Source organism: Cololabis saira, chromosome 7 (genome assembly GCF_033807715.1).
Source record: "Cololabis saira isolate AMF1-May2022 chromosome 7, fColSai1.1, whole genome shotgun sequence".
NCBI classification, from domain to species: domain Eukaryota; kingdom Metazoa; phylum Chordata; class Actinopteri; order Beloniformes; family Belonidae; genus Cololabis; species Cololabis saira.
Window position 1 is genome coordinate 44537866 of NC_084593.1, and position 62424 is coordinate 44600289.

The 62424-nt window shown below is 41.6% G+C and overlaps 1 protein-coding gene and 1 non-coding gene across 2 annotated transcripts; one reads left to right on the plus strand and one right to left on the minus strand.

Moving 5' to 3' along the window:
* Nucleotides 1-8657: 8657 nt before the first annotated feature.
* LOC133447301 (alpha-1,3-mannosyl-glycoprotein 4-beta-N-acetylglucosaminyltransferase B-like) lies at nt 8658-54403 on the minus strand. The gene is made up of 15 exons (XM_061725941.1): nt 54275-54403; nt 51615-51791; nt 46079-46204; nt 44573-44706; nt 43241-43287; nt 42229-42342; nt 41831-41906; nt 40820-40934; nt 40594-40724; nt 32004-32111; nt 28365-28558; nt 27786-27864; nt 13569-13641; nt 11928-12040; nt 8658-9300 (listed from the first exon to the last, which is right to left on the minus strand). The coding sequence occupies exons 1-15, from the start codon at nt 54357-54359 to the stop codon at nt 9283-9285; spliced, it is 1590 nt and encodes a 529-aa protein (XP_061581925.1). The 5' UTR covers nt 54360-54403; the 3' UTR covers nt 8658-9282.
* Nucleotides 54404-57038: 2635 nt separating this feature from the next.
* trnaa-ugc (transfer RNA alanine (anticodon UGC)) lies at nt 57039-57110 on the plus strand. The gene has a single exon. It is a non-coding gene; the product is annotated as a tRNA-Ala (tRNA).
* Nucleotides 57111-62424: the final 5314 nt, after the last annotated feature.

A 62424-nucleotide genomic window follows, 5' to 3' on the forward strand; every position in this document is an offset into this window, starting at 1 on the left:
AGTGCTTTAATAGCATTGGACTTGCACGACTGTACAGACAGACAACCATACCAGTAACTGAAATAGTCTCCTATGCTACGTATGTCCACATCAGCCCAGATGTAGAATATAACCTACAGGTGAAGGTCGGAACATTAGAATATGGTGTAAAAGTTAATTTATTTCAATAATTCAATTTAAAAGGTGAAACGAATATATTACATAGTCTCAATGCATGCAAATCAAATCAAATCAAATCAAACTTTATTTATAAAGCACCTTTCATACAAAAAAAATGTAACACAAAGTGCTTTCCATAAAACATAAACATAAAATGTATTAATGCTCCCCCCCGCCCTCCCCCTCCCCCCTCCCCGCACACACACAGACAGACACACACAGACACACGGTGTAGACATGGCTAGGCACAGAGGATCCAGGTGAGGAAACGGTAACGGGGAGCCGTCCACGCCAGGAGGTCTCATAGCCCGCAGCTACAAGGGGGGGGGGCCCACAGAGACCATCCCGGCCCGGACGGAAAGAGGAGTCCACACCACAGCGGTGAAGCCGTGGTGCAGAGCTCCACAACCATCCAGGCCAGAACCACCCCCAGGACGACCCCCTGCAGGCCAGAGTCCCTCCCAGCATGGAGGCTCCCCATGAGGAAACACTGGAGCTAAAAGCTAAGAAAGCAGGATAAAATACACTAAAAGAGTTTTAAAAAGTATAACATAACATAAAATCCTAAAACTATGTCTAAAAAGCAAGACATTAAAAACTAAAGGAATAAGACAGTAAAATGTATAAAATAGACCATAAATAATGACTAAAATATTTAGATAAAACATTAAGATAAAACAATGAAAATAAAATATGATAAAAAAGGATAAACTAAATATAAAACAGAGTAGTAAGATCCAATAAAAATAAGGGTGAGCATAAGAAATTTAAAAGAGTTAAATGAGTCAGTTAAAAGCCTGATTAAAGAGATGGGTCTTGAGCCTCTTTTTAAAAACATCAACAGTCTCTGCGGCCCTGAGGTTCTCCGGGAGGCTGTTCCACAATCGGGGACCATAAAAACTGGTGCAAAGCAAAGCAAGATACCCTAAGCCTTTATTTGTTATCATTTTGATGGTTGAATTGTTTATTGATTTCATAAAATCAATTTTTTTGAGATTTTTTATTTGGGGTTTTCATAAACTGTGAGCCATAATCACCAAAATTATAACAAATAAAGGCTTGAAGTATCTTACTTTGAATATGGGTAATACAATATTTGTTTCACCTTTAGTTGAATTTACCACGAATGAAGTTTTGCGATATATTCAACTTTTCCGACCTTCACCTGTATAGTATGACATCAATAAATAAGAGCATAATATGTGTCTGTATTGGTTCAATACGGAACGCAACTTTTAATTCACAATTACGTAACAATTACGTATTCCTCGGCCGGCGTCTAGCAGCTAAACTTAGAACTGGTGCGGACCAGGGGAATCCCACTGTTTAATAAAACAAAGCATCTCGAAGGCCCACGGGGGGTGTTGACGCGATTTAGAAAAACCTTCTTCTCAACAATAACATCATCATCTCTTTGTCTGCACTAACACCATCACTGATTGTGAGTAATTGGCCTGACTCAGACCACTGAGAATAACTCCATGCACAGCATCCGACAGTGCGTCTATGCGCCGGGTAGCGGACCTCGCAGAGAGAGGCACCTGTTTCACCGAGGCAATCACGCCACCCATTGACTTATCAGTAGCCAGCTCCTCCAAAACTGCCACCATTACCTCTTTAAAAATCTCTGCGTCAGTGAATGGTCTGTTGTGCCGGGCGAGCACCCATGCTGCTTTAAGTGATGCACTTGTCACTTTTTGTTGCGCTGTGAGGCCTCGTACCAGGATCTTGCTGCTGTGCGCATAACTGGCTGTCAGCGTTTCAAGTTTGCGCCTCCATGAAACAGTCCAGGATGCTTTCATCACCTTGGCCAAAGCCTTGCCAAGTGCAGTGACATCAGAGCAGCCGGTCAACTGGATGAAGAAGTGAAGTTTACCAGGTTGACTCAGATCTAGGAGAACAGGCTAAAAGCTTTAATGAGAGGACTGCACAAATTGATGTGGACTATAAATTAAAAACAAACTGACAATAATAAAACTACTCAATATCACCTTCCTCCTATAAAATGCTATTGGTCTCGAGTATTTAAATAGTGTTGGTTAAAGTCTTCTTACACCTTAAATGCTGTATTAGAAAACAGAAGGGCTAATACAGCATTTGACTTTTTTACTTGAAACTTTTGGGAAGCGACCGCACGGCAGAAAAGGGGCCATTCTTAAAGTGTGGTGCAGTGCATAGATGGCGGGGGAATATGAACTGGCATGAAAAAAAAATTTCAGTCAAAAATATTTTTTTTGCTTTAATCCCTGGAATTGTAACTACGCGTCAAGAGGTCGCAGATCCAACGCAGACGAGAGGGCTGTGATTGGTTCGCTTGGTAGCAACGCATTTCCGGTTTCCAGTTTGAAGCAGTCGTGAACTTTCAGCGCTCTTTTCTTCGTGTGTGTGTGATTTTTTTCTTCGGTTTTGTTTTGTTTTTTTGCACAATATCGCACTCCCCTAGTGCCCACGGGGGGGGGGGGGGGGGGGGGGGGTACTGCACCACGGAGAAATGGAGTGTCGGAGAAGTCCGAAGGATTCACGACGGCGTCACGGTGACGGCGTAGGCTCTGGTTGGTGTAGCACATTGCCCGTGGGCCAAAATTGGCCCGTCTCCAATAATATCTGGCCCGCCAGATGACATTGAAAATCTGATAAATATTTTTTTTTTTTTTTATTATTTACTATCACAAAAACGACAATTTCGTATAGAATTCAAAACCTTTATTTAGAAAAGATAAAATAAAAGTAGAATCTTCTTGATTCCGGACGCACACCGGCTTGTGGTGGGAACGTGGGACGTATGCGCTTCTGAAATTACAGAGCAAAAAAAAGAAAAGGAGAAAGCGAAAATAAATTACTATTTAAATAAAATAAAGCAACAATGAATATATCTATTAAAAACAGTAATGGCAGTCTTAAAAGATTACTCACTTAATGGGAAAACTGGCATCTCCCTTCAGTCACGATCTTTTGGATGTCTGGAGATATGGATGTGACTTTAACCCACAAGCAGTTCTCCAGATTTGTGTGCGTCAGGTGGTTCCTCTCGTGCATCTTAATGGCATTCATAGAAGAAAAGGCCGACTCGCATGTGTAGGTGGAGGGAAACATCGTCAGCACATAAAATGCAAGTTTTTTGATCCAGCTGTACTCATCTGAGCATGTCATCCAAAAGTCATCCACGGATTGCGCCCTTTTGAGCGCATCGCTGACCAGGGAGGTTGTTTGGAAATCAATAAGCTCCATTTGAAATGCGGCCTCATCCAACAATGGGATGGTTTCTTTAGCCAGGGAGGAGAAATCCGCACTTCGGACAGTGAGAGGGTCACGGACAAAAGCGACGATGTCCCTCGGGATGGAGTAGTCCTCAAACCTGGACTTGAAGTTGGCCCGTAGCTGTTTGATGAAATCCACCATCAGTCCTGTCACTTCTCCCCGCACCTGTGATTTTAGTGTACTGAAGTGCAGGAGCCTGCCAGTTGATAGGTCTGACTGGAACAACTCCAGTTTCCTGGTGAATGATTCCATCTTTTCAACCATATCCACTATGGTTTTGCCTCTCCCCTGTAGCTGCAGGTTAAGCTGGTTCAGATGGCCAAAAATATCTGTTAAAAATGCTACATTGGACATGGACATTTCATCTTGTAGAAAGGCAAGGTGGTCGTCTGCAGCTCGCATCTTGCTTAATCTCAGGAAAGCCTTTACCTCATCCAGTAGCGCACAGAAGCGCTCCAGCGCTTTGCCTTTACTCAACCAGCGCACGTCGTTGTGGAGCAGCAGGTCATGGTGAGTGGCATCCTCTGATTCAGACACAAGTTGTCGGAAAAGACGGTGCTGAGTGCTTGATGTACCCCTGATAAAATTAATGATGCGCATCACTTTATCCATAACCCCCTTTAGCTCACCACTGAGCCTGGCGCACAGGACACTCTGGTGAATGAGGCAATGCAATGCGTGCGTTTGGGGCGCAATCTCCTTCAGTCTGCTCACCAGACCTCTGTGCTTTCCAAGCATGGCCGGTGCACCGTCTGTCACGATGAGGTGGATTTTCTCAAAGGACAATGAATGCAGCCTGAAGACTTCCTCCAGTTTGTTAAATATAATTTCTCCGGTGGTGTTCCCCTCTAATGGAATTAAAGACAGCAACTCCTCCCTGAACTCCTTCCCATCAAAATATCTCACATAGACACACATCTGGCTTACATCTGTGTTGTCTGTCTCATCAATGTCCAGAGAAAAGTAATTGGCCTGACTCAGACCACTGAGAATGACTCCATGCACAGCATCCGACAGTGCGTCTATGCGCCGGGTAGCGGACCTCGCAGAGAGAGGCACCTGTTTCACCGAGGCAATCACGCCATCCATTGATTTATCAGTAGCCAGCTCCTCCAAAACTGCCACCATTACCTCTTTAAAAGTCTCTGCGTCAGTGAATGGTCTGTTGTGCCGGGCGAGCACCCATGCTGCTTTAAGTGATGCACTTGTCACTTTTTGTTACGCTGTGAGGCCTCGTACCAGGATCTTGCTGCTGTGCGCATAACTGGCTGTCAGCGCTTCAAGTTTGTGCCTCCTTGTCCCTGTCTGGAGCGGATAGGCCACTTTGAAGGTGCCATGCTTTGTGTCGTGGTGCCGTCGGATGTTGTATTCCTTGCAAACTGCAACAACTTCGTTGCAGATGAGACACACAGGCTTGGCATTTATAAAATCAGGTAGGATGAAAGCATACTTCTCTTTCCACTCTTCTTTGTACGTCCTACCCTCGCTGTCAACTTTCCTCTTCAATGCTTTGGACAGTGACATTTTGTCTTACTAACTAGCAATGTTTGCTAATGTCTCTGTGCACACAACAGTTGTGCCGTTGTTGTGCCGTATTCAGCACCCCTGCCGTGAAAAGCACCCCCTCATGACATCAACCATTTACCCGATTTTTGTTATCTGTGACTGTGATTGTGGGAAAGTATGACTATTGTGGAATCCATGAGCGCATTTAAACATGAATCATTAACACAAAACTGGACGCTAAACAGAACGTGACACAGAATGAGAATAATTTTTGTCATTGTGTGTACGTTGTCATTTGTAGTAAATTAAACATGAGCATTTAGTCCTTTTTGACATTTACTCGTGAATAAGAGATCTGTGGGTAATATATGTCCGTTTGGTAGTAGTTTATAGCGTCCTCTCCACATGCGCGTTCCCGCGACGAGGGGGTGCTTTTCACGGCAGGGGTGCTGAATACGGCACAACACCTGTGTGTCAGTATCAGCGCAGACAGACTGCAGCTTCGCCTGAATTATGGTTCCGCGTTAAAACGACGGCGTAGGGTCGCGGTGCGGTGTGCGTCGCCGCATACCCTACGCCGTCGGTTCTGCGTTGGTGTGACACGGAACCATAAATCAGCCACCGGGAGCAAGGGCTCTTGGCGGTTGAGGTTGATCCGCGGACCAAACTTGTTAAGGAGCATCAAACTCACTCTTATCTACGCGGAAATAACGCTAAAATATAAAGAAGGCTTCCCAAAGTGTGATCTATGGTGAAATAGGAAAATTAAGATGTGCAACTCTTCTAAAGGTGAGACATGCATTTAATTGACTTCATGGCGCCAGCCTTGGCGTTTATTATTACGCAAATGTGGAATGTTTGGGTCTGTCTAATTTCGTCAAATTAAATTTGGAGATTCACCGTTCACGTTTTTATGTGTATGCGTTGTATGAGAGAGAGATGGAGAGGGCGAGGGAGGGAGAGACGTGGCCTGTACGTCGTTGTTTTTTGTTTTTTTGCAGTTTGGGTGAACAATACACTTGTGTGTGTGTGTGTGTGTGTATTAAAAAGAGATTTTGCAGTATGTTGTGTAATTGAAACTGGTTTGCTGTGATCGTTGATGGCAAACTCATATTAAGCATTTACATCATATTGCGTTCTTGAACGGCAGTTTGTGCCCCCCCGCTGGATATTATGTGCCCCCCAATTAGATCTGTTCTGCCGCCGACTCTGATTATCACCAAGTTACTTATGGTTTCATAACGCAGCCACAGAGTAGCGCTAAAGCAGTAATAGCACACTAATAACAGTCTATAGCAAATTCAAGTTACTTTATTTAAACTAATGACTTTCTTAAATTACCTTTTTGTATAAGATATAATAGTATAATAATACTAGTAGCCTATAGATAAGGGGAAAAAAGTTTTGTTTAGTAGAAAAAAAAACATGTTTCGCCTGATTGATGTGATGTTCTGGCCCAACATTCAGTTGCTCCGAAAAAATCTGGCCCGAGGCCAAACTTACTTGCCGACCCCTGCTGTAGCAGAACCTTAATCCAGGCTATAGTGTTGTCTTCTCTGTTTAGATCACACAATCAAATACGTCACAGCAGCTTCACTCCAACCTCCTACTTCTCACCTGGGTGTTTAAAAAAAGACGAGGCGAGTGGAGGCGTGCCGACACTGCAAAAACTGAAAATATTCTTATCAGAATATTCTTATTTCTAGTTAAATTGTCTCATTTTTAGTAAAAAAAAAAACAACTAATTACACTTAAAACAAGAGTCATTACTGGAAAAAACAATTTTCACCTGTTTCACGTAGATTTTCACTTAAAATAAGTAGAAAAATCTGCCAGTGGAACAAGATTTTTTTGCTTGCAATAAGAAGATAAATCTTGTCCCACTGGCAGATTTTTCTACTTATTTCAAGTGAACATTTACTTGAAACAGGTGAAAATTGTCAAATAAGTTATTTTTCTGGTAATGACTGTTGTTTTAAATGTAATGAGATTTTTTGACTAAAAATTAGATATTTTAACTAGAAATAAGACCAATATTGCTGGTAAGATTTTGAGTTTTTGCAGTGGAGTGGAGGCGCGGTGAGTAGGTACTAGTGGAAAAGCACCATAACTGGATTTGATGGGCCAGAGGACACATTTCCACTTTATTCACAAAATTTCGACTTTATTCTTGAAATTGTATTTCAACATTAATCTCGACATTTCGACTTTTTTCTCGAAATGCACAATCTTCAATAACAATCTTCCCCTCTCAAATATTTTTTCTCCTGCATGGCCCTAATACTCTTCCAGAGGGAGACTGATAGTTTTATACTGTAGAGAGAAACTGGCGTTTTACTGAACGTGCAGGGAGGAGTGAGGTTCCACAGGAACACCGGTGTGAACCCACATCTGTGGGAAAAGTTTGATCCATAAACATGAGGTTATATGAGGTTGATGTGTGTAAAATGACATGAAGATGGTCTGCATGAGCCCTCTTATGAGCCAGGTCCTGCTCAAGGTTTCTTCCCTCCTAAAGGGGAGTTTTTTCTTGCCACTGTTTGGCTTAAGGTTTTTCTCCCACTATGGGAGTTTTTACCTGCCATTGTTTATATAATAATTGCTCGGGGGTTTATGTTTATGTTCTGGGTCTCTGGAAAGCATCTAGAGACAACATCTGTTGTATTAGACGCTATATAAATAAAATTGAATTGAATTGCATGAGTAAACCGCACGATATCAACAGACTGCTCCTTGAAATGTTGGTTCATTATTTGTAGATGGGTTTTTACTGACACTTCAGGGCCAAAGTTAATTATTTTAATTCAAGATCTTTTTTATTGAAGTTTTCTCAATGTAACAAAGGTGTAATGGTGAATGCTAATTACAAAGATTTTGAAAAGGCATGGGCATGTTAATCATAGCATACACCAGTGTACAGGGTTTACAAAATGTAAAAAAAAAATAAACAGTATGTAAAAAAAAATCTGATTCTAAGCACCAGAGAGAGAGAGTGAAAGACTTCCCTCCAGTTTTTGTTCAGACATGGGCAGGACCAGTACACATGGATGAGAGAGGCTTCTGCACATTTACATCTTACACAGTATGGACTAATATCTGGGTACATGAAGGATAACTTTGCCTTGGAAATATGAGACCTGTGTACCACTTTAAACTGAATAAAGCAGTGACGTGCACACAGGGAGGTTGAATTAACCAATCTGAGTATTAGTCCATGTTCCAGACCAGATATCAGCACCACTCAAGGTGACAATACCTGCTTATGATTTCTGAAAAGATCCATGTCTGTAGATGATATTTTGGTATGATAAACTTCCTGAGTGGCAGCTGGATCAGAGTTATCAGCTCATGAAGTTACCACCCCCTTCAGAAAACTACATTAGATGCTGCTGCATGTCCTGGTTTAGACTCATGTACAGGAAATCTGTTAATATTTCACAATATTGTCTTTGGTATCATTTTAAAGGAGACCGTTTAAGCATTCATTCAAGGTAAGATGTGAATCTTTCTGACCAACATAGAGGTCACTGCAGCTCTTTAAACTATAAACAACACACATTCTTACACCATTTTCGCCTAAATGATATACTATATTTTATCCCTGTGTCACCTAGGAACAACAGAGACACAAAATACAAAAACTGGAATACTCACAGGACCATAAGGATTCAGGAAATGTATAACATCTTAGCTTGAATGAATTCTTAAAAGGTCCCCTTTAAAATGATACCAAAGACAATATAGTGAAACATTGACAGATTTCCTGTACATGAGTCTAAACCAGGATATGCAGCAGCATCTAAAATGTAATTTTCTGAACTTCATGAGCTGATAACTATGATCCAGCTGCCACTCAGGAAGGTTCTCATACCAGAATATCATCTATCATAAGTAAGTTTTGTCACCTTGAGTGGTGCTGACCAGTGACATTATGGGCTCTGGCTCATGAACTATATGGACGTCCAGGTCTCCTCCACTAGGGGGAGCCCTAAGTCCTTCTCCCACGCTGCTCTGAGTTTATCTGTGGAGGAACTCCTAAGATCCAGTAACATGCCATAGAAAGATGAAATACAAAGTTAATTATTTTAACTGATCTGTTTGTTTATAATGAAGATGACTAATCTGAACCCCCGACCAGAAGCCTGGCGTCAGCTGAGACGCTGCTGATGTGCGTCGGTCAGGAAAAAGCTGAGCGGATCAAATTAAAACAGCTGCAACAGTCTGTGGTGAATGGGTTTCATTTATTTACTCCAGAAAAATATATTCCATGTCAAAGCTGGGTGAGGAGCTCCTGGTGGCCCTCGCACCCGTCACCTGCAGGAACATCTCTGTCCAGCAGGGGGAGCCGGTGCAGACCCCTCACACCTGAAGGTGGACCTGAGCAGAAGAAGAGGACAGGACTGAGCATGAAGAATTATTATATTATAAACTTTATACCACAGTCCGTGTGAATACTCCATTCTGATTGGCTGGCAGGTGGAGGCTAAAAGTGATAACCTACACCTACAGGACTGTCTCAGAAAATTAGAATATTCTGGGAATCTTAATCTTAAACTGTAAGCCATAATAAGCAATATTAAAATAATAAAAGGCTTGAAATATTTCAGTTGATTTGTAATGAATCCAGAATGTATGACATTTTTGTTTTTTTTAATTGCATTACAGAAAATAAAGAACTTTATCACAATATTCTAATTTTCTGAGACAGTCCTGTAGAAAACAAGTTCGGTCAAATTGCCTGATATCTTTAATATCACTGCACTGGATCAACTGCCAGGTGGTAACCACGGCAACGGAGATTCAGAGAAGAGCCGGCTACCGCAGGACGGAGACATGAGGGATTTTGTCATTTATTTTCATTTATTTGGTGAATTTAACAATTTTGATGACTGGGATGCAGAAGAGGAGAGAAAAGAAAATGAAAAGAATGATGATTGATAATATTTGTAGCTTAATGAAACGTTTATTTATTTGAATGGTTGATCACATATGTAGCTTAATTAAACGGTTTAGGAAACTATCTGTGGACTTTGATTGTTTGAAACAAATGTATTTCCTGTTTGTTACTGTACCATAGCCGAGCGGAGCTGAGTGGACTAGAATATCTCCTGTTGCCATGGAAACGGACTAGAATATCTCCCGTTGCTAAGTCGTATCTCAGGTCCGTCCTAGTTCCTGGAGAATCAACACTGTGTCCATTAAGGACCTTATGGGACGGTAGTGATTGTTCCAGGTTTTAGTCAGACCCTCAGGTGTTACCAAGGAAACTGAGTTATGGCTTGTTAGAAAACGTAACTTACCAGGTTCCAACGGCTGCAGACGAGAGATTAAATAGTCGCTCAGCTGTGGCTGGTTATAAAACTAATGATTTACACTGAAAACACATTAAAGCATGAATAACTGATTTAATATTTAGTGACCGTGGTATAAGCGGGAAAATGCCCTTCCAGGTGAACATTATCATAAATATATGGAAGACGCGGGGACGTGAACCGTCCTCACCTTTCTTAAGTTACAAAGTGCTTCCCAAGAACAATAAAATACATCAAGATAAAAATACAGAGCATAGTGGATAAGAACATAAGACAGCAATAACAGAGTCTAATATTAACACCAATATTCACACCCCAATAAAAGCTTTTTAAAGAGGAATGTTTTTAGTAAAGATTTAAAGCAGTGGTGGGTTTAGCTGAGCTGATCTCAGCAGGTAAAGAGTTGGGAATGATCGTCAGGATCAATAATCAATCACTATGGGCTGATCTCAGGGATCTGGCAGGTAGGGGGTTCAAAGTCCTTTAAAATAACTAGGGTCTTGGTTATTTAGGGCCTTAGAAGTCAGCAATAAGATTTTAAAATCAATGTGATATTGAACAGGAAACCAGCAAAGGGACGACAGAATGGGAGTGATATGTTCAGATGTTCTTGAGTCAGTGATCAGACGAGCAGCGGCGTTTTGTGCCAACTGAAGGAGGTGGAGTGATGATTGAGAAATGCCGGTGTAAAGGCCGTTACTATAATCCAGGCCAGACAGAATAAAAGCATGGACAACTTTGTGGAGATTACCAGGAGATAAAAAACATTTGATTTTGGAAATCAGCTCCAGCTGGTAAAAACAGGACTGGACAACTTTCTTCATTTGATCGATTCTTATATTAATTCCTAAGAATCGATTCGTATGTCTAAAGATTGATTTTTTTTCATCATTACATTACAACGTTTGATATTTTTTTGTTTATGCTCAAAAAAGGAATGTTTTGTTGGACACCAGAATAACTGGTGCCATGTTTTTGCCTTTAAATATGTTAAAAGGTATGAAAACATTAAAGTTATCAGTTATAATTGCATAAATTGTCTATATTTCATTACTTTATACTGCCTTGGGGTTGCATTTGCATAAAATGCTAAAAACCAAATTCTCAAAAGTTAAAAAACCAAGATAGATACGGTATGTGGGAAAAACTAAAACCGATTTGATCCGTCTCTGTTTCCTCCCTGGATCTGTTTGGTAATTCTGACCCACATGATGTTTCTGAAAGCAGTTCTATCAGCATTCTGGGAGCTGATTGGTCCTTACAGCATCATTAGCTGCAATACTTGCTGTTGGATCTCAATATAAAACTATTAATAGTATTAATATGCTGCATAACTATTATGCTATTATGAATTTAGAACTGAATTCTGTCAAAATTCTGTATTATATCATTGCACCTAAATGTTTCTATATGATCATTTTATCTTTTATTTGCTATTATTATTTATTTCTGTATTTCTCATTGTTCTTAACATGTCTATATTCCTACTGTGAAGCACTTTGAGCTGCAATTCTTGTATGAAAGTTGCAACAGCTCAAAAAACAGTTTTAATAACACTAACCCAAATCAATATCGGAATCGAATCGAATTTTGATAATGGATTCTGAATCGGAATATCGGAATCAAATGGATTCTTGACATTTGAATGGATCCCCAGCCCTGATCATTAGGGCTGAAGACGGCGTGGCTCACCTCGCTCAGCAGGGCCCAGACGTCGGAGTCGCTCTGCACCACCAGCCTCAGAGCAGAGATCGGCTGCAGCTCCGCCCCGACTTCCCCCTCGGCCACTCCGCTCTCGAACGCTCCTGAAACACACGGCTGCGTTAAGGTCGGGTGGCGTGCTCCTGTCTCCTGCAGGGCAGCTAACGCTCCTGAAACACACGGCTGCGTTAAGGTCGGGTGGCGTGCTCCTGTCTCCTGCAGGGCAGCTAACGCTCCTGAAACACACGGCTGCGTTAAGGTCGGGTGGCGACCTCTTGTGTGTTAGAGTCAGTAGTCATAGCTGCAGCTATAGAACAAGACTATAATAGTTAGTTTCAAATATAGGTTTGCGGTAGATATGCTGCTATAGACCTATGGGGGGGCACCGACATGATCCACTGGGCGGTGCCTCTCACCCTTCCTCTCTTCTCCATTTCCATTTTTATTTATTATAAGTATCTCATAGCTATCATTTTTGTCCATTGCTCGTGTAGTTTCGTGTGCTGGCCCCCCTTTTCTTCTCTTTTTTCTCTTTTGTTCATGGTGCAGCATCCTCTGCTGGTGGTGAAGAGCATCTCTGAATGCACAACACCGGATCCTGCAGCGTGGGAGTGAGGGGGGCAGGGTAACGGCCCGGTCAGGCGGGGGAGAGATTTGTCCGTCAAGACTCCTCTCCCTGGCCCTGCCCCTTCTCAACCTTTCCCCGACCCTGCACCCCAACCTGGGACTTGCTGATTGGGCCGGAGCTTCGGGAGCTGCGTGCTGGCCTGTGGTCCCCACCCCTGGTCATCCCGCTGCTGCTTCCACCTGCCTGCTGTGTGCTGCTGACGTCCCCGACACCCAAGTCTGGCCCTCGGCAGGAGGGTCCCCCCTTATGATCCAGGTCCTGGTCCAGGTTTCTTCCTCCTAAAGGGGAGTTTTTCTTGCCACTGTTTGGATTAAGGTTTTTCTCCCACTAGGGGAGTTTTTACCTGCCATTGTTTATGTAATAATTGCTCAGGGGTTTATGTTCATGTTTATGTTCTGGTCTCTGGAAAGCGCCTGGAGACAACTTTTGTTGTATTAGATGCTATACAAATAAAATTGAATTGAATTGGCATGCTCCCGTCTCTCTCCCACGAGAGCAGCATGACAGACGTTCCCGACTCTGGCCAGACGCTCTCCAACCGCAGCCTATTACACATCACTCAAGGAGGGGGAAAGCATGTCTCATACTTGTGTTTTCATGTTTATCTGTTTAAAAAGGCCCAAGCATCCAGCTGAGCATCTTTACTGGGGGATTAACTGGAGTATCTGATCCAGATCAAACATCAGATCCACACAAACACGTCAGGCATGTGTGAACACGTCCCCGTCGTGCTCAACAAACAAACAAACCACACCCAACAACCAAACACGTGCACACGCATAACTGGTTGGGTTTGCTTCTTTTCTGCTTCTTTTCTGCTTTGTTTGTTTCCTGCACACTTGTTGCAACTGTTACTACATCATCTTCACACTGAAGGATTTCCCTTCCTGGTGAGACGTGGAGAGGCCGAGGACGACGGTCCCCGACGCTGCTGGTGTCTCACAGAACCGAGAGTCTAGTGGTGCCAGCAACTGTTAGTACTGAGTAGTAGTTGCTGTACTTACCAACGATGATGAAGCCCTTATCTGATTCTCTGTAGGAAGAGGAGTCGAGGATCAACTTATCTTTCACTGATCCCTTAAAAAAAAAAAAGCACACACACACGCACACACACATCAGTGGTAGGGCAAATGTAAAGCCTGAATTATGGTTCTGTGTTAAAATCGACGCAGAGTCTACCCCGTAGTGCATGGCGCAAGTTGCGTGTCGCCGCGTACCCTACGCCGTACACTGCAAAAAATAAAAATCTTACCAGGAATATTTGTCTTATTTTTAGTTAAAATGTCTCATTTCTAGTCAAAAAATCTCATCACACTTAAAACAAGAGTCATTACCAGAAAAATAACTTGTTATTTGACAATTTTCACCTGTTTCAAGTAGATTTTCACTTAAAATAAATAGAAAAATCTGCCAGTGGAACAAGATTTATCTTCTCATTACAAGCAAAAAAATCTTGTTCCACTGGCAGATTTTTCTACTTATTTTAAGTGAAAATCTACTTGAAACAGGTGAAAATTGTTGTTTTTTCCAGTGATCAGTCTTGTTTTAAGTGTGATGAGATTTTTTGACTAAAAATGACACATTTTAACTAGAAATAAGACAAATATTCTTGTTAAGATTTTGAGTTTTTGCATTGTAGGCTCTGCGTTGGTAAATCATAAATCAGCCTTAAATGTAAATGTCCTTCATTTATATAGCCCTTTACAGCCACCTCTCGGGGCCAAAGTGCTTTACAGAATAAAAGATACAGAAATACAACATACAATCATAAGACATAAATAAAATAAAAGAGTAAAAAGTGTCACCACACAACTGGGTATTAAAAGCCATTCTAAATAAATAGGTTTAAGCCTGTATTTAAAAGGCCCAGGTCCGAGATGGTGTGTAAGTTGCAGGGGAACTTGTTACAGAGCTGGGGCTTGAACTTTGACCTGGGAACCTCCAACAACAGTTGGTTAGAGATCTCAGCTCCTGCCATGCTCACGCACCGATAAAGCTCCCATAGACTCAAGGCCGTTGAGTCAAGATTAGGTTTTTTTAGAAGGGGCCTGACCACAGCGTGTTTAAATGCAGCTGGGACGGCTCCTTAACTAAGACAGGTGTTCACAAGTACCAAGAGACTAGGCCCAACAGTATTAAAAACACTTTTTAACATTTTGGCAGGAACAACATCCAGAGGACAGTTAGTAGGTTTCAAAGATTTCCCAGTGTCAGCGAGGGATGGGAGAGAAACCAACTCAAAGTGCTCCAACACCTCGTCATCAGACCTACAAACCTTCTCCATGGCGCCCACGCTGCAGCCACGCATGATTTAACCAAGTCTTTGGTGCACTGACGTATGTTACTGTAGGCCGGGGGCGTTCACGCCCCTGTCCCCTCCTTGGGGCCGCTGTCCTGCACATGGGAGACGTCTCCTGGCATCAGCGGGGCCCGATACGAGGGACTGCATCACTAAGACTTGTGCAGACTTTAGCCCCTTTCACACAGAGATTCCGCAATATTGGTGTAAAGAAGTCCTGCCAATACGCCGCCTTTGTTGGTTCACACAGAACCATACAACGCCGGCATAACGCCGCTCCCGTCTGTAAATTCACACAGCATGCCGGCGTTCCGCAATCAGAGGCGTGACGACAGCGTCAGCGTCTAGTGGCATGCCGGCATGCCGGCTGTGTCATTCACACAGACCCCGTTTCGGCTCTGTGACTACCTCCGCTGCCGGCTTATTGGTGGGGCCACTTGGCCCCCCCATTCCGCCTCCGTGACTTTCACACAGAACAGCGAGGCGGCTTAAAGGCGCAACGTTCCCGCCTCGAACTGGCTGTGTGAAAGGGGTTTTTGATGACGAGCTGGTGATAGACGTCTAAGGGCCAGTCCCAATCCCCCCCCAGTCCTACTTTTCAGCTCTACCCCTAAATTTTGTGTGTTCCCGTGAGGGTAGTGGTGTCCCAATTCCTCTTTGCATGTGGGGGTAGTGGACATAACGAGGGTTAGTGTGTATGAATCTAACCCTTCACAGCGAGGGATTTCAGATTCTGACTCGCTGACCGAGGGCCAGAAAATTATCCCAGAATGCTTTACGTCATCATTTTCAGACTGAATCAAACAACATTATACAATTCCATTATATAATTTCCAGCCCAGTCTCACATAAAAACGTACCCTGCCTACGTTGGTCAAAAGTGCAAAAATGTAGAGGGGTTACAATAATAGCCCTTGAATTGTATAACTGTTACATTTTTCTGCCTATTGGTTTTGCGTCCAAGTCACGTGACTTTCAAGATTCTGGCCGTGACACCAAAAAACATGGCGGACATTTCAAATTTTTTATTGAAAAAAAAAAATCAATATTTTGAGTTAGTTTCTGCATAAAAATGCGTTTTGATTACATTTCTAGCGAGAAATATATATTTTACTTTCATAATATTCACTCAGTGAATGTACATAATCACTCGCTTGCTCATTGTTGCGTTTTATCTTCAGATCTCAGCAGAATAAAGGCTGATTTATGGCTCTGCGTTACACCAACGCAGAGCCTACGGCGTAAGTTACGCGGCGACGCACACAGTCATTGAGTGGTGTCCCAATCCCTAGGGAAGATTACAAAGCCCTACCCCTTGTGGCTTCATTTTGAGGGTGAAGTGGCAGTGGGTGAGGGCTAGTGGTAGTGGGTAGGGTGAACATTGGGATTGGCCCTAAAACACGTGGGACGGCCGTCCGCAGAGTCTGGACTTGAGGAGCCCAAAAAAGTACAGAGAGAAAAAGTGCTTTTAGTCGAGCCACTTTTTCAGGTCGTGCCTCTCACACCTGGACAACACCAAGCACCAGTGGCGTCGCCTGGCCTGGGCATCCGGGGCTTCAGCCCCGGACGTTTTTTCTTTAGCCCCGGATAATTCAACTTCAGAAGAAAAAAATCATAACTGTACATTACGAGTCACTAAAGAAGTTGTAGTTTTCCATTATCAGTGAATGCAACAGGGGATGACACCAAGACCAATCAGAGAGATGGATTGCGTCCGTATTGAACTAATACGGGACGCGATTTGTCCCGTATTTTCATTAACGCCCCATACACACGTCTGTCACACACACACATCAACACTAAATTGATCAATAATAACAAAATAAAACACAGGAAACATTAAGGCCAGCAAAATCTTTGTGGTGGGACAACAGGACCTGCTGCATCTGTGCCCAGATCTTTCACAGCGGGGAGGACTCGGGCTTCACCTCCAGGTAGGGGTTGGGAATTGGGAATTAAAAGTTCCGTATTGAACCAATACGGACATATATTATGCCAGGCCCGGTTCTACGAGGGTGCATAAGCAAGCATTGCACCCTCAGTTTGTGTTTGCGTGCTCAGTTGAAAAGACGAAAAGAAAACTGACAAATTCGCCCGCGTTAAGCCTGATTTATGGTTCCGCGTTAAATCGACGGCGTAGGGTACGCGGCGACGCGCACCGTACGTTCGCGACCCCGCTTACTATACGCGGTAAGCTCTGCGTTGGTGCAACGCAGAACCATAAATCAGCCAGTGTCCGTCACTCATCTGCGTCCAGCAGTTTGCTGCACCAGCAAGACACTGCTCTCTGATTATGGCTCACAGTTTATGAAAACCCCAAATATAAAATATATTAGAGAATATTTTATGAAATCAATAATTCAAAAATTCCATCATCAAAATTATAACAAAGGTTCAGCATATCTTGCTTTGCATGTAATAAGACTAGGTAATATATTAGTTTCACCTTTTAAGTTGAACTATTGAAATAAATTAACTTTTACACCATATTCCAGTTGAATTATTGAAATAAATTAACCTTTACATCATATTCTAGTTGAATTATTGAAATAAATTAACTTTTACACCATATTCTAGTTGAATTATTGAAATAAGTTAACTTTTACACCAAATTCTAGTTGAATTATTGAAATAAATTAACTTTTATATCATATTCTAGTTGAATTATTTAAATAAGTTAACTTTTACACCAAATTCTAGTTGAATTATTGAAATAAATTAACTTTTACACCATATTCTAGTTGAATTATTGAAATAAGTTAACTTTTACCCCATATTCTTCACCTGAAGCAATATTCTACACCTTGGCTGATGTGGACATACAGAGCATAGGAGGCTATTTCAGCTGCTATATGGGTGGCTGTCTGTACAGTCATGCAAGTTCAATGCTATTAAAGAACAAATTTTTTCATATAAAATAAACACATTTTTATGCAGTTTTGGGGCTTTTTTTTGGCTCCTGCGCTGCTGAAATCGGGGCGTCCTTTATTTATATTTCTGAAAGGTGGCAACCTCTTTTGCTTTAATTCCTGTGTTATCTATAAGTGAATCATCCTGTTTCTATCAATATAATATGTTTCATTCTGGTACATTTTGGCAGTGTTTGGCTGTAGACAAGACGCAATAAGGCTCAAGAAAGCATTGAGCTTTTTTCCCCAGGTAGATCCCATAGGCTTCCCTATAAGGGTCTGGGCTCAGCCCCCAATGTTCTCAGTCTCAAGAAACGCCCCTGCCAAGCACGATACGTGAACTTCCCACTCTGACCTCTTTCATCAAACATTTTAAATCCTGGCTGAAAACCGGGATTTAAAGGAGTCGGTAAAATCTCTGACAGAGGGGATGAGCCAGCTTAAAAGGGACAATAAGACCATGAAAGAGGCAAATTTAGACCTTCAAAGCAGAAGCATGCGGGACAATTTAGTATTCTCTGGGATCCCAGAAAAAGCTGATGAAGATCCGGAAGCAGCTGTTCATGATTTCATCCGCAACCACCTGAAGCTTCCCGAAGACATGGCGAATTCCATCACGTTTCACCGCGTCCATCGCCTTGGAGGAAGAAGATCGGAAGCCCAGAGACCCAGACCCATTGTTGCCAAGTTTGAACACTTTAAGCAGAAAGAGCTGGTGAGAAGACGGGGGCCACAGCTGCGCGGACTGCCGTTCTCCGTGAACGACCAGTTCCCCCGGGAGATCCTGGACCGTCGCCGAGTCCTCTTCCCGGTCCGGAGGAGGCTCATTTCGGAGGGATGTCGGGCTGTCATCACCGTGGACCGGCTGTACGTGAACGGGGAGCTTTACCGGAACCCCAACATCACGCCGTGGCTCTTCTGAGAGATAAGTACAATTTGCTTTTTTTTCCTTTCTCTTTCTCTCTCACTAAATGGTGACTAGATCAGATATAGCTTTATAAACATTTGATAATTAGTTAGAGAGATAGCTTTATAAACACTGGGTGATTAGATCAGATAAAGTTTCATAAACATTTTCGGCACATATTAAGGTATTTATAATTTTTGATCTGCTAGTCTCAATGAGTTACAGTCACACATCGGTGATCGTTTCTTTTTTTTCTTTTCTTTTCCCCCTCTTCTCTATCTCTTTTTCTGTTTTCTTTTTTCTTTTAATTATGGTTAGAATTATTTCCCTCCCCCTCACCCCACCCCAATTGTCACACTCCTTTTTTCCTCTTTCCCTCCATGTCTCACTCTGCTGCACTTTCCGGTTGGTTAATCGGTACAAACATACATTTAGATTAACATGGCACACACACATCCAACTCCTGCAACATTACCATTTACATATAATGTTATTTTCAGTGATTGGATTATGGATAAATTAAAGTTCGTCACCTGGAACGTAAACGGGGCCGGGAACACAGTAAAGAGATTAAAACTTCTTAATCAAATTCAAACTCTGCAGGCAGACATTGTTTTACTACAAGAAACACACTTAGTTAAAGCTTCAGCAGATGCATTGGCCACGCCAGAATTTCCGCACGCTTTTTCCGCCTGTTACAACTCCAGACAAAGAGGGGTAGCAATTCTCATTAATAAAAGAGTAAATTTCACTGTAAAGGACACACACATTGACTCAGAGGGTAGATATTTAATTTTAGTCTTGCAAATTCAAAGCTTGAATTTATGTATTTCTAATGTATATGGTCCAAATGTTGATGACTCCTCGTTTTTTCACTCTTTTTTCACCTCACTTTCTGCTCACCTAGACAACACAGTCATCATCGGAGGAGACTTCAACATGGTTCTGGACCCTGGAGTGGACAGGCTCAGTAATGCAGGCGGACACAGGAGTTGGCAGTCAGCAAGTATTGTTAAGCAATACATGAATGATCTGGGTCTTTGCGATACATGGCGCTCTTTACACCCAACCCTTAGGAACTACACTTTTTTCTCAGCCGTTCACCACTCATACTCTAGGTTAGATTATTTTCTAGTCAGTAGCTCTCTGATGAGAGATATCTGAGAATCACAAATACACCCAATCAATATTAGCGATCACGCACCTGTTTCTTTCACTCTGGGGAAGAGGGGGAGCGTATCATCCTCCAAAGTTTGGAGATTTAATACATCATTACTCAAAGACCCCGACTTTACTAACTTTTTTAAGAAAGAATGGGACATTTTTTTGCAAATTAACGACCAGCCGGAAATATCAGCAAGCGTTCTATGGGAAGCTGGGAAAGCAGTAATGCGAGGCAAAATAATTTCCTTTTCGTCAAATAAAAAAAGAAAAGACAACTTAAAAACAAAAGAATTAGAAGGTGAAATAAAGACGCTAGAGGAGGCCTTCCAGACTTCTGCAGATGAACGTATCCTTAGCAAAATAAGGAAAACTAAAATAGAATTAAATAAAATAATTGACGCAAAAACGCAGTTTCTAGTACAAAGACTTCGCCTGGAAAACTTTGCACATGCTAACAGATCAGGAAAATATTTAGCCAATCAATTAAAAATAAACAAATAAAAAACAACCATAACATCTATTAAGGACCAGTCAGGGGAAGTTACACATGATCCCTGTTTAATAAATTCAATCTTTAGAGACTTTTACTACAAATTATACTCGTCACAAATTGAACCATCTGATCAATCCATTAATGAGTTTCTTGGAGAAATTAACCTGCCAAAGTTACATCAGGAACAGGTTACGAATTTAGATTCACCACTCTCAATAGGAGAACTCCATGAAGCTCTTCAACATATGCCCAATAATAAAGCTCCGGGCCCAGACGGTTTCCCAGCTGAATTTTATAAGGAATTCTGGAGCATATTAGCACCAACATTTTATAAAATGATTCTAAATATTAGGGAAAATAAAAGCTTACCCTTAAATATGAACTCTGCTAATATTAGTCTTTTATTAAAACTGGATAAAGATCCCTTGCTCCCATCGAGCTACCGCCCAATTTCATTAATAAATGTAGACCTTAAAATAATTAGCAAGGCCCTTACTGAACGTCTGAAAAGAGTCACCCCTTCTATTATACATCCGGATCAAACAGGCTTTATTAAAGGTAGACATTCCTCTACTAATATTCGCAGATTATTAAATATTATAGATTATTCCAGTATCAATAAACAGGAAACTACTATTATATCCTTAGACGCGGAAAAAGCATTCGATAAGGTAAATTGGAAGTTTCTATTGGCAACCTTACATAAATTTGGATTTGGTGAATCTTTCATTGACTGGGTAAAAATATTATACAGCTCTCCCAAGGCACGTGTAAGGACAAATGATCAAATCTCTTCAAGTTTTACCTTGCAAAGAGGCACTAGACAGGGTTGCCCTCTATCTCCCTCATTATTTGCAATATTTATCGAACCTTTAGCAGCAGCTATTAGACAAAATCAAAATATTAAAAGGTATACAATGCAAAATAGTAGAGCACAAAATAAGTCTTTATGCGGATGACGTACTCCTCTTCCTCCAGAACTCACGATCTTCACTATCACAGACAATCGCACTTATAGAGGGATTTTCATCTCTGTCTGATTATTCTATTAATTGGTCTAAATCCACCGTTTTGTGCGTGAACTGCAATTTTAGGAATATATCCAATACTCAATTACAATCAGGGAACATTAGATATTTAGGCATAAACATCTCCCCTAGGCTGTCAGAGTTAATAAAATTAAATTATGTTCAGCTTATAAAGAAAATAGAAGATGATCTTGCTAGATGGAGCTCTCTCCCCATTTCACTCATGGGTAGAATAGCCACCATTAAAATGATGGTTTTACCAAAAGTAAATTATTTTTTCTCAATGATACCATTCAAACCCCCTATTTCCTGGTTTAAATCGCTGGACTCAGGTGTTTCAAAATTTCTGTGGAAAAATAAAACTCCACGCATTAGTTTAAAGACATTGCAGAAATCTAAAGAATATGGAGGTTTAGAGCTACCTAATTTTCAGTATTACTTCCTTGCCAATAAATTACAGTATATTGTAAAATGGTCAAAAGATCATCCTTTAGATAGTCAATGGCTGGACTCAGAGCAAGTGTTTTGCAACGAACTAGAAATCTCAGAGTTACCATTTATTAGTCAAAGTATCAAACGTCATCAATGTTTCAAAAGCATTAATATTAGCACAACTTTATCAGCTTGGTGGGAATTTCTTAAAGTAGCTAAAATTTCACTTTTTCCATGTGACCGTACACCCATATGGAACAACCCAGACATCGTGAAAAATGATAAAAAGATGGTTAACTTCGTTCAATGGAGAGATCAAGGAATACGGTATTTACAGCACGTAATTGTAGGAGGACAGTTTGTACCTTTCAATACACTTATGGTTCAATACGGAGTTAGCAGGAGTAAATTTTTAGAGTATCAACAACTCAAGGCCATAATAAATAAAACATACAAAATTAGACAATTAGACTTACAACTTCCCGCTAAGATAATAGATTTATTAAATCTAAGCAATTTAAAGTTGTTATCAAAACTTTACAGGTTAGTGTCTAAACTGGACGAGTCAGTCTCTCTCCCGATCTCCAAGTGGGAGGCGGATCTCTCTCTGAATACCGACCAGCTTTCTTGGTCACAAATATGCTTAAATACGTTTACTATGACTAAAAACCCAAACTTACAACTTATACAGTATAAAGTTCTTCATAGAATACATTATACTGGACAAAGGATGTTCCAGATGGGCTTTGTCACCTTTAATATCTGTTCACAGTGCACAGAGAACACCCCAGATAATTATATGCATGCTTTATGGTTCTGTACACCGGTACAGAGGTTCTGGAAGGAGATTTGTGAGGATTTATCCACATGGATCGACCACAGAATCCCAGTGTGCCCCACGGTGTGTATATTAGGTCACCTGGGAGACACTCAAATAGATCCTAATTGGACACACCGGGTTCTCACTGCCTTATGTATCGCAAAGAAAACCAAGTAAAACCTAGTAAATTGGAAACAAAAATCCAGTTTATGTATTAACCATTTTAGGAATCTTTTATCAGATCATATTAGTAGTGAGATAATGTCTGCCTCCACTGAACAACACTCGGCTGAATTGCACTCTCTGTGGTCCCCGATTATTGGCCTCGTTACCTAGTGGGGGCGGGGGGGGGGGGTGATCTCGTAGCCCTTGGGGTTGGGGGTCGGCTTGGGGGGTCTGGGGCGCGGGCCTCTGGTGGCCCCTGGGGGGCGGTGGGTGGGGCCGCGGGGTCCTGTCCCTGGCCGGTGGGGGCCTTGGGGGCCTGTGGGGGGGGGTACCTCATGGCGGTGGGGGGGGGTGGCTGGGGAGGGCTCGGGCGGGGGGCGGTGGCTTGGGCGTCTCCGGGCCTCCTGGGGGGGGCTGGGCCGTGGACGTGGGGGTCCCACCCGGAGGGCCCGGTCCTGCCTGGGTGGGGGGTGGCTGTCTGCGCTGGGGGGGCATTGCTGCCTTGGTCCTCCGTCGCTGGGCGGGGGCCAAGTGCCCCTGCGGATGTGGGGACTCCGTGACCCTTGGGGTGTCCGCCGGGGTGGCCTCGGGGGGGGGTGGGGCCGGGTCCGGAGATCGGGCCTCCCCTGACCGGGGGGTGCACGGGCGGGCGCGGCGGCGGGGTGGCGCCATTCCCAGGTATCTATGTCTTATGTTGTCAGTATGAATGGGAGGATGTTGGACCGTTTCCCCCTCCGTCTGGGGGCTCCGGCGGCTCCGGGGGCGCCCGTGGAGGTACGGTGGGGCCCTGGCCCGGCTCGGGGGGCCGGCCCCCGTCTACTGGATGGCCGGTGGGGGGACGCGGGTGTCTTATCAGGGCCGGCTTTGCTGGTCCTGCCTCCTGGCTTCGGCCTCCGCTCCCCCTCTTGCCCCCCCTACACGATTCATACGCACATAGGCGAAAGGCGGGGGGTCCGGGTCGTGGGGGGCACTGTCCCGCGTGGCCCGGCACTCCCCGCCTCACGGTTTTAACAGCAAACTAGACACTGCACATTCAACACTTTATAAATACACTTGACAAGGACACGTAGTTCGGGAGGGGGGGGGGGGGGTCGGTGTCAATCGATACTTGGCCCTCCCTCCTCCCTGTTTTTATGGCATTAATCACATGCACTCAACACAAGGGGCGGGAGGGGGTCCCACATCACCCGCGTTCCCTCACCGGCCTGGGCCTCGGACAGGTGGGTCGGGTTACCCGGGCCTGGCGGGGCCCGCCGTGCAGCCTGGGGTGCCTTCTGGCGGTGCTGGACCCCCCCGGGGAGGGGGAAACGGTGCGTGATTGTATGTCTGTGTTGGTGAGAATGCGGTATGGAAGGGTCCTGCCATGGAGGATTTGAGCCTCCATTGGCAGGACATCAAAAACTTAATAATTTATCAATATTATATTATACAAAGATGGTTATTATTATTATTATTATTATTATTATTAGTATTATTATTATTATTATTATTATGTATAGTATATTATATTATTATTAGTATAGGTATCGGATAGGTGAATGGATGAATGAATGGGATGCCTGGGTCTGGGGCCCTCCGTTGTCGGGCCTGCGCGGGTGTCGCCTTGTTGGGGGGTTCCCTTTCTCCGGGCCCATCTTCGGTCCCCCCCGCTGCCTCTATGGCGGGGCGCCCCTCTGGTCTTGGAGGGCCACTTTCGTGGGGGACGGGTGCGCCTGCCCGCGTCGGCGGCCGGGGCGGCTCTGTCTCTCCGGGCAGGCTGGCCCCCTGCCGGGTGGGGGTCGTTGGCCTGAAGGGTGAGGGCCTCCTGGCCGCGTGTCCGGCCCGGACCGGGTGGCCGGGGATTGCCTGGGTCGCGGTCCGCCGCCGCAGGATCCCTGGCTGCTTCTTTCCGCGCCGTGGGGGCCCCGCCCGCGGGCCCCCTCGGCCGCCGCCGGGTGGGGGGGGGGCCTCGCAGGCGGTGGGTTGCCTCCCTCCTACTTCTCCCCTCTGTGGGGTTTGCCGGTGGCCTGGGTTCCGGGCTCTTCCTTGTCGGCCTCTGGTCTCGCGGGTGGCGGGGTCGCTCCCCCCCCTCCCCCACTATAGATACACTTCAGGTGGAGCTTTGTTTGGTTTATTACACACACACACACACACACACACACACACACACACACACACACACACACACACACACACACACACACATATAGTCATTTAGTCACATGCACACTCACACACACACACACACACACACACACACACACACACACACACACGCGCATGATCATATACATACACACACACACACATAGACATACACACTGGCTTGTTCACCTGCATGCTGGCTCTCTAGTTTTTGGGTTTAGGTAGCGGTAGCGATAGCTTAGCTCAGACTGCGATCAGATCTCAAGATTTAGGTCGATTGCTGTTCGTGTTTTGGTTGGCTCCGTGCCGGTTTCGTGCTTTGTTTGTGGTTTTTTGTTGCAGATTTCCAGTGCTTGACGTGTGTCTCCGTGTGTTCCTGCTTCCTGGATTGGCAGTGGATGTCGTCACCCCCCCCCACCCCCTCCCCCCCCCCCAAAAAAAAAAAAAAAACACACTGGGTTTGTATGTGTATATTTATGTATGTGTACGCATATGTGTGCGTATATATATGTATATATTACATATAGTAATAATGCACATATATACACTTTTGGTTTCTACCGTCATGGTATCAATCAATAATATGTGTGCAGACAAGGTGAAAAAAAAAAAAAAAAAAAACATTTTAAATCCTGGCTATTGAAGGAACAAGACTGTTATCACAACCAGCTTAAACTTGTGCAGTTTGTCTTCATGTTTTCATTCGTACGTACTAATGACAGAATTATCACTGTTTCAGCAGGTCTCTTAGGTTTATAATTCAGATTCATTTTCGTTTACATATAACATTGTTTGTAGTCATTTTAGTGCAATTTAAAGCTTATTTCTACAAATAAAATCAGCACTGTAGGCAGCGATCTTGGACCAGCGGCCACTCTGATTGGTCCAGCACGCTCACGTGACAATGTCGAAGCACTTTGTGTCAACTCCGCCTCTGGAAATAGTTCCACTTTTAAAACGTTGTTTGTGAAGCCAGTCCCCCGACGACTAGATAAATGCTTGGCATCAGTAGCTATATGTTGAAGTGAATGGCGTGAGATAATAAGTCGTGCGCACGAGATACAGTAAGTCGTGCACACGAGATAAAAAGTCGTGCGCACGAGATAATAATAATTTCCATGTCACCTCCAGGGCTCCGTAAGAAACAATTTGAAAAAAGAGAAAATAAGTATAACTTAACAGGAACAGAGATCTTTAAAAAAACAAAATTCAGGACAAAATTAATGGAACGTTGTGTTTCTGTAAAAGGTATCAGATTATTGAACAATCTGGATACAGAAGCCAAAGAATGCAAATCAAACATTACATTTAAAAGAATAAAAGCCAGTTTGATGAAGAAATATCATGATAATTGTTAAGTTAGGTGGGTTTTCTTTTTTCTCTCTTTTTAGCATCATTGTCATATTTTTTTTTCTTTGAATCAAAAAGAATACGACTATCTGTGTTTGACGACAGCTATTTTGTGTTATTTTATAACTTTGTTGTAGTTTTGTTTTTATTTTTTATTTATTTATTTTTTTTAAATTACATTTATTGGAAAGTTTTTTTTTTAAATGTGTAATTTGTTTTTTTCATTATTACATTAATTGAAATTTGATTTCTTAGGAAAAAGGGACAGATAAAATAAGCTAAGTCTTCTTTCTGTTCCGTTTCATTCAAGGAAAGAGATTTGTTGTAATTATATTGAACCGTTTTGTTTTTCTTTTAATGAATGAAATAAAGAATAAAATGAAAATATTTCAGAAATATGAAGCTCTGCAGCGTGTTTGTTTGACTGTTGTCTGCAGACGGCCCACAACACCTTCATAGTACTAGATTTCCTGCTGTTGCTCATGTTTACTTTACTGCAACAGGATGAACCTGTATCAGAAGAAACAGGAGGAGGAACACGGAAGACATAAAACATGTTTCACTCTAAAAAGCAACTAAACTAGTAATTCAGGCCTTAATTATATCAAATCTTGACTATTGCCCGGCAGTTTGGTCAAATGCAACTGCAGATACAATAAAAACTACAGAAAATACAAAACAGGGCTGCACGCATTGTTCTTAGTTTTAACTGGACGACAAGAGTTATTAAAATGCATAAGAATCTTGGTTGATTAAGGGTTAGTGACAGATTACTTTACTCATTATCATAATTTATTAGAAATATTTCCATAACAAAGACTGCTCAGGTATTATATCTTTTTTTTTCTGTATTAGATCAGTTGTGAAGTTCTAGAACATTAAAATGAAAAATGAAATAGTGGACTGCTTTTCAGACTTTTTGACGACCTCAGATGAACTTTTAATTGTGCAGTGTTTTGTTTTGTGTTGTGTTATCATTTCGCTGTCTTCATTTTGTGGAATGTCTCTGCTTTTTTTTGCAGAGTATTTTTAATTTGATATTCTCTTTATATAGTGGAAATGTATTTGGTTTGCTTTTATTATGTTATATGTCATAACCATCATGCCATTTATGATCTTCCAGCATCTGCAAATGGCAACAATAATAATTGTAGTTCCTAGTTTAGTCACAACTTACCTCCTTAAACCTCCTACATGTCTTTACTGCTTCATTTCAGATTCATTTTAGCATTTTTCATCAGCACCCAGATACATCACTGTGGTTTACGGAAGAGTATCAGGGCCAGGCAGGAGAAAAATCTATATCATATTTTAGAGGAGGAAGATTTTTTTTTAGATTTTTTTTCGGGAAGTCAGATAGTCTGTAGTAGTGAGTGTTTCCTGGTATGTCCGCTCTTCAACTCCTTCCCAACTGAGTTACATTTAGAGGAAACTGGCCTCAGGCCCAACGACAAATCTGTTTATTCTGCTGTCAACACCTGAGACCTGCATGATGGCAGTAAGTGATGCACACACGTGCACGCTACTCACATTGCTGGGCAGCACCTCCACGGTGGTGTTGTAGAACTTATCTCCGCTGGACTCCATGTTTCCACTCCGAAAGCGGTACCTGGAGAGATAAGGCAAGTTTATGTGTATAGCACAATTCAACACAAGGTAAATAAAAGTGCTTTACATCAACATTAAATTTCAAGAAAAAAGTCGAAATGTCGAGATTAAAAAGGATAAGAAAAAGAAGAAGAGAAAAAAAGGAAAAAAAGAAGACAAAAAGGAAAAAAAAAGTCAAACATTTTATAAAAAGCTCCAGGAGCCACTAGGGCGGCGCTAAAGAGCCGCATGCGGCTCTAGAGCCGCGGGTTGCCGACCCCCGTACTAAATGATGCTGGTTTCTGGAAGTTGTCCGTGAGTTTGAAGGAACAAAGAGTCCTTGAAGCATCACGTTCACGTTGATCCGTCTTGAGGCCACAAGGGAGTCCCTAAAGACACTCAGGAAGCCAAGAAGGATGGGGGTACACAAAAAAACCCATCTAGAATATATAACGCCACCATCATAGAAGTTGAAGAAACAGAAATAAAACAAAGAAAACAAAGAATGAAAACATGACCTACCCAGAAATGTGGATTGGCTGTGGGAAGCTGAAGAGGACGTAGTCTCCGTGGACGGGCGTTAAAGCCCAGAAGAAATCATTTCCTGCGTACAGCCTGTCCAGACTGTGCTGCTGGTAATGTTTCAGGCTGCTGCTCAGCTCTGCAGGAGGGTTGTTATGGGCCTGGTACAGGATCTGGTTCCCAAAGAACTTGTCCTGAAACGGGGAGTGTAGCACCCTATAATGTAATCATTTCCTGAAAATGTAATAAAATTTGCACATAACTCAATCGTAAATGTAATAAAACCCAATAATGTGATAACTTCATCAATAATGTAATAAAATATGAATGACTGAATGACTATTGGGTTAAATTGCAGACTTTGAGTACCATACAGCCATACGCAGATACGTATTATTACCTCCTTGGGAGACCAGAATTCCCGCTCAGATAAGTTTCTGAGCAGCACTGGAAACCCCAGGTAACTCCTCCCTAAACGTACTTCTTCACTTCACTGATTTCCAACAAATCACTACCTCAGGAAAACAACCACAAACCAACGAAACAACTTTCGGTACCACTTCATTTGAAGAGGCTTTACTGTACATAACTGTACATTCAAAACACCTACATCCACACTACATGACACCTGACATAAACATTGGCCTACATATCCACTCATAAATGCTTTATAAAAATGTTATTACAATATCAGTCAGGATATTTTATTACATTATTGGTGAATTTATTACATTATTGGGTTTTATTACATTTTCGATTGAGTTAAGTGCAAATTTGATTACATTTTCAGGCGTTATTACATTTTCAGGGAATGATTACATTATAGGGTGCTACAAAGATAAACCAGCAAGCACACATAAAAAACATCACCCTCCCACACCAGTCACAGGATTACATTTGAGACCATCTGTGTTCAAAACAGGCCAACGTTTCCCTCTCAATCCTCACTTGGGTTGGTATTAAATGCCGTACGTTAGAGCTACGTGAGCAAGGCCTCAGGATCCAGCTCCCTGCAGGTGGAGAAGCCCTGGGGGCTTTCCAGTAGTTTTATTACTAGTTATTAAAACTCAGCAGTCAGCAGTAAACCTGCGTTTATGGTTCCAGACCAATAGAGTACTAGTCACCATGGAAACACAGCCCTCCTCCAGCGGTCGTAGGTGGGTCTAGTTCAGGTTCACACCCAGAGAGGGTTCACACATTTTATGGACCTTTGCCTTCTCAACTTTTAAAACAAACATTGTTGAACTAAGCTATGTTTGATCAGCATTTCGTTAAAAAACAAAAACTCCATATAAAGTCACGATTGTGAAAGAATTTGTGCCACTTTTATATTTGAACATCGTTTGCTGCTACGTCATTCAGGGTTGTGTTTGAGCAGCAAAGCCTTTGCAGTGAGATCCAGTCAAAGACCATGAAGCTCATAACTCAGTCATGAACTGATAAGAACCTGGACTTCAAAGTTCTCAAGGTTCCAAGAAACTCCTTTCCAGAACCCTCCCTGACATCAGCAAACATCATACAAGAAAGAAATCAGGTGAACATGAAATGTTGTACCTGGACACGTTAACCCGTTCAGACGGGAAACGACTTCAGAATTCATCTTTCATTTGGACCTGGACGCCCACGCTGCACCAGGTTCTTACCCTGGATTCACACTGAAAGCGCCAAAAATGGCCTGTGTAGGCTCAGGACGGGTTGGTCATAATGTTTAAACTGTGTTTTGTGATTAATAAGCATGGTTTTTAATTATTTTGCATTGGATCGATGTAGCAAATAAAATCGTTCGGACCATCCAGCTCGAGGGTCGGCAACCCGCGGCTCTAGAGCCGCCCTAGTGGCTCCCTGGAGCTTTTCAAAATGTTTGACCTTTTTTTTCCTTTTTTTCTTCTTTTTTCTTTTTTTTTTCCCCTTGTTGAAATTGTACTTCAACATTAATATCGACATTTCGACTTTTTTCTCGACATTTCAACTTTTTTTCTCGAAATTTCGACTTTTGTCTCGAGATTGTACTTCAACATTAATCTCGACATTTCAACTGTTTTCTCGACATTTTGACTTTTTTCTCGACATTTTGACTTTTTTCTCGACATTTTGACTTTTTTCTCAACATTTTGACTTTTTTCAAAAAAAATTGACTTTTTTCTCGACATTTTGACTTTTTTCAAAATGTTTTGACTTTTTCCTCGACATTTTGACTTTTTTCACGAAATTGTACTTCAACATTAATCTCGACATTTTGACTTTTTAGCTCCACATTCTCCTCTAAAATATTATTTTTATTTTTCTCCTGCCTGGCTCTAATACTCGTAACAAAAAGAGTCATGTGGAAAGCCATTAGCAGCTACATTTGCAGCCGAGGACCCAGGTATAACTAATATAGATAATGTGTTGTCTTCATTCTAAGGTTTACACAAGAGTTTTTATTTTTTGCGGCTCCAGACATATTTGGTTTTTGTGTTTTTGGTCCAATATGGCTCTTTCAACATTATGGGTTGCCGAGCCCTGATCCAGCTCCTCAACCATCAGATACTGTTTAACATGAGCAGTTCAGGTAAAAACGGCAGTCAAATCAGCAAATATGTCAGTTTGCTGGATGAAATATATTAATTCTTGATAAAATAAGTTTGTTAGTGCACAGCTCTGCTCCTGTACGCATGTGAATGAGTGTACGTTTGTGTGTACATGAAAGTACAATCTGCATTGAGGCTTCATGCTTCTGGAATCCCGGTCTGTGATTGGACGCTGCCTCGGCGTCGCCGCTGCTCATTTGCATAAAGTTGAGATCAAGTTGAGATTTTTCAACTTCAAATTGACGCTCTGGACGCCTCCAACGCGCTGCTCCCGCACCTCCAACGCCTCTAACAGCGAGCTTTCATGGACAATGAATGGCAGCCGGACGCCTATGACGCTTTCGGTGTGAATCCCGGGTTACAATCAGTCCTGCCCTCTAAACAGTCTCCTCCAGCATCGTGAAGTCCCGGCTCAGCTCACGGTCCGACAGCACCAGGAGCTGCCGCTGTTTGGGCTGCTGGGGTCACATGGGTGACGAGGAAACGTTCTTCAGCCTCTCCTGACCTCATTTGCCCGTTTTAATTTTATTTTCACATGACTCCACGCTGGTGGAAAGTTAACACTCCAACAAAAGATTGCCCTAAATACACTGCAAAAACTCAAAGTCTTAACAAGAATATTTGTCTTATTTCTAGTTAAAATGTCTAATTTTTAGTAAAAAAAATCTCATTACACTTAAAACAAGAGTCATCACTGGAAAAAACAACAATTTTCAACTGTTTCAAGTAGATTTTCACTTAAAATAAGATTTTTTTGCTTGTAATGAGAAGATAAATCTTGTCCCACTGGCAGATTTTTCTACTTATTTCAAGTGAAAATTTACTTGAAACAGGTGAAAATTGTCAAATAACAAGTTATTTTTCTGGTAATGACTCTTTCTTTTAAGTGTAATGAGATTTTTTGACTAAAAATGAGACATTTTAACTAGAAATAAGACAAATATTCCTGGTAAGATTTTGAGTTTTTGCAGTGTATTGGAAGGCTGGAACTTCATTATATTAAATCATATTAGATACTGTTTTCAACTTTCTTCATTGTCCAGTTTTAAGAGCTGAAACGCACACTGACCTTCAGGTGCTGCATCTTCCCGGGCAGGGAGGAGTGCAGGCCCACGTGCTGGAAGAGCGAGGGCTTGTATCTCAGCTTGAGCAACGTCTTCTGTCGATCGCAGTCTTTCTAGAGGAGATAAAACACAGGTGACAAAGGAGTTGGAGGAGGTTGTGGCTTGTGACAAACATCAAGTTCTTCAAAACGACTGAGGGGGACCAGCTCCTAAACATGAACTATGAAACTAGAATATTGTGCTGCACCACATACCGGCACTTCTTTTTTTTCATGTTTCTTTATTGAGTAGTCGATGTAATGCATATTACACAATAAACATTTTTTAAAGGATTCGACAGATTACCCCGTTTTAATATTTTACCACACACACACACACACACACACACACACACACACACACACACACACACACACACACACACACACACACACACACACACACACACACACACACACACACACACACACACACACACACACACACACACACACACACACACACACACACACACACACACACACACACACACACACACACACACACAAAACTAAAGAAAAAAGTAAAATAAATAAGGACACAAAACTAATTACCAATCAAACTCTGACTGAAGTGAACAATAATAGGAAAAATAAAGTAATAAAATAAAATACAGAACACACAAAACAAAAAAAACAAAAAAACAAAAAATGAAATAAAAAAATTAAAATTAAAATAAACAGACATAAGAGGAACCCTAAAAAAATAGACATGGTTAGCAATATCATACTTCCCTATAATAAAATTAAATCAAATTAAATTAATCTTCCAAGGATGCCAAAGAATTAAGAAGAGAAAGAATAGGTTCCCAAATATGAGAGAACTTATCAGAGCAACCCCTAATACCGTATTTAATTTTCTCTAAATATAAAAAGGACATCAATTCTTTCAACCAAGAATTGGGAGATGGAGGTTTTTGGTCCTTCCATTGAAGTAAAATACGTAAAATACGGGCTTTTGAGAGAGTATTATAGAAAGATGACCAAAATGAACACAGCTTTGGGCAGGAAAAGAACATACTGTATGTGTATGGTTAGCACCTTACACCCACACCAGAACTTCTGCTTGATATGTGTAGAAATAATGGCCCATATGTCATATTAAAAATGGAGGGATTTCTACAATCCAATGTCTGAGTATCTCCACTGAATTGAATTAAGTTGATCATCTTTGGAAGTTATGGTTGCTGCAAGTCTTTTGAGTTTAATGTTTTGTAAAAGCAATTTCAGTCCCTAAACTGGAAATAAAGCCGTCTGTAAAGCTTTTTGTCAGAAAGCTCCTTCTCTGAGGAATAACAGATGCAGGATTTACATTTTGAGGTAGACGAGTTCAAACTGGTCCACAAATAGCGACAGCAGGGGGTGTCCTTATTCCTGAGGAGACGGAGTCTTCGGACCTCAGCCACTTCTGGATCATTTCTCTTTTGAATGTTTTGAGTGTAGCTGCACAGAGATAAGCCATTTACGTAGAGAGGAACGATGTCATAGATGCTGCAGCGCAGAAAGCAGGTGCGCAAGGTTTTTCCGGATGCCTAGAGCATGCAGGTATGATATGGGAACAGATTGAGAAAAGGAATTTGCATGTGGTGTTGTTAGGTCTTGCAAATGTGTTTGGTTCAGTATCACACATTCAAATGCACTCCAAATAAGACTATTTTTGAGCACCGGGGATAGTTGTTAGCTTGGTTTTTTTGCATATTTCCAGGACATTGGGTTGTGTATTAATGCGACAGGTTGCACAACAGGCTGGCAAAGGTTAGTAATGTTAGTAGTGATGGCAGGATGAAGGGTTGGCATTCACACTGGCAATGGAAATAATCATCAGAGCTTCTAAATAGGATGTAGGCGGGAGAGAGACGGCAGAAGGAGATACAGCTGCCACCAGTTACAGTTAGGGCATACATGGAAGATTTGACCCAACAGGTCCATGTACAAAAAGACTACTGGAAAGGATAAATATGAACCTCAGGTGGGCTAGAATGAAGATTAAGCCTAGCAAATCTGGGAGCATCTCAATATGTACGGGGGAAGTTAAAGGAGCTTGAGGCTCCTTTTAAGAAATGAGACTCTCTAGCGCCACCCTTCACCACGACGGCCGTTGGGGGTACTGCAGCCAACAGTGAAGCCGGCACGGGAGAACGGGGAGAACGTGCATGCAGCGTCATGTGACGTCACATCTGCAGCCCAGCGCGGGAAATTCGGGACCGAATTGCAGCACATTTTGCAGCACACAGCCTGTTCAAGGCAACGGAGAGATACACTAGAGGGCTCATTCTTTTTGGTTTGGAATGCTTCATCTGACATTATTACTAGAAAACTTAAAATGTATACGGATTTTTTTCATAAATCTTGCCACAATCCGGCCTCAAGCTCCTTTAAGTGATAGGAAGTTTTTCATTGGTGAGAAGGAAATCCCAACTGTTGAGGGAAATTAGGTGAAGAGTTTAGGCAGGTAAAGCCAAATAAGTCAGGTCTCCCAGGAAAGCTGAAGTTGTGGTATTTGCAGTTAGTGTTATTCCCTAGGTTGATGTGGTCATTTTCAATGTACTAAACTCCAACATCCACCGTGGAGAGACTGGAGAGGGTAGTTAGCTCCTACATGAGGAAGTGGCTAGGTGTAGCGCTGCACGGGACAGGATTCGTGCAGCCACCAATATCTAGTTTAACAGAGGAGTTTAAGGGTTCCAGGGTGCAATAGTAAGGGGGGTGGGTCCAAACTAGGGGTGTAACGATACACTAATCTCACCATACACCATATTGAGGTCACGATAACGATAAGATGTTATAGCAGTATTTTTTTAACAACCTTGAATGAGGAACATATGACTGGAAAAAATGGTCTTTTATTTGAAAGACACAAAATACAAAACAATACTGTGCGTTTGCCCTATTGTTACAGTTTGTAATGGTTTATAACTGTTTAAGTTTTAAAGAGAAAGCCAGGCCAACCATTTTCCACAAACTGAACTAAAAGTAAATGTCAGGTTTGCATTATGCATCTTCAGTTTCATACAAGTACAAATATTTTGCCACAAACTGAATAGTTTCTCTCATGTATGATTTGACTTTTTTCTTTTTTCCAGAAATGTAACAACTAAAATTAAATAAATAAATAAAAGTAAATAAATACATACAATTTTACATGATAAAACAGATTGATTCATGCTCACCTTATAAGTGTAAGAGGAGATTTATTTTTGTTAATAAGGTTATTTTGGTAATTCAGGGTTCATTATTTTATAAATCTATTCTTTATATTGTGATGTAAATCAGGGACTATAATGACACTAGTCAGTTTATCTGTAGTGATTAGTCTGTTTTAGATTGGGCGGAGTGATACGCCACAGTACGGCACTAGGTGCTGTGTTGATGTTCTAAAATCCTACACTGTTGAGGGACATTAAAGTACACTGGAACTCAGCAGAAGTTTCCCCGTGTTTATCCTACTCACCACCCCAAAAAGGTTTAATTTAATAAGGTAAGGCTTAACTCTACACCAGCCTTACATCAGTAAAAGTTCAGAGCTCAAAACCCTGCAAGAGTCCCGTGATCGGGACCAAAACGGGACTAGTTTCTTCTGAGCGGAGGAAGATTTTGGTCCGCGGGTCGAGGCGCGGTCGTCACCAATACGCTGCACGTTACTAGTCAACACAATAGATTAATATTAATAACCCAATATCACGATACAGTTTGTCACCTCCACGACACGTTTTGTGACGTTTTTGTATTGCGAAATTTCGTGACACGATATATTGTTACACCCCTAGTCCAAACCCAATCTTGGGGAGGAAATGGAACCCAAGAGTGCCGGGAAGCAGATCTTAGGCATGGATAGATTTTAGTTTGGCTGGGAAAGCTTGGGGATTGACTCAGGTAAACCGGTGTGGAACAAAGCAGGTCTAAAAGAAAAGAGAAATCTGATTGTGGAGCAGGTAGGTAGACAGGAGGAGATAAGCAAAGGCAGCTGCTCAGGCGAAGCAGGGTCGGTGGTTACACTGGGAAAGTGTAGAGAAGAGGAAGCTTAGTTGGAGAGACCTGTGGAGTGTGCAGGAGAGCCGCATTAGATTCCTGTTAGGGGCCACATACGATGTTCGACTTTAATAAGCCGTTTAATTAATAGTCTGGATGCTGAAGTGTTTATTAGTGGACCTTTACCACGGATGCAAGGAGACGAGAGCCTCAGCACGTTGTTTAGCCTGAACAAACGGCTGTCAAGTGTGTTGACCACGTACTTTTTTCTGGGGCCGCAGACATTTGTTTTAGGCAGACGGTCTCTGCCTCAACAGATCTAGACTGAGGCTGTTTGCAGCTAATCTTTTCTATGTTTTGAGTTACGGTTCTGCCTCGTCGGACAAGGACAGAGACACAACAACAAGAGGATAAGATAAGAGTCCAGTGGAAACCTTGAGGTGGGCTGCCCCCCCGCCTCCTCCTGTGCCTGGAGAGGACGTCATGGAGTTATCTCTTACCTCCTGCACCAGAACACAGGTCTGACGCCCCCCACCCCCATCCATCCCCCCATCTCCCCCCCTGCTGGACATGGGGGCACCATAGGGATGTAGTTTCCTCCATCCCTGATGTAATATGTAGCAGAAAAACTAACACCCAAAAGAGCCCATAATAACTATGGGACAGATAGTGCTATCAACACACTGAAACTAGCTTTACTAAATATTAGGTCTTTGGCAGGAAAACTAGTTATTAATGACTTTATTTCAATACAAAAACTGGATTTAATGTTTTTAACCCTTGTACTGTCTTTGGGTCAAAATGACCTAATTCTCCTGTTCCTTCTTTCCTCCTGCTCTCTCCTTCCTTCTTCCTTCCTCTTTCCTTCCTTCATTCCTTCTTTTCATTTTTTCTTCCTTCCTTCCTTCCTTCCTTCCTTCCTTCCTTCCTTCCTTCCTTCCTTCCTTCCTTCCTTCCTTCCTTCCTTCCTTCCTTCCTTTCTTTCCTTCTTTTCCTTCCTTCCTTCCTTTCTCCCTTCCTTCTTTTCATTCTTCCTTCCTTCCTTCTTTTCATTCTTCCTTCCTTCCTTCTTTCTTTCTTTCTTTCCTTCTTTTCATTCTTCCTTCCGTCCTTTCCTTCTTTTCATTCTTCCTTTCCTTCTTTTCATTCTTCCTTCCTTCCTTTCCTTCTTTTCATTCTTCCTTCCTTCCTTTCCTTCTTTTTCCCTTCCTTTTTTCCTCCTGCTCTCTCCTTTCTTCCCTTCCTCTTTCCTTCCTTCCTTCCTTCCATTCTTCCTTCCTTCCTTCTTTCTTTCTTTCCTTCTTTTCATTTTTCCTTCCTTCCTTCCTTCCGTCCTTCCTTCCTTCTTTCTTTCTTTCCTTCTTTTCATTTTTCCTTCCTTCCTTCCTTCCTTCCTTCCTTCTTTCCTTCCTTCCTTCCTTCCTTCCTTCTTTCTTTCTTTCCTTCTTTTCATTTTTCCTTCCTTCCTTCCTTCCTTCCTTCCTTCCTTCCTTCCTTCCTTCCTTCCTTCCTTCCTTCCTTCCTTTCCTTCTTTTCATTTTTCCTTCCTTCCTTCCTTTCTCCCTTCCTTCTTTTCATTCTTCCTTCCTTCCTTCTTTCTTTCTTTCCTTCTTTTCATTTTTCCTTCCTTCCTTCCTTCCTTCCTTCCTTCCTTTCCTTCTTTTCATTTTTCCTTCCTTCCTTCCTTCCTTTCTCCCTTCCTTCTTTTCATTCCTTCCTTCTTTCTTTCTTTCCTTCTTTTCATTCTTCCTTCCTTCCTTCTTTCTTTCTTTCCTTCTTTTCATTCTTCCTTCCTTCCTTCTTTCTTTCCTTCTTTTCATTCTTCCTTCCTTCCTTCTTTCTTTCTTTCCTTCTTTTCATTTTTCCTTCCTTCCTTCCTTCCTTCCTTCCTTCCTTCCTTCCTTCCTTCCTTCCTTCCTTCCTTCCTTCCTTCCTTCCTTCCTTTCCTTCTTTTCATTTTTCCTTCCTTCCTTCCTTCCTTTCTCCCTTCCTTCTTTTCATTCTTCCTTCTTTCTTTCTTTCCTTCTTTTCATTCTTCCTTCCTTCCTTCTTTCTTTCTTTCCTTCTTTTCATTCTTCCTTCCTTTCCTTCTTTTCATTCTTCCTTCCTTCCTTCCTTCCTTTCCTTCTTTTCATTCTTCCTTCCTTCCTTCTTTCTTTCTTTCCTTCTTTTCATTCTTCCTTCCTTCCTTCTTTCTTTCCTTCTTTTCATTCTTCCTTCCTTCCTTCTTTCTTTCTTTCCTTCTTTTCATTCTTCCTTCCTTCCTTCTTTCTTTCTTTCCTTCTTTTCATTTTTCCTTCCTTCCTTCCTTCCTTCCTTCCTTCCTTCCTTCCTTCCTTCCTTCCTTCCTTCCTTCCTTCCTTCCTTCCTTCCTTCCTTCCTTCCTTCCTTCCTTTCCTTCTTTTCATTTTTCCTTCCTTCCTTCCTTCCTTTCTCCCTTCCTTCTTTTCATTCTTCCTTCTTTCTTTCTTTCCTTCTTTTCATTCTTCCTTCCTTCCTTCTTTCTTTCTTTCCTTCTTTTCATTCTTCCTTCCTTCCTTTCCTTCTTTTCATTCTTCCTTCCTTCCTTTCCTTCTTTTCATTCTTCCTTCCTTCCTTCCTTCCTTTCCTTCTTTTCATTCTTCCTTCCTTCCTTCTTTCCTTCCTTCTTTTCACTCTTCCTTCCTTCCTTCTTTTTCCCTTCCTTCTTTCCTCCTGCTCTCTCCTTCCTTCCTTCCTTCCTTCCTTCCTTCCTTCCTTCCTTCCTTCCTTCCTTCCTTCCTTCCTTCCTTCCTTCCTTCCTTCCTTCCTTCCTTCCTTCCTTCCTTCCTTCCTTCCTTCCTTCCTTCCTTCCTTCCTTCCTTCCTTCCTTCCTTCCTTCCTTCCTTCCTTCCTTCCTTCCTTCCTTCCTTCCTTCCTTCCTTCCTTCCTTCCTTCCTTCCTTCCTTCCTTCCTTCCTTCCTTCCTTCCTTCCTTCCTTCCTTCCTTCCTTCCTTCCTTCCTTCCTTCCTTCCTTCCTTCCTTCCTTCCTTCCTTCCTTCCTTCCTTCCTTCCTTCCTTCCTTCCTTCCTTCCTTCCTTGACCTGAAGACAGCACAAGTGTTAACCTTGGTTAACTCAGGATACTACTGCAGCGGTTCTACAAACACCACCTCCACCTTCATGAGTAAACCTACACAGAATCAGCAACATCTTATATTCAGCTCTAGTCCTCCTCCACTCACGTTCAGTTAATGAGCCTATGGATAAATTCAGTGGTACAATTATTAGTATTATTAAAAATTACAAGTTCATTATGACATCTATAAAGAGAGACTGAGCATATAGAATACAGAACTGAAGGATGCAAAACAATCCTATTTTTCGGATATAATTTGCCAAAAACACCAATAATGTACTATGCTTATCGCAGGACATGTGCCACCTCTGTGTCTACTGAGAGAAACCAGGATGCAATTCTGTGCAGCCACCCTTAAGAACCTGGATGATCATACACCATCTGAACTCCACCTCGTGGTGCCTTTATATTCTGACAAAAGGTTGTTGTTTTTTTTTTTTTAAGTGTTGCACATATGACCTCAGATCTTCAGGACGTTGTAAATAAGTCTCTGGTTTCAGGTATTTTCCCTCTTTCAGGTATTTGCCACTTTAAAAAAAGAACAGTCTAGAAAAGTCACTTCTGAACAGCTACAGGCCCGTATCAAACCTTCATTTTTTTAGTAAAACCATAGAAAAAGCTGTTTTTCAACATCTGTAAAACCTCCTCACACTAAATTATGTTTTCCAGGCAGGTTTCCGGCTACATCACAGCACTGAGACAGCTCTAGTAAAAGGTCCTTAATGACATCCACTCCAATATGGATAGTGGTAACATTCCAGTCTTGGTCTTATTGGATCTCAGTGCTGCATTCAACACGGTCAACCAAAACATCTTGATGGACCGGTTGAAGAACTGGGTGGGACTTTCTGGCACAGCATCTGCCTGGTTAGAGTCTAAAAGACATGGATTATTTCGTGTCTTTAGGTAACTACAAATCAAAGCTAAAAATAACATGTGGAGTTCCTCAAGGTTCAGTTCCGGGACCTCTGTTGTTTAACATCAATGTGCTCCCACTCACTTAAATTATCAAAAAGAACAAAGTGTTGTAGGTTAGGTGATGGAGAACGTTGCGTTGGTGGTTTTGTAAGTTAGGTGATGGAGAACGTTGTGGTGGTTTTGTAAGTTAGGTGATGGAAAACGTTGCGTTGGTGAGGAGCAGTGATAGCTGGCATTAGGGGAGGGACATCAGGACGCCATAGATCACTGTTTAGTATTCTTGAGGTGTAGTTAGTCCCACACTAACTAAACAAATCACGGGTGAAACGAGGTTACCACCTGAAGATCCCCGAGTCGGACAGTTATTGCTGCTCAGAGCTGTATAAAGTCAAGTTGTGCCAAGGCCTTTTCTGAGTGCTGACCTTTCGTGGAGCACAGGTTTCTTGTGTTTATTTCAACCATTGTTCAGTTTACCACACAATACGGTATGCAAACATGAGAGGGTCTGAATACCTTTTAGAATAACAGTAGAGCATTTTCACTGTGTTTTCCAAACTTGGTGGAACGGACTTACTGCGTCTTTCTCAGGGTTACAGACTTTGACCCACAGAATGTGATCCAACAACCAGTCGATAGGTTTGTCTCTATGGAACATCAGGAAGAACTCTGTGACCAAGGGAAGGTCACGGGTTCGAAACATTTTACCTGAAAAAGGCCAAGGGGAAACGTGTAAAACTCAGAAGCCTCAATGGTGAAAGTAAAAGCTCAGCGTGTGAAGTCGCCACCGCTCACAAACAGACCTATGAATCCAAGCTGGGAGAACTCCGCGTACAGCCACTCCTTGGAAGCTTCGCGGTGGGCAAAGCTCTTCATGTCGCGATAGTAGCCATCCTTGGCAATAACATCATCTTCTAACTGGAAAAGAGAGGTATTTTCAAATACAAACATTTGTCTATCATGGTGATTTATTGATTCATTCCTCAAACCACAGAACTAATGCAAAGAAAATGCTCAGTGTATTTTACAGAAGAGTATTAGGGCCATGCAGGAGAAGAAATATTTGAGAGGGGAAGATTTTTTTTTTTATTGTGCACTTCGAGAAAATAGTCGAAATGTAGAGAAAAAAGTCGAAATGTCGAGATTAAAGTTGAAATACAATTTCAAGAAAAAAGTCGAAAAGTCGAGAATAAAGTTGAAATACAATTTGGTGAATAAAGTGTAAATGTCTCCTCTGGTCCATCAAATCCAGTTAGCTAAGTGACTGACACCTCTGCAGCAGCAGCTGTAACTAACTAACTAACTAACTAACTAACTAACTAACTAACTAACTAACTAACATCCTTGGAGTGGAACGTTAAGGTACGTTTCTGAAGTTATGCAACTGCATTTGTGTGATATGTGTTTCAAATCAATATCCTAAAAGCCAATTCGAGTTTATTCTCGAAATTGTACTTCAACATTAATCTCGACATTTCGACTTTTTTCTCAATATTTTGACTTTTTTCTCAAAGTGCATAATGCAAAAAAATCTTCCTCCTCTAAATGATTATTTTTATTTTTCTCCTGCCTGGCCCTAATACTCTTCCGTAGTATTTACGTATAATTTCCCTGAAAAGTTTTTTATTAGGGATCTGTTCTAGGAGCCATGTCGGGAGATGACTGGACATCGATTAACACCGTTCATTGAAAACGTTCATTCCTGCTCAAACACTTCATGTGTGTAGAAGCCAAAAAAAAACAAAAAACAACCTAAACAAGCCACTATTGTGGTCTGGGCTTTGCATCACATGAGAAAACAGAACCCAACCAACCTGGACATAATAGGTTCCTTTGTCCTGAGCGTAGAGCATGAGGAAGCTGAAGTCCAGGTTCTGCTTCGTACGCCATCTGGAAACAAACAGGGCCTATTGATTTGCATCGTGCTCACGTACAGGTATGTCTCATATGTGGTAATATATCTGGCTGAACTGCATCATTCCTCTTCAAAAAAAACATCCTCGTCTTTTGTTAGCGAGTGAGTTCACACGGCTGTAGTTAAATACTTTGCAACCCCCCTCTTTACCAGAACACGACTAGTCAGGAGCAGCTGCTGCTTTGGTAGAACATATTTAATCAGGTTTTAAACTGAGACAAAATCCAGATGAAACAACTGATAACATTTGTAGCATGGCAAAAACAAAAAAAAAAGCATGTGAATATTTATATGTACTTGACTCTGTCCTTGGAGTCTCCAAAGGTCTCCGTGAGGGTGCTGAAGTCGGGATAATAGTACTGCGACGGGGAGACCACCTCCAGCAGCCCCGACTCCACGTCCTTGGGAAAACTGCAAGGACAAACACATCACTGTTGCTGTACCAAAAAAAGAATCTCCAAAGAAAATTCTTCCTCAAACATGATAGCTGATCCGCTGCAGCTGATGTACGTACTGTACCAGCCATGTGAACAGTCACGGACGGGGGGGGCACTTGTTTTACAACTAGAAAAGTGCTAGAGCGTCACGGCTGCAAACTGAAAACTGCTGGTGCTGCTTCAAAGTTCAATTTTATTATGCATTTTTTTAAACCACGGATACGCAAATCATAAAAACTAAGCAGAGACAATTCAAACAACAAGATCGGTTACCAGGGGTGAGTGTCGTGGACCCCAACGCAAAACTATGGGGGGAAGATTTTTTTATTGTGCACTTCCTTGGAGTGGAACGTTAAGGGGACGTTTCTGAAGTTATGCAACTGCATATGTGTGATATGCGTTTCAAATCAATATCGTCATCAAATTTTGACTTTTTTCTCCATATTTCGACTTTTTTCTCAACATTTCGACTTTTTTCTCAACATTTTGACTTTTTTCTCGAAATTGTAATTCAACATTAATCTTGACATTTCGACTTTTATTCTCAACATTTCGACTTTTTTCTCAAAGTGCATAAGGAAATATACATATTCTAAAATATTATTTTTATTTTTCTCCTACCTGGCCCTAATACTTCTGTTAACCACAAAGTAAGAAGGAAGCCCACTGAAAGCCAGAATGTTATTAGATATATGTTATTAGATATAACAGAACGAACTTGAACTGATCTCTTATAAAACCTTACCAAAAATAAAACCTGAAGACAAAAGCCAATTGAAACAATTCAGACAAAGTAAAAGAAGAAGGACATCAAAGTAAGACATGATGCAGTGTTGGATCTGGCCCGTGGGAGGAGATCTCAGGTCACTCACTTCTTCTTGATGGTATCTGCAACTTTGCCCACATAGTCTAAATCCGTCTGAAATAACAGGGAGGAAAAAGGAGAGGATCGGTGACTTTAATAACAAAGGTTGGATTGTGAATGCGTTAGCAACAATGGGTTCAGCATACAGCCCTTATGGCAGGAGACGCCTCATTGTGCTCCGACCCTGAAGAACCGGTTTCAGCTCCAACTCGGTGAGAAAACGACCCCCCAATCATGAGACGTCAACAAAAGAAAGATCCCCTTTAGTATGATGCTAAATGAGCAGAGCCGGCCCAAGGTATAAGAGAACTAAGCAGCTGCTTAGGGCCCCGTGACCACTAGGGGGCCCCAAGAGATACAAAAAAATGTATTATTTTTTTATGTGTGAGTGATGATTCATACATTCATACATTACATTACATTATTAAGGTAGAAAAACACAATAATTAATATTATTACATAAAAAATATTATGTTAACAGACTAGAGTAGACTATTGCTGGCATATTGAGTTTAAATATTACAGTAAGTGTAAATCAACCCCAGGCTGCTCTTGTAGCTGAATTTGCTCCATTTCAGATTAAAAACCATAGATGGTAAAAACCTGCCAGGCTGACAGTAGGATGATGGAAACAACTCTGCTGCAACTGTGACCTTTGACCTTTTATCTGTTGCTTCTCTGTGTGGCCAGTAGGGGCAGTTCCTGACTTTGATCAATATTAATTCAAAGATTTTTCTACAAGTTTGTTAATCTGTTGTAGCTTCCATGGTCTTAATCACTGTGGATTACAATCTAACTACAACTAAAAGTTCTTACATCTAGTTTACAAGTGTATTTTTAATGACAGGGAAGAACATGAAATAAGTTTATAGTGGGTGTGTGAAAGATCAATAATCAGTATTATTGGCAGTAATAGAGGGCCCCAAAAACACATTTAGCTTAGGGCCCCATGCAGGCTTGGGCCGGCCCTGAATATTACCACAAAAACGTCCTTTATAGGTCAGAAAATTAAGAACTGTTTGCACTTCTCCATAAGTTTTCGAGTGTGAAAGAAAGAAAAGATTATTTATCTAAGACGAGATGTCCTTCTCTGTGGTAAGACCTGCTTTAACTCTCGCTACGTTCACATCTTTGCCAAAGACCTACTGGCTCTAACTCCCAGGTTGCTTTGACATCCGCTCATTTACATCCCAATAGCTGGGTTTTTCTCCCGTCTTCGTCTTGATGCGCATTGTTTTTCTGTAGCAGTCTCGGAGCTGCAGTCTCTTGCTTTTGGAGCCACGTTTTAAGACGCGTAGGACATTCAGCGTAGCAGCACATCGTGAAAAGTAAGTGAGACCTCGGCAACAAAGACGATGATGAGGAGATCCTGGCACTCTGAAGCGGTCGGGCTGAAGAGCAGCGAGCTGAGCGTGTTGACCAGGTAGCTCTGCTTCTCCCGCTTCACCGTAGGAACGCCCACAACTATGGACACTGGAGGACACACACATAGTATAGTATGAAGGTAAAGTGAGAGCCAGATGCCTCATGGGTGTCTGCTGCTCTCAAAATAATAATAGAGGGAATGCGCATGACGTCACAGATGTAACTTCACAGCGGGTTACGCCCACTGAGTGTCAGAAAGACTGAGTGTCAGAAAGACTGAGTGTCAGAAAGACTGAGTGTCAGCGTAAACTTTCAGTTTGAGCAACTGGAAAACATCTAAAATGGAAAGAGCTGTTGTGCGATCGACTGTACTCATAGATTTAGCAAGAAATCTGAGTTATCGTTTTGCAGACTGCCGAAAAATAAGCTTAAGAGAGAAAAATGGATTGCTGCAATTCACAGAAACAACTGGATTCCAGACACCGAAACGTGGATTTGTGGTTCCCATTTTGTATCAGGTAATGTTGGATTTTTGGGTAGCTAACGTTAAACGGTCAAATCATAAAGTTCGGTGTCCTCATCACTTTAATTTCTACAACAAATCCTGCCTTGAAGTAGGACCAAGCGTCAAGACTTTTGTCTGCCCTCAAGCTTTGCTCCGTGTATTTCCCCGGCGTAGAAATTAAGTACATATAAATATCAGGAAACTGGATTCGTGGCCAAATATTAATGTCCATGGACCACTGGTTCTTGGTAACTGTACCAAATATTAATGTCCATGGACCACTGGTTCTTGGTAACTGTACCAAATATTAATGTCCATGGACCACTGGTTCTTGGTAACTGTACCAAATATTAATGTCCATGGACCACTGGTTCTTGGGGTAACTGTACCAAATATTAATGTCCATGGACCACTGGTTCTTGGTAACTGTACCAAATATTAATGTCCATGGACCACTGGTTCTTGGGGTAACTGTACCAAATATTAATGTCCATGGACCACTGGTTCTTGGTAACTGTACCAAATATTAATGTCCATGGACCACTGGTTCTTGGGGTAACTGTACCAAATATTAATGTCCATGGACCACTGGTTCTTGGTAACTGTACCAAATATTAATGTCCATGGACCACTGGTTCTTGGGGTAACTGTACCAAATATTAATGTCCATGGACCACTGGTTCTTGGGGTAACTGTACGGGTCACTGTCAAGTCCAACTGTCTTTAATTTAAGCCCATAATCTTCTGTTATCCCGACTTCTCCACTAGTTGCAGCTGTTTTTGCCACTCAGCGCGAGTAAGGGGGCTGGTCCAGTGGGGAAGTGACGTCAATGCAGACCCTCTATAACCAGGAACTAAACTGAACGGAAGCATCAACATGTGATCTCAGGAAAAGAAAGCTTTTTGTACACAACCATTCCTACAGGCTCTGTGAAGCTGTGTACTTTCACTGATGTGTATGTGAGAGCGTCGTACCTCCGCGGCGCCCCTTTCCCAGCACCACGTTTGGTGCAAAGCTTTCTGGATGCTCCCTGAGGTGGGGCAGGTAGGTGTAAATGTTGGGCTGGAGGAGTGCCTGGTGTCCTCTTGGCTGCCTCTCTCCTTTAAAGACGGCACAGGAAACAGCACAACATTGAGCACCGGTTTTCAAGAAGAAAAATTATTTAACTTCTAATTAACAAATACATTCCAGTATGCTAGACATGCATCCATGTGGAGTAAAGTATGCTTGTTGGTCTGCAGCATTCAGGTGTGTTAACACAACATGAAGAGGGAACAACATCAGCAATGACCTCAGAGAAACAGCCGTCACTGCTAATCAGGCTGGAGACAGACTCAAGACCTTTTCAAAACTATCTGAAGTCCATTATTCAGATAGATGCTGCTTCCACCTGCCCGCGGCCCCCCCCTCTGGTCATGCTGCTGCTGCTTCCACCTGCCTGCACCGCCCCCCCCCCCCTCCTCTGGTCATCCCGCTGCTGCTTCCACCTGCCTGTGGCCCCCCCCTCTGGTCATGCCGCTGCTGCTTCCACCTGCCTTCACCGCCCCCCCTTCCTCTGGTCATCCCGCTGCTGCTTCCACCTGCCTGCACCGCCCCCCCTCCCCTCCCCTTCCTCTGGTCATCCCGCTGCTGCTTCCACCTGCCTGCGGTCCCCACCCCCTGGTCATCCCGCTGCTGCTTCCACCTGCCTGCGGTCCCCCACTCTACAGACCTCACGTAGCACTGGTGAAGTTCATGAATGTCCCATGAACAAATCAACAGGAATTGCCTGTTTGCAGATGTTCCCAGAAGACAGCCCCCCCTCTAAAAACTCAGCAGAGCCCCACCAAGGATGTTCCCTGAGGGAAGTATGCAAGACACCTTTCTGCAGCATTCGCCCTTGAATTCTAGTAAATATAGCCCTGCTGGTGAGAAGCTCAAAGAGTGACAAGTAACACAAAGTGTTGGTACTGAAGTGAATACCCTGGAGCAGTTGTGGGGTGTACAGCAAGTGTGCACACTAGGAATGGGCGATATTTTACCGTTCAGGAATTACCGTCAAAAAAAATTCCCCACGGTAAGAATTTGTCATCTCACGGTAAAAACGATAAATTCCCATTGATGACGTTTTTGTGTAAGGCTGATTTATGGTTCTGAACCATAAATCAGGCTTAGCAAACATGGCGGAAGGCGGATCTGATAGCGAGGAGCTCGTGGTTAAACGAGGCTCCAGCTCCGTTATCTGGAACTGGTTTGGATTTAAGAAGAGAGACGAGGAGCAAACATCATCTATTATGTGCAGACTCTGCAAAAAAAACAGTGAGTGCAAAGGATGGCTATATATTTTTGTTCTTCATCATGTTGTCTTTTGCACTATTTTGTTACCTAACAGAAGGAAATGGTTGTTACATTTTGATATAACGTTTGACTATTATGAAAAATAAATTGCAATAGTTGAACTTTGGGTAGTGACCGAAAGGACAAGATCGCGGATACAAGCGGCCGAGATGAGTTTCCTCCGCAGGGTGGCTGGACGCTCCCTTAGAGATAGGGTGAGGAGTTCGGTCACCCGGGAGGAGCTCGGAGTCGAGCCGCTACTCCTCCACATTGAGAGGAGTCAGCTGAGGTGGCTTGGGCATCTGTACCGGATGCCTCCTGGACGCCTCCCTAGGGAGGTGTTCCAGGCATGTCCCACCGGGAGGAGACCCCGGGGAAGACCCAGGACACGCTGGAGAGACTATGTCTCTCGGCTGGCCTGGGAACGCCTCGGACTCCCCCCGGAAGAGCTGGAGGAAGTGTCTGGGGTGAGGGAAGTCTGGGCATCCCTGCTGAGGCTGCTGCCCCCGCGACCCGGTAACGGATAAAGCGGGAGAAGATGAGTGAGTGAGCGAAATTGCAATAGTATCTAATTTGTGGCATGTTCCAACCACAGGTTAATTTGCACATTTTATTTATATTAGAAGAGGCCATCACTGATTGGATTTTATTTTCAGTGAACTTTGATTTATTTGTCCTGTTTCTTTATTTATCAGGTTGTATTTTTTTCTACTTTGTGATTTTATAAGCTAGGAAAACTTGAAGGACAATGGTACTTTAGCTGTTTCACTGTTATCCTACTGTTTAAGCCATGCAGTTTGAATAAATGTTGAATCTGTTCTTACATTTCAAACTTGTTTCATTTGAGTCATTCCAGTTTTGCAGTACAGGTGTAACTCATTTAATTGGTTTTTATTAACTCAATTTAATCGGTGTAGTTTAGTAGTATTTAGTATTCTTTTAGAGCAGTGATTTGGGGGCTCCAAAGACTGAATGTGGTGATAGATTTATAGTTACAAAGGTGGAGTTGAATCGGTATTTTTTTCATCGTCATTTTTATCGTTATCAGGATAAATGCCAGAAATTATCGTGATAATTTTTTTAGTCCATACCGCCCATCCCTAGTGACAAGTAACACAAAGTGTTGGTACTGAAGTGAATACCCTGGAGCAAGGGTGGCATGAAGTAAACAAGTGGAGGGAGCATGTTTCCAGTGTACAGTAGACGTGTGCTGCGATGTCCATGTTTTTCCACAGGCTGAGGAGACAAGGAGATCCCATTGACTTACAAATCCGAAATAGAAAGTGGAGTTGGATTGGCCACACCCTCAGAAAACTGGCGACAAACAACACCAGACAAGCGTTGAAGTGGAACCCCCAAGGAAAGAGGAAACCAGGTCGCCCCAGGAACAGCTGGAGAAGAAGCACCGCGGCAGAAATCCTAGAGAGCGGCTTCAACTGGGGAGATCTCCAAAGAAGAGCTAAAAGCCGAGTGAAATGGAGGACATTTGTCAACGGCCTGTGCACCCTAGAGGAGCAAAGGGCTTAAGTCAAGTAAGTAAGTCAAGTGAGGAGACTTTCTGGTCCCAGGTGTTTACTGTGCAGACGTGCGTTAATGTTGCATCACTAGTACAAGCAGCTTGGTTCTCCCAGAAAAGTATAATCGTACTTTAGCAGTCCAGTAAAAACCAAACAAACAACGTGTACTGAATGTCTAACGGGCAGACACGGTGTAGGTGTGAGTAGTGACCTTTGACAACATTGTAAACCGTCTTCCAGCTGCTCCTCAGATAAGGGAGTTGTTAAGCAAGAACCATCTCATAAAATCTATAACAGGAATGCTTCCTGTTCTATTTATGTAAAGATTAAGCAAGAGTTTAACCTAGAACAGTACTTACTATGTCAAAATCTAAAGTATAGTCAGGCCATTTGTAATTTTAGGACGAATAACAGCATAATACCAAAAGTCACTGGAAGGTATAAAGGTCTGGATAGAAGTCAGAGATTCTGTAACTCTGTAACGTCAACTGTATTGGAGATGAGTTTCATATTTAGTTTGAATGTAAAAATAATGAATCTCAGACAAAAATATTTACCAAAGTATTATACAAACCGACCATCTATGTTTAAATTGATTTTGTTACTTCAATCTAATAAGTTAAATGTTATTTATAAATTAGGTGCCTTTTTGAAGAATGTCCTTCCTCTGTTTAAATTATTTTTATTTTGCCAAATTGAGTATTTTAGTTGAACATGTACAGCCTGCCACTTGCTACAAATATGCAAATGTTTGTGTTCTGTGCTCCATACCATGTGATCATGGTCGTGAGTTAAAATAAATGATTGATTGATTGATAAAAAAGACCCTCAAAAATACACAAAAAGGTGAGCACGTTTAGGCAGCATCCAAATGTTTGACTGTTTTGTGTATCAGAGCGTATCCTCTCGGATACGGATAGACCTATTCTTATTCCACAACCAAGAAGAAGTGAAGAGCCAGTTCTGAAAGTAAAGCAAGTCAACATGTATTATTTATTATCCTTGATAACAGTCTCAGTCTCCCTTAGAGATAGGGTGAGGAGTTCGGTCACCCGGGAGGAGCTCGGAGTCGAGCCGCTGCTCCTCCACATTGAGAGGAGTCAGCTGAGGTGGCTTGGGCATCTGTACCGGATGCCTCCTGGACGCCTCCCTAGGGAGGTGTTCCAGGCATGTCCCTCCTCCCTAGGGAGGTGTTCCAGGCATGTCCCACCGGGAGGGAGCTGAGGTGTCCTGGGAAGACCCAGGACACGCTGGAGAGACTATGTCTCTCGACTGGCCTGGGAATGCCTCGGACTCCCCTCGGAGGAGCTGGAGGAAGTGTCTGGAGTGAAGGAAGTCTGGGCATCCCTGCTGAGGCTGCTGCCCCCGCGACCCGGGAACGGATAAAGTGGTGGAGGATGGATGGATGGATGGACAGTCTCAGCTGCAAGTTTCTAAAGTAGCTTTCTTGGCTGAACCTCAGAATTATTGGACTTCCAACGATGCCTGGGGGCCGGCTATGAGACGAATACGGTCTCTTTTACTTAGGAACCTTTAAAACTGGTTTTCCAATACTTCCTGTCACTGCTGCGACTTCTCAAGATATCCAACTTATCCCAAAGCCGTGTTGAAGAAAAAAAACTAGGGCTAGGACTCGATTAAAATTTTTTTATCAAATTAATAACAGGCTTTGTAATTAATTAATCGCAATTTGCATATCAATTTTAGACCTGAGAACAATGAGATTTCCTTTTTTTGTTTGTTTCAAATGGATTCTTGTATATGAGTGAATGATTAATTAGTAAAAACATATGTTCAATTTATGAATCAGTTTATTTTTATCAAGCTGGTGCTTCACCAAGAACAAATCAGTGCAATTTGCTATAAAGTGCAGTAAATTAAATATATGCAGTATGCACATTGAATGAGACAGGTAGCCTAAAGTCAAGGACCTTCTGTAAACACTTAAATATAACAAAATACTTTCAACTGTTTCAAGTACATTCCAGAACATGGAAACACATTAGAAAACAGAGCACGCTTCCATCCATCCGTTTTTTAAAACTAAATTTCCATCCACGGGACCAACGAGACCCTTTTCGTCTGCGACTTCAATCATGTGTGGTAACAACTTAGTTTGTGTTATGAAGACGGCCGCACTTCACTGTAACTAATGCACGTTGGTTGCAGAACCCATATATATATATATGTATATATATATATATGGCAGAACCTTGAGAGAGAGAGTTGTAAAACGCTTTGATCTCGCCGCAGAGCTTACAATGGGAGTTCACGTAAGTGTCATAACTCTCTCGGTGCGTCCGAAATGCCATACTAAAAAGTATATACTAAAAAGTATACTTAAGTTCGGCACACTTTTGAGTAAATGTCAGTAAATATAATTAGGGTGGAAGTATGTGATTTCAGACGCAGCCTCTCTCTCTCAAGGGTCTGGTTGGTCGGTGCGCCGTCCGTGTGAAAGTCGTCCAGTGAGAAACGTTCCGAGGGGAAAAAACTAATGCGATTAAAATGCGCTATTTTTTTTAGCCCGCTATTTTTTCTGTAATTAATTAATCAAAATGAACGCGTTAAAGTCCTAGCCTTAAAAAAAACACATGCAACTTTTCAGGCATACTTGTACTTTTGGAGGGTGCTGTGGGCCCGTCTAGGTACACAGAGGCCGGATGTTGTTACTCACCCATGGAGACGGGGGTTGTGCCGGTGGCGTTGCTGACGGGAAAGGTGGCGTTGGCATCTTTGGACGTGTTCATCAGCTGGTCCAGGATGCTGCTGAGGTCCTTGCTCACCTGGCCCCCCAACTCCTCTGCCACCAGCAGTCGCTTGTACAGGGTCTGCAGGTCTGGCCCCGCTGGACCTGGAGACATTAAGGACAGTTTAAAGGCTGGATTATGGTTCTGCAACAGATCCACGCTGAGCCTACGCCGCAGGTTGCGCCGCGTCGCGCCGCAGGTTGCTCCGCGTTGCGCACCCCACGCCGCAGGCCACGCCGTGCCTGACACGCACCTCCCACAAATTGTAACTACACGTCAAGAGGTCGCAGACCAACGCCGACCGAGAGGGCTGTGATTGGTTCGCTTGGTAGCAACGCATATACAGTTTCTGGTTCGTGAAGCAGTCGTGAACTTTCAGCGCTCTTTTCTTCGTGTGTGTGTGATTTTTTTTTGTTTTGGTTTTTTGCACAATAGTTGTCGTTATCTCTTTGATTCACTGTGACCGGAAAAGTCGGATAAACCATTCAGGAAAAGATCGCACCCCCCTAGCGGTCGCGGAGGGTACTGCACCACGGAGAAATGGAGTGTTGCAGAAGTCTGAAGGGTTCACAACGGCGTCACGGTGACGGCGTGTGCTCTGCGTTGGTGTAGCGCAGAACCATAATCCAGCCTTAACTGTCTCAATGGGTTCTTACAGAGTATCTGGGGATGAATGGATTTATCCATGAAACATGCCAGTGCCCACAGCACTGCAGCCTCAACCACCCGCATTGCTAATCTAAGCTTGATTGATGACGACACAGAGACTCGCAACCAGACCAGGAACGGAAGAAACAAGACTGTGAAGACCATTAACATGAGAAAGAGGCAGAAGACTCTTTGGCGAGATGTACCTGCAGGGCAAATTTAAATCTGCCTACCATACATCTAGATTTATAGGCTACTGCCAAAATGGACCACGATATAAATAAAAATGCAAAAATATTTATATAAATCTCCAAACTTGGATCTCCAAAATGGATCATTTTGGGAGCAATCATGCTCACGGTGAAGTTGGGAGGGAACCTGGTCACATGACATGTGTGCAAAGAAAAGCAAACTTCTGAATAGTTTGTTCCCCCACACGAAGGTGTGACCTGCTTTTATTACTACGTATATACCAGTGCTCCCAGTCCTGGTCCTCGGTCCCACCCCTCCATCTCCCAACAAGCCTGGCTCAAATGAAGAGATCAGCTCATCAGAATAGCCACCCATTCATCTTTTATAGTTTTATAGTTTGGATCCCAGTCATCCCCCGTCTAGGGCTCATGTATTTACTGCCACCCTACATCAGTGACCTAATCACACTGAGGAGTGTTGATTGTTATGGACTACGCTCTAATGATCATTTATTGCTTTCTGTTCCATGTGTGCGCACAGAGCAAGGAAAAAGAACATTCACATACTCTGACCCTTATACATGGAACAAACTTCAAAAGGATCTAAAAATAACAGAACTTATTCCACTGAGTGATTTTAAGTCCAGAATGAGTGCACTTGAGACAGCATCTCTGATTTGTAACTGTTTTATTTCCATTTTTTGTTTCATTTGATTTTATTTGATTTTAATATTTCACATCTGTAAATTTTAATATCTGAAATCTTGTGCTGCTTCTTGGCCAGGACACCCTTGCAAAAGAGATTTTTAATCTCAATGTGTTTCTTTTCCTTGTTAAATAAAATAAAAAAAATGTACTTCTGAACCTGTATCACAGAATACTGTCCGATTACGTTCAAAAGTTTCTGTACACAGAAACACGCAACTAGAAATTCAAAAATACCGTCAACGCTGCCAGATTGGTGTTACCAACCACAGGAGAACTAACACCTCACCTAAAAACACCAGCTTGTAGCCACAAAAAACACAGCATGATGGGAATGTGTGAAGATAACGAGGCTTGGGATGAACAGCTGTGTCTGGTCTGTGACGTAGCGGTACTGTCAGGGTCTGGGGTCTAAACTGGGGTCGGGGATCGGGGGTCTGAGCTGATGTTTTTGTGTAAAGCTGATTTATGGAAGGAAGGAAGGAAGGAAGGAAGGAAGGAAGGAAGGAAGGAAGGAAGGAAGGAAGGAAGGAAGGAAGGAAGGAAGGAAGGAAGGAAAGAAAGAAAGAAAGAAAGAAAGAAAGAAAAATTCCCGTTGATGACACTTTTGTATTGGTATTTTTTTTATCGTTATCGGGATAAATGCCAGAAATTATCGTGATCAATTTTTTAGTCCATACCTCCCATCCCTAGTCTGGGGTCTGATCGGGACCCCCCACCAGCTGTGCAGCAACTCCAGGGAGAGCCGTGCGCGCGCCAGGCGCGCCCCCGCCGGTCCTGCTGTCATTAATGACAGTGAGAGCAGAGTGACGAGCACGCGCAGCAGAAACCCGTAGAGAAACACCCAAGGCACAAACAAACTCACACATGAGTCTCAAACAAACTCTCACTGAACTCTCATTTAAATCAGTTACTGTCATTTCCTTACAATAAACCTGTCACGAGACGGTCGCGTGCGCAGGGCGGCTGGAACCTACTGTCAACTTTCACCATGAAATCAAGCAGTTTGCCTCTTAAAGTAGTTAAATCAACTATTTACTTACGCTCATCCCTTGAAATGATCCAATAAACCGACACGAAAGACAGAAAAAGCAGCAAACATGCAGCTCTCAGGGGGTGAAACTTCATCTCATTTCTCCGTGTTCTCGGGTCTGGTCTGGATGACTGACAGGTGGACACCGCAGGTAAATTGCGCCGTCGAATCCCACGCTCCTGATTGGCTGGCCCCGGCGCTGACTCCGCCCACCGCAATAACAGCGAGATAAGCCTGATTTATGGTTCCGCGTTAAATCGACGTACGGTGTGCGTCGCCGCGTACCGTACGCCGTAGGCTCCGCGTTGGTGTAACGCGGAACCATAAATCAGCCTTACAGTGAAGCGACGCATTTTCCCATTCGAACAACGACTCTGTGTGAAAACTACAGATTCTGAACCATTTGTCAGACTATTTTTTTTATTTTTTGTTTTTATTCTTTATTTCATTCATTAAAAGAAAAAGAAAAAACAGTTCAATATAATTACAACAAATCTCTTTCCTTGAATGAAAGGGAACAGAAAGAAGACACAGCTTATTTTATCTGTCCCTTTTTCCTAAGAAATCAAATTTCAATTAATGTAATAATTAAAAAATAAATAAAACAAATGACAAATTATGCAAATAAAAAACACTTTCCAATAAACGTAATTAAATAAACAAAAAAAAACAAAAACAAAACTACAACAAAGTTATAAAATAAAGCAAAATAACTGTCGTCAAACACAGATAGTCGTATTCTGTTTTGATTCAAAAAAAAAATATGACAATGGTGCTAAAAAGAGAGAGAGACAAAAAGAAAACCCACCTAACAATTATCATGATATTTCTTCATCAAACTGGCTTTTATTATTCTTTTAAATGTAATGTTTGATTTGCATTCTTTGGCTTCTGTATCCAGATTGTTCCATAAACTGATACCTTTTACAGAAACACAACGTTCCATTAATTTAGTTTTTTAAAGACCTGTGTTCCTGTTAAGTTATACTTATTTTCTCTTTTTTCAAATTGTTTCTGTATATTGATTGTCAAAACTTTCTTATGAGCTTTCCACATAATTTGCTGAATTCTGTGGTTCCACTAATTCAAGAAATGTCAACAGTTTTAACTGAATGAAAAATTGATAAAAAATAACAACAAATAAACAAAAAAAACAAAAACAAAACTACAACAAAGTTATAAAATAACGCAAAATAACTGTCGTCAAACAGTCGTCAAAAATATGACAATGGTGCAAAAAAGAGAGCGAGACAAAAGAAAACCCAAACTTATCAGCGACGCGGCACCCCAGGTTTTTTTTAATTTAACATTTGCAAAAAGTACAATGATTACAAATCTTCACATTATGGAATTTCAAGTTGAATTACAACATATAAAGAGCATAAATCAAATAAAAAACAAAACAAAAAGCATAACGCATTATAACCAGCCAAGGGGATTAAATTATAACGGAAAGCCAAAACATTTACATACGTTTATGGTTTTGATTGCTTTTAAATTTGTAGAAAACTTAATAGAGTCCGGATACTGATTGAATTCACAATTAAGTAAAAAAAGAGGGTTTTTTGTGTAAGAATTTGGATTTGTGGATGTGGAATTTTGCAAGGATAATCAACAAATTAATAATAAATGTATCTTTTGGCTTTGGTTCCAATCGTTACATGGTCAAAAACACCAAACAACACATCCTTCCAAAATAATTTGAAATCAGTTTCAATGCTTTCAGACACAAAATTACACATAAAACTCCAAAAAGTTTGAACAATGGGGCACAGCCAGAATAAGTGAGTCATTATTTCCGAATTTGCAGAACAAAAAGTACATTTTGAATCGATATTTCTTTTGAATCTTTTTACAATGTGATCATTTGTAGGATAGAATTTATGAATTAACTTAAATGAAATTTCTTTAACTAACTGGAAGAAGCCAGACCTTCTTCCAGTTAATATTTTCTACATATTTATTCCAATATGGGATCACGTATGGAACCACAGAAATATCCATTTTAAATAAAGTTCTAATTGTTTTATTATTCTTATTATGGTTGCAGGATAGGCACATTTTGCCAACTATATCAATCAAAGGTAACAAGGCTAATTGTGGGGTTTCCATTCTAATTTGAGACTTAAATAACATGCACACTCCAGATGGGATCACTCCAAAAACTTTTGCATAGTCTCTGGGTGATATAGGGATATTATATTCTTCTAAGAACTCATTGTAAGAATAGAGACGACCAACCCGGTCAAACAATTGAGCCACAAATATTATGTTATTTTTAAACCAATGTTCAATAAAAAGGGACTTGTGTTTAAAGAGTAGATCCTTGTTGTTGCATATAATATATTTATGGGGAGAGAAGTTGTTTGCCCCAGGTGTGTTATTTCCCACACCGCCAGGCTTCCGGCTCTGGTCCAACAGCGACATCTGCCGGTGGAACCGAGAACTGCCGCCAGCGCGCTCGAACCTGTTATTAAAACACCTGAGAAGAAGAACCTCGTTCGCGTTTGAGCGGCTTTCATGGTATTTCTTCGATTGGGAACAATTGAACCTCATGGTTAAATATGTTGCCGACACGACAAAAACAGCAAGGAGAAGGCCTGAGGAAACTGTCCTTGCATATGTACGTCGGGACGTGTTTTGTGAGTAAATCAACCGAATAACGATATAACCTGTCTGTCTGTTCTCGAGAAACGTGAAATAAAAAAAAACATCACATCACATTAATTGACATTAATCTTTAAATACCATGCTGTCGGGCTGCCTTGTCGTCAGGGGATGTAGCTCAGTGGTAGAGCGCATGCTTTGCATGTATGAGGCCCCGGGTTCAATCCCCGGCATCTCCACACCTTTTGCTCCGTAGCTCAGTTTATGTACTGAATGTGTTTTATGTATAGTATTCATTTGCAAGTTTTAAAAAAAATACTGAAGGAATATTTAACATGCTCTCCCCATTTCCTCCACGGTCGTCAATAAAATTAATTACAGCGTACTCTTAAATTAAATACTTGGCTGCTGTACTGCCCTTCTTTTTTAACAACGTATGCGTTTTATTATTTTTTTATTTATTTTTTTATTTATTTTTTTATTTTTTTATTTGTATTTTATTTCATTTTATTTGTTATTTAAGCATACTCTTAAATTAAATACTTATGATTTATGAAATAAAATAAAAAAATAAAAAATTATGAAAATAAGGTATGGATAAGCCCTGAATGCAGGCATTGTGACGTAGAATTGTCAAATTGGTTTAATTCACTGTATGAATTGTTACAGATTACTTTTGTAATACTGTATTTGACCCGGTCCTTATACCCTTTGACCGTATAGAATCGTAATTCTTGCCATTGTAAGAATGAGATGTACCTGCTGTACTCTACTGTCCTTACTTTTTAACAACTTGTGCTTTTTATTATTTTACCTCTTTTCTTATCATTTTATTTCATTTTATTTGTTATTTAATATTTATTTATATTTATTTTATTTAATTGTGTCTTGCAGCTTTTAATGTTGATGTAAAGCCCTTTGAATGACCTTGTGTTGAATTGTGCTATACAAATAAACTTGCCTTGCCTTGCCTTACAGTTTTCTCAAATTATGCTAAATAATATAATTACTATCATTTATAAACATTTTATGTGACATAAAACTCACACAGTGACATAATTCTTGTAAAACATATTTTAAAAATGTGCCTCCCCGTGACCGTCATCTCAGAAATCAGAAATCAGAATCAGAAAGGGGGTTTATTGCCAAGTTTGTTAACACACACAAGGAATTTGTTGTGGTGATTGGTGCAATACAGTAAAAATAAAAATAAAAATATAAAAGCAAACAAATATATAGAGATAAACTAAGAGATAGAATAAAGTAAAATGTATAACAGAAATAAACAGAAATGTACAATATGAGGATTAAAAAGTGCCGGATATGAATCTCCCCAGCAACCATGTTCTGCAAATCATAGCCTGAACAAAATCTGCTAGTCATGATTTGTTATCATATAGGCCTGCTAATGCACATAGATATAAAACTAAAACAAAAAATATGGATATTAGGAAGTTTTTAAAACGTGAAAGTGAAAAAAGCAACTACTGCAACAACGACCTAAACGCAGAACACGTAGGGCCTCATCCTCCAACTGGGAACGCATTTGCACGAGCTACCGTGAGGCGGGGGAAAGAAAAGAGACCGGTAAACTGGCCGTGCAATGATGGACGGCACTCGGTTTCTGACCAATCAGAGGCTGCGCCTGCAGACGGGCTCTTGCAGAGATACAGGAGGGAAGATTTCAACATGTCGTTCAAAAGACGTCACGAATCAGGAGCGAACAAGAGAAGAAAAAGAAGGCAAAACACGAGGAAACTCACGCTTCACTTCAAAGTGGGTATGTTGTTGAAATAAAACTTTGTAGCACAAACACCTGAGCTGCCACTCCTTAGATAGGAATCTCTGTCTGGACTGGAGGATTGTGTTTTTCTAGACTAGAGGCCTTGATGAACATTTATTAAATGTCATTTTATTCACCTCTGTTGAAACAGAGTGGTAAAATGTACAGTTGGTCGTATATAAGTTACACATTGTAGCCAATATATAACATATTGGCTATAGTTTTATATAAATGTATGTTGTTAAGAAGTGTTCGACCTCATTTATGACTTTGCATCCAGAACATAGAGACGTGTTCAGCTGTAAAAGTCACTCATGCATGTTTAGTTCTGATTTCTAAACCTGCTGGACCTGCTGTCAGTCTTTTGTGAGGGATGGAGGTGGTGGACGGAACTTTCTGTTGATGAGCAGTTGATGGCTTATTGATAGTAGCACAATTTAGGTTTTGAGGTGTTATTATAGATGAGAAATTGACCTGGAAAGCTCATATAGCTCATGTAAAATTAAAAAGTGTGCAAAAATATTTTTGTTTTGAATAAGGCTAAGTTTGTGTTAAATCATACAGTTATTTAACTTATTGTGTTGCAGTCTGGGGCAACACATATCCAACTAATATGAATCCTGTATTTTTATTACAGAAAAGAGCACTTAGAGTTATTTACATTACGCATTACAGGGAACACACCAACAGATTATTTTTTGAATCAAGTTTACTGAAACTTGATGATTTGGTTAAGTTACAGACACTCACAATCATGTAACAGCTAAATGTAAAGCATTACCAGAAAACTTACAATACATGTTTACTTTCAGTTCAAATAATGAAGATAGTCGAAGAAAGTTTTATTTTAAACATCTATTTGCCAGAACAACTTTAAAGCAGATGATGTTTCTGTTGTTGGAATTAAGTTATGGAATTCATTACATTATGATTTAAAGGGCTGTATAAACATATTTCAGTTTAAAAATAAATTTAAAGAGAAAAAAATTGCAATGTATGGATTAAATAGTTAACATTTATAATATATGTGTATGGAGACAAACAATCTATCTTTGATTTTTTTGTTTTTCTTTCTTTGTGATATTAACTAAGTAATTGTGCAGACCATCTGTTGTTATTGTTCAGGTATAATAAGATTTTTCTTCTTCCTGCTCCTTTCTGGTTATGGAATATGCTTTTGATTGTGTTGTCATTTTACTTTTTTTTTTTTGCATATTTCCATGATCGGAATAAATAAAAATGAAATGAAATGGCTATTTGTGGCTCAGATTTATACAGTCAAACTACTGTTTCTATACTTACAGTACATTAGTTATTGATAAAGGTTGTCAAGTTAAGTGCCATGTTGTTATACGGTTATTCTGTACCTATTTATATATACCTATACCTACCTCACACTAACCGAAGGAATACAGATGATCTCGGAGAGAAACAAGCTTCTCCCAAGCAGTCTGCTTTTTCTGAATTCCCCTCAAAACCTTTTGGAAGGGTAAAGAGATCCTTTTCCTGCTCCTATTATAAGAATCACCACTGGCTCGAGTATTCAGTTGCAAAGGATGCAGTTTTCTGCTTTGCATGCCACCATTTCCAAGCTGAGAGCACAGAGGAAACATTCAGAAAGGGCATGAGTGACTGGAAAAAATGGAGTAACAAACTATTAAAACATGCACAATCACTGGCCCATCTGAACTGCAGTTCATCCGGGGGGGGGGGGGGGGGGGGGGCGTTGCAGCTCAACTCTCTCTGGGCCATAAAGACACAGTTGAAAAGAATAAAACATATCTGAGCAAAGTCATTGATGTTTTGAAGCTGCTGTCCAGATTTGGTTTGCAATTTCGTGGGCACCGTGAGGGAGAAGGGTCGGAATCTCCAGGCAATTTTCTTGAAATCTGCAGTTTTTTTGTCCAAATATGACTGATTTTAAAACCATGCAGTCGAATTACTTCAATGCCACTGGCCCCAATTTCCAGAACAAAATAATTGACATTTGTTCAAAGATGCTACATGCCGAAATAGTGGGAAAAATACAATTATTATTGTAGATTAAGCTCGGTGCTCCAAAACTGAGCAGCTGTCACTGTGTACAGGACTGTCTCAGAAAATTAGAATATTGTAATTTATATTTTCTGGAATGCAATTACAAATTCAAAAATGTCATACATTCTGGATTCATTACAAATCTGAAATATTGCAAGCCTTTTATTATTTTAATATTGCTGATCATGGCTTACAGCTTAAGAAAACTCAAATATCCTATCTCAAAAAATTTGAATATTCTGGGAATCTTAATCTTAAACTGTAAACCATAATCAGCAATATTAAAATAATAAAAGGCTTGCAATATTTCAGTTGATTTGTAATGAATCCAGAATGTATGACATTTTTGTTTTTTTAATTGCATTACAGAAAATAAAGAACTTTATCACAATATTCTAATTTTCTGAGACAGTCCACAAGATATGCGGAGCAACTTGAAATTGAGGAGCGTTTTTTTTGTGTTTTATGGATTGTGTTACGTTCAGAAGGGTTTAGTATGGTCCACTGAAGCTAGAGAGGAGAGTGCACACAGGAATAGTCTTACGATGTTTAATCGTCACGAAAACTATCACAAAAAACAAAAACTCAAAGCACACCAACCCGTTGATAAAAAAACCAGATCCAGAGGGCGGTGGCAGAAGGCAGGCTGGCCACAGGAACGAGGAAATAACCAAGGAGCTCAGGCATGAGGCACAGCACACACCCGGAAGGAACTATCTGGCAGAGTAGTGGAGGTTGGACCGGTCTCTTCTGGGGAGTTTGGTAAGATGAGAAACAGGTGAGAAACAGGTTTGCCTCGATGAAGCCTGGGAAGGAAAAAGGCCAGCCAAGCCTCCTGCCACACACCCTGCCAAACCAAACGCCCTCTGGCGTTCTACCAGGCTTCTCTGGGTAACGCCTGTAAAAGTCAGTTAACAAAGTTGGGTCCATAGTAAAGGACTGTGACAGATTGCTCTGCATCATGCAAAGCTGGGATTTTCGCGGCCATTTACAAAGGACTTGACTTTTGTGAACTTAAGAATGTTCCAATTGTGGCACAAAGCTGTCATGTCAGGCCACGTGTCTGGTGTACAGCAGCACAAGAAAAAGAGACTCACCCATATATACTGTACACTGGCACATAATAATAATGACTTGGTTTTATATAGCTTCCTTCAAGGCACTCAGAGCTTTACAGAGATCATTATTCATTCATACACATCCTCACTGGTGGTGGTAGCTACAGCTGCCCTGGGGCAGACTGACGGAAGCGTGGCTGCCATATCGCGACAAACCCCCTCCGACCACCACCAAACATTCATACACATCCAAACACATTCACACGGGGCAAGGTGGACACTACGACAGCAACTGGGACGGAGCGGGATTCGAACTGCCGACCTTCCACCTTCGACCTTCCATTGGACAACCCGCTCTACCACCTGAGCTACTGCCACCACGTAAACTGAATCGCAGTGTGACATCCTTCCTGATCACTATTGACGATTGTTTGCAGAACCCTGGAACCATCTGTGGGGAAGCGTGACCAGAGTAGATGGATGGAAGGAGGCAGACTCAGAAGCAATGCTAAAATGTTCAAAAGAGTGATTTATTTTTTCAAAAAATGCCATGTCGTAGTGGTTGCAAAAAATATATGCAAAACAAAATAGAAACAACAAAAAAAAGAAAAAAACTAATAAAGAATTAACTCAGCTTAACTGAACAAAACTCAACTGATGAGAACTTTAAGTAAA

Excerpts from the sequence above, each read along its gene's own strand:
- LOC133447301 (XM_061725941.1), bottom strand. The coding sequence starts at position 54,359 with ATGAAGTTTCACCCCCTGAGAGCTGCATGTTTGCTGCTTTTTCTGTCT. Across the intron at positions 40,935-41,830 it reads AAGGAACCTATTATGTCCAG|TTAGAAGATGATGTTATTGC; the intron begins GTTGGTTGGGTT and ends TCTCTTTTCCAG. Across the intron at positions 40,725-40,819 it reads CTCCCAGCTTGGATTCATAG|GTAAAATGTTTCGAACCCGT; the intron begins GTCTGTTTGTGA and ends GGCCTTTTTCAG.